Here is a 72,089-nt window from a genome sequence, read left to right as displayed (position 1 = left end):
TTAAGATCATCAACTAAAGACTTGAGGTACACAACGATATTGTTGTCTGGTTGTTTCAGTCCTGATATCAAGATCTACAACATAATGTATTTCCGCTTGTTACAAAGTCAGGGTGGAAGGTTGTAAATCGACAATATAACAGACTAGGTGTTATGTGAGGTACTCATATTACTAAATGGATTCATGCCATCTGTGCTTATAACAATCCTAATATTTGTCAATTCTTCAGCGAACCAACCAAATGTAAAATCAATGATTCGCTACTAAGCGGAATCCACTGGGTGCCATATCATTCTGTCATTTTTATGACCCTCCTTATGCCAACACACCAATTGAGCCTCCTTTCTATTAGCAAACAATCGCTTGAGACGGAGAATTATAGAAAAACACCACACCACATTTCTAGGAGATCCTTTACTTTTCTTGCCTCCATCCCCGTTACCACCGTCATTTCTATGCTTATATCGATGGATTTCATAAGCGAGGCATTGATCCAGCTCTGCATACTGTAACACCCTACTTTACAACTAAGCCTAATTATATGAGAATAGGAAATTTTGGCAGCATTTCCTCTATAGAGAAGTATAACTGACCAAAAGAAAGATCACACGCAGACAGAGACAGATATAACCAGCATATATATAGAAACCGTCAGGACGCTACCAGCGTCTACCACAACATAAACAAAAAACAAACGCCAGACCACCACAGTGCATCTTCTAAACACCGGTTGAGCTATCAACATGGTGATTGAGGTAGTGTGTGCAGCTACCCAAATCCATCCCCAAAAAAGCACGTCAGCAGCTAATCATACCTGTAAAAGATTTAACAGGGGGTGAGACGAGCTCAGCAAGTAACCGCTATGAATATAAACACATCTCACTTAGTTCAAAAGTATTTGGGAATAAAACATTCTTCTCACATCAACAAGAAAAACACATGGTTTTAAAGAGATCATCATTTCAGAATATTTGTCGAGAAAGTAACGACAAACTTCAACCCAGTCTCCCACAAAATATGGCATTCAACTCCCAGAATTCTGAATTTTCCAAATATCATAAAAAGAAATGTATGAATGCCATGATGCAACTCCATTTGAGAGCTGGACGATGCCAACATCTCATGCAACTCCATGTACCGGTACGAATCACGCGTGATGGCAGTGATCGGCCTTTATCACCATATGAAATGCATAAATGCATATGTATGCATGTGAATTGACGTCAATTCTTTATTCCTTTTTGAATGGCTCATGATAAAAACCACAACTGATTCATGAAGACAAAGGTACGATCCAAATTAATAAGAAAAGCATTGATTTAAATAATCGAATGCAACATCATCCATGATTTAAATGGATTAGAAAAGAAAACCATATACTTCAATTTTATTTACAAAAGAAGTAAGACATGAATACAAACATAGCACGGAACCACACCCTCACGTTACTTGCCTTTTACCAAAAGCGACGAAGAAAAAATCCGATCAAGAACGCCCAGAAGCAGTACCACCTGAGCAGGTATTTTATTAGCACTAAAACACATTTAAAATACATAAAATATGAAGCATCAACCCTACGTCTGAAAACGTCGCCTATACGCCTATATTCCGAAAAACTGAACAGAGAATTGTATCACATGAAATGATACACTATTTCCAATTCAGAGTCGAACTAAACTTCGCACTAATTAGACTTCGCTTCGATGAATTGAATACGTCGACTCGGATGTCGTATCTTCAAATCATTAACGATTATCAAAACGACTCAAACTATTGATCACATGAAATGATACGACACAAATTGCTTGATTTGATTTAATCCAACCACAAACGTCCAGAAATTACCGAGAATTCATCTTCGAAAGATTGACGACGAATCCGACGAAATTCCGAAATTTCCAACTTTTCCTTTTTTTCCTCTTCTTTTTTTTTCCTTCCCTTTTTTTTCTTTTCTCCTTCTTTCTTTTTTTTTCTTCTCTTTTCTCTTTCCTTTTCTTTTCTCTTTCTTCCTTTCTTCTTCCTTCTTCCTGGCTTCTCTTCCTGGCTCTCCGCTTGGTGCCTTCGGCCGACTGGGCTGCCTCGGTCAGCTGCTGCTGCTTCGCACAACGGCTAGCACAGAGGCACGGCGGCGCACGGCCGGCGGGCGCGGCGAGCAGCGGCGGCGCGCAGCGGCGCTGTGTGGCGCGACGGCGATAGCAGGAGCGGGAGCGACGGCGACCGGTGCTCAGCGCGGTGCGGCGGCGACCGGCGGTGGCGTGCAGTGGCGCGACGCAGCGGCGGCAAGGCGGCAGGAGCTCGGCGGCGACCGGCAAGCCGGCGACGGGCTCGGCGCAACGCAGGAGAGAGAGAGACGCGAGAGCGAGAGAGAGAGAGAAACACGGCGGCTCGAAAGCTCTAGATGGGTCGGGGTGAAGACCGATCCATCCGGCTTTAAGTGTCTTTTTTTTAACAACGAACGGTCTAAATTTATTGGGCTCGCTACGGGTCTCAAAGTGCCCGGAACGGACATACGAATAGCAAAATGGGTTCGTCTCGACGAGATGAACGCAACCACGGTCTCCGATCGGCCATACGAGCAACGGATCAAAAAGTCAATATTTGGTCAACTCTCTCTCTCTCTTTTTTTTCAAAAATTCGGTATTACACATACTCTCCATGAAACAAGATACAATCCTACTTACATGTATGTATTTTTTCTATTTCCAGTCCTAAAGGATAAATTATCTTCTTCACACCGTAGATGTCCACGGGCACCAAGTTCCTCTTCGGTAACATGTCCCTTAGCAGATCCAATAATGCTTCAAAACTCTTGTTAGTCCAATCATGTGTTGTCTTTAGCTATAGAAGTTTTAGGTTCTCAAATATCCATGTGTACTTCTCCTTACAGTTGGGATAAAGGGGCATCTTGGAATCTCGTACAAATTCTTGAAATTTAGCAAACTCACCATTATTATACTCGTTGTGCACTTGACATCCTACATCATTTGTTCCAAATTCTCCACAAAATTCTCGTGATCATTATCATTGAAACCTAATATGTCTCAGTCCCTGAGATCATGATCCATATCACTGGGTGTAAGTCCTTGATCCACATTATCGGCATGGAGGCCCCAATTCATCTCTCTTTCGTTAAGACCTTCCTCACTAAGTTTGTTCCAACATGTATAATTCTCTTTAAATTACGCATGATCAAGTGATGGATATTGTTTGGTTTCAAGAACTTCTTATCATTTCTGTAATCGGAACATGGACAATACATAGATGTTTTGCCATGATCTTTCATATCTGTCAAAGCAGCGCTCATGAAATACTTCACCCTACTCAGGTACTCCAGACAAGTCCAGGTCTAAAGGTATATCCAACTTTTGTTCGTCATCTACACTATGAAAACATTCATTCTTCATTAACAATTATCTTAATTATGTGATTAAGAATGTGATTAAAAATTCCATACAATTACACTAGATATGTAGCATCTGGCAGTAGATCAGGTAAACCAAGTATCAAATCTAACATAAATACAACTCACTTGAACTAAGATTTTGGATAAAAATGCAAAATGATCGATTATAACTCAAAGCATAACAAATCTATCAAATAGGGGTTATAGGAGGAAGAAATGGGGAGATGCAAACTTTCAAAGATCTAGCATTAATTCAAACTTCAAATTAACAAAATATTAGAGAGTCTACAGCAGAACCGAAGAAAATTTCCATGGCTAGGGGTGCGCAATACTATTGAGTATTGTTGAGTAACTGTTGGGGCGAAGTATCTGGCTAGATCTAATAACAAATCTAAGTCATAAGTGACAGGTTATAAGAGCACCGTCATGAGTCATAAGTGATGGGTCGCAATATGACCCATCACTTATGACTGGTGCAAGGAGACCTATCACTTATGACGAGGTCATAAGTGACGGGTCATAACTACACCCGTTGTGTAGTTATCACCTGTCACTTATGATTGATGCAGGGAGACTTGACACTTATGACCTTGTAATAAGTGACAGGTGCAGTTATAATCTGTCACCAATGTGATAAGTGATGGGTAATATTATGGCCCGTTACTGGTAACCTCGTATCAGTGACGGGTCGAGGTCCGGTCCTGACTTGAGGCTTTATAAATGACGGGTTGTATAATGATTTGTTATTAAATTATGTCTCCTTTGTCTGTTTTTCACGTAGTGGTTCTTAATCTCATGCGCCCGAAGCATACTGGAACCGCTAAGAACTGACACTTATACAGACTATTAGCACTGGTTTATGTTACAAACTGGCACTAATAGTCAATATTAGTGCCGGTTCTAGCCATGATCCACCACTGATGACCGAACCCAAATTTTTGATTCAATTCGCTCTTGGCTCAAGTCTGCTCGACCGGCTGATCTAGCCGATCATCTCCTTTCCCCATCGGTGCTATTCAAACCACACAACCTTATCTCTTCTCATCGGAGCTCTCTCTCTCTCTCCCGATCCCTCTAGATTCGTCGCCAGGGAGGCAGGCCAAGACGACCATGGAATGGCAAGGCGATTAGGGAGGAACGCTACTGGGATCAAACTCTTTGTTGCTGGATACGAGCTCCTCCTGCAGGATGGAGCTTCTCGTTGTCTAGACTGAGCTCCTCAACAGTAGCAGCTCTAATCACCGCAACAGGGACAATGACACTCCTCAAATCTCATCCTCTCCACCTCATAATGGCTCCAGCCAGCACTGTCTCCTCTTCGTCCATGTTTTCACCCCGACTGTCTCCAGCACACCGCCGTGTAGAAAGCATTACTATAAGCATCTGACGGGCACCCGTCCTTGTGTTCGATTTGTTTGATTTGATTGTGAGATGAGTCACCTTGTGTTCAATTTGATTGTAAGATGAGTCGATTTATTCGATTTGATTGTGAGATGTGTTGGTATGGATGAGATGAGTTGATCTGTTCTTGTGTTGAGATGATTTGATTATGAGGCGTGTGTACTGTGGCAGCGGCCTTCGTGCTGCCATGCTTTCTTAGTGTGGAGCAAGTGAGCATGTGTGGGCGAGCGTGACAGCAGGCATGTGGCCGAGCGGCTATGCGGAGCCGACTTGTTTCTTTTTTTAAGGAGGAATCACTACTTATTGGAGCCATGAACTGATATCGATGCCTACTTTCAGTGCCGGTTCTAGACTCGGTATTAATATTTACTGACTATCAATGTCGAGTAATCAGTGATGATTCAATACCCGCCACTAATAGCGATTGATAATCACTTACTATTAGTGCTAAGTAATCAGTAACGATTCAATATGCTGACGGTTCAATACCCATCTCTGATGATGATTTTAAACCATCATTATTAACATGTTCTGTAGTAGGGCTATCTACCAGCCATGCTTGATTCTGACAAAATGATTGTTGGATCAGCGCCAGGATTAAACACACGTAAAAGAGGAACACATAAGAAAAACACACGACTTTAGCCGAGCGCTGCAACTGCTTAGCACTTGCATTTTTTTTCCTTCTTAATCTCTCGACTTTTCAAAAACTGCTGACATGCCTCTGCTTATATATGCCAAAGCCAAACGCCCTTGATATGGACTCAACACACACATGCCAAATTAGTACATCCTCTGAACGACAATACGTTCTAAACAATACCGAAACTTCCTTGCATGCAACACACATACTGTTTTCTAGTACTACTCCAATTACTGCTATCAGCTATCAAAACGTACCAAGGCATGCATATGGGTCGATCTAATCCTATTATTACCAAAGCACCTTGATCTCCTACCAAACTAGTCATGCCAGGACTCCATACTATCACCTCTACGGTAGTACGTGCATGCATCACGGATCCTTTGTACATGTAACACATCTGCTGTATCAAAGGATTCATGCACTACGTGGACTCCTGCTACAATGCAAACACTAATATTTTCCCTTATATGCTAAGACTTCCTAAAGATAAGATTAATTCCATCAATGATAACTATGCTGGAATTTGATTGTTTTTAAACATTTTAGTCAAACCGTTGTGTCCGCTTGAACTGAGTGTGCAAGTTGATTCGGTCAAACATACGCTAAATCGATTCATACACAATACGTGGATTGTGTAGTTCTTACCCCGTGTTAACTGCGGCATGTAAGGCTCTGTTTGTTTGGATTTTTGCTGATTTTTATTTCTCAGAAAGTAAAATGTGAAATAAATAATAAGCTTTTCAAAATAGCATTTGAGAAGCAAATGTTGTTAGCTCAAAGCCAGTTTGGATGAGCTTTTGTTGCTTTTGAGGGATAATATTTTGAAAGGTATTATATATATTATGTATTTCATCAAAATAAAAAAGCCAATCCAAAAACGACTTTTTCAAAAGTAGTTTTTTAATAGCACATTTTGAAAAAGCCACATCACAAACAAATAGGACTAAGTTTCCTATTCGACATGGAGGAGCCTGTAAATAGTAAATTGTAGAGAGCAAACACTTCAGAGCTTATCTACATATGTGAAGTTAAGAAAAGTTGACGTTTAGTTCTCTAACGACATGCTAGAAACATTAAGCATTTATCGAGTAACATCAGAAAATTTTCTGACGTTTTCGGATGACTTTTTTCTCCATGAATGGAACTACCAGAAATTATGTAGCAAAGTGGCACTTTATCAGTTTGTTGTATTGATGACATATATCTCAAGGAAAATACAATGAAAATTGTTTGGCCGTCAGGAACAACATTTCGCTTAATGACCTGAGTAAAAAGTTTCTAATTTAATAAACTATGTCAAAATGGCTTCCCTGAGGTGACAGTTCTCCATTGTCACTTTAAATATTCTCACTGCACATTGTGAGAAGGAGGATGTCTGAAAGGCAAATGGATTTCCTGAAGGATTTCTGAGAATGCTTCTTCAAATTTGAAGCTCCAAAATGGATAAATTCCTGACACCTCTTATGCCCATGGTATACCCATTGGCCATTTTGTAGGAGCATCGTTCATGCTGAACTCCCTAATACCAAGTCTACTACTAACTCTCACATGCACATGTAATAGGCTTCTTGTTCATGGTGGCCTTTTAAGGCCATGGTTGTTGGCATATTTACCCTATACAACCATGCATTATATTTACTATTCGTCACTCGAACCTTTAAGCTGAGGGGCACATGGCTCTACTGTTGTCTCTGCAGAAGGACCAATTTATACCGTTTATAATTCGCATAATATTAGAGTCACCAAACTATAACATTTTGTGGAAATATATATGAAGTATGTGTAAAAAAAAACTGTCTGGGATTATCTTCTGCATGGTAAATTCAACTATGTATCGTACACTACGTGAAAAAAGTTTGTTAGCGACAGGTCTCACATTTGTTATTTCGAACGTGTCATTAATAAGAGGTCATTACTCATCACTAATGACTGATCATTAGTGACGAGTTGTAAGTGACGGATCGTAACTGTGACCTGTCACTAATGATTGATAAATCTTTTTGAGTTTTTTAGACACGAAAAAGTATTTTTTTTTTCATCTGAGCCATCCCCATATAGGTCCATCAAATATGCCCCACAAGCTACGTTATTTTTTGAACTGTTTTCAGTCTGCATTCCGTGGGAGTCAAACCTGTGACCTCCCCTCGCGTGCGTAGCCCCTTACCACCTTATCTATCAGGTAGTTGTGATAGAAATCGGATATTTTATTCTTTTAACCTTGTTTACCTAAAGTAATTAGTAACGCATCATAACCATGACCCGTCATTAATGACTAATTTTACCAAATTTCATCAAGGGTTATAATTTACATATAATTTTTTTCTTCATCCAAATTTGTATTAATTTCTAAATATCTCATACAAATGATTGTAATTTAATAGGTGGCCTGGAGTGTCTTTCGGTAAAACAGGTATAACTTTTACATATGGACTTCGATTTTAACGTCTTAGTACTCAATGGACATCTAAAAAAAATTGCATTCGTTTCTCCCCATAATGTCAGTTTTGGAAAAAATTTCAAGGCCAAATTTGGCTTGGAAGATTGAGTTCTCACCCCCCCTGAAGCTTTTGCACCATTTTTGAAACATACGGTTACGTCCATAGCTGCCACCCCTTACATCAAATTTGAGTAGAAATGTACAATAGTTTCTATTCTAATACTGCTGAGGTGAGAAACAAAATAAGAGAACGATAAAAGAAAAAGAAAAAAAAATTGTGAATACCATTATTTGACCCGTCACTAATGATTGATATAAGATGACTCGTCATTGATGAGTTGATTATTAGTGACGGGTCACAATTTAACCTGTCACTATTATCATCAGTGACAGATCATGTTATGATATATTACTAATAACCACTCATTAGTGATGAATTTATATCGGATCCCGATTAGATAATACATTAGTAATGGATTGTAATGGGATCTGTCACTAATAAGTCTTTAGTGACGAGTCTGGATGACCCATTAATTTTATATCTTTTTTATCTGTTTTTCACATAGAGATATTCTAAGACCAGTGGCATCACTTGCATGCCATTTCACGATCCATCCCCAAACAACAAAGAAGAGCAATCTTTGGGCCTGGCATTCATGTTGTTGGCTGGAAAATATGGAATAAGGAGTGAAATAGAGGAGTTTTCCACTTGTCATTATAAGTGCGGATCAGGTCAGTTAGCTAGCATATAATCTTTGTTCTTATGTCTTTTTCAGTGGTTTAGCTACTGTGCCTTGCATGACATTTAGAACCAAAGCGATGCTTGAATGAATGGGGATAGCTTCTTTTTTCTCCTTCAGCTTAATTGAATAGGAAGAGCTCCTTTCATTTCCATTGAAACAAAAAGACGATGCTTGAATGAATGAAAATGCTAGGCGCGTGGCAGGAAACCAAGCTGCAGGCAATCGACCTTTTTCTTTTTCCCATTTTGTATTGCGTGTCCCCTCATTTTTCGTGTTGAAACATTCTTCATGGATTAAATTTAGTTTCTCTACCTTTTTTGTTCTTCTGCCAGATGAGAGTTTTTACCATGAGTTAAAAATTGGATTGATATAACATTACAGCATCAGCAGGGGCAAGCAGGTGGATGTGGAGGCCGATGACAAAGTCTGCACACGACGAAGGCCGGTGACGAGGTTTCATGTTTGATTCTGACAAATTAATACACCTTCAATTCGGAAAAGAACTGATTTGAATTGTTTCATTAAACTATTTAGTCCATACCACTATTCTAGCATTGCTCGAAGCGAAACAAACTGAAGCCACTGTGATGAAAGTAGGTGCAGGTTGATTCGGCCAAACAGTAAGTTGAATTCATTCTTTCGCCATGTTGGGCCTCTAAGTTTCCTTTTGGAAAAGGAACATGCTAATAGTACATGCTAGAAATTGTACACTTCACATATATTGCCGCTGTGGTTTTAAGAAAAATCATGCTCAGATTTTTTTTTACTGATATGTGATTTTTCTGAAAGTTACGATCTACTCATTTGGTTTTCTTTTCTATGAGAACATCCTTCGCTCTGATCTCTCATGACAAGGGACAGGGTTACTACTAACTGTCCTATGCACACGTATTGCGCTCCTCGATTGCTTGAGGGTGCTATTTTAAGGCTACGGTTGTTGGCACACTTGCCCTATGCAACCATACATCAACAGTTCATAGCTCCAAACTTTCAGATGGCTCAACTATTGTCTCTGCAGAAAAACTCGGAGCCATAAAACTATAGCATTTAATGGAGAAACAATTGGAGTAATTAAACACAGATTCGTACGTACTTGGAAACTCCTTGAATACCATTTCGCATGACAAATCACTAGGAAATCGCCACTAATATATTCTCTATTTTTCTGCCATCTCTGCAGGCATCACTTGTATTGTCACATATTGAAGAATTAAACCACGGATTAAAAAATTTCACGATAACCCACTGTTACAGAACAGTAGATCGATGAGCTCACAACACTACTGGATATTCGACACCACCAAGCGCTCTATCCACACAATCGTGCTCCTATACCAGGCGACTTAATGCAATAAAAAGCCCATCCAGTAAACCACATTAGGCCTATTTGGTTACCTATCAATAAAATAAATAATTCGTGTTCTGTTTATGCTAAATAAATAAAATAAATTTAATTTAAAAATAATTCCCACTACATATACGAAGACCCCAATAGTCTCGGGGCATGGTAAACAAAATGTAATAGTAAAAATGTACCCTACTCCTCAAGAATAATTCAGGTTCACCTTTTAGATCCTTTTAAATATATTTATTGATGTGACCTCTGAAAATTTATTTGTTACGGTACTACAAATGGGACTGAAGGACAAACTTGTAGCTTCGAAGTGGGTGGGTTTCTTCATGGCAAAATCCGAAAGGACACTGTGCAAACTCAAATACAAAAGGCCGATGAAGCGTTGAAATACTCTTCTTCCAGAACTAGAGCCGGCAGACTCGACTGCAGGGCACAGCTCAGGAAGAACCTGTAACATCCAAAAATGAAAGGATCAAGTGATGAACTACGGTATTGTCCCAAACAATGGCTGCAGCTTGAATACCTTCAGAAATCAATGTACCATATGTTCTCAAGAAAAGCCATAAATACAAATTATGTAACATGGCCACCCCTTGAATAGCAAGCATTTCAAATGGATCTCAGTGCAAGACTGTCCAAATGATCCTTGAGTAGCCAAGTCATGCCATGCTAAACAATAGCACATTATCAATCTATTATCCTGGAGAAGATTATCATGTCCAACATACTTAATGTCATCTCTTCGAGTGTTGCTTTCACATTACATAATTCCCGGTTCCTCCAAAGCCCACCATCTACGCGACTATTCCTAGCAAATAGTGTGTCAGTATCTTTTTAAGAGCCATTGGTCCCTAGCATGTTGCACCATGGCAACTGCTTCCTCTCCTTATTGCCCACACAAACAGCACCCTCTTTTAATTTTGAATGTACTATGGTGAAAATTTGAATTGTCCAAGCCTAAATAGCTCACACTGCAGAGCACATGTGCTTATGTGAAGTTGAAAAAAAATCAGACCTTGATTTCTATCGACATGCTAGAGCGAATCATTATTTATTGAGTACAATCAGAAATTTTGGATGGTTTGTGATGGCATTAACTTTTTATCCATGGATGGAGCTATCAGAAATTAAAAGTCACACCTTATTATACTGATGAAGACATGCATATACGCAGCATTTCAAGAGCAAATGTACATGAATGACATATTTTAGGCTAAAAGGAAAAACATTTCAATTACCGCCCTGAATAAAATTAAGGTTTCAGATTATCAGGTTATGAGAAGTTCCACGTTGATATTATCAGGTGACAGTTTTCATTGCCCCTTAAATCTGATCATCGGATATGTGTGAAGGTGAATCGCTTGAGGGTGAATGGGTTTGCTGTGGAATTATTGGGAGGACTAGCCTGTCGATGGAATCTGAACCTATAAATAATATAGCTAATTTCCTGATGTCTCCTATGCCTAGGTAAGTGGTAAAGTTTCATACACACAGGCACAACACAGCTTGATGGAGGAAAACGATGGCGAGGTCATTCAAGATATATTGTGCACAACGAGGTCATGCCAGCTCCATTATACACGATAACGATGAGAAGGACGTTGTGTGACTGCAAGAAGGAACATACTGCGACGTTTGATGCACAATGACAATGGGGACAATAAGTTTGAAGAAGACAGGGCTGTGCGAGAGCAGATTGACGAGTATGGATTGCGTGCTGGTCACTGTAGAAGAGGATCTTACGCCACCAGCACACCGGCTGGGTCCCCTTATACTATTACAGAAATAGATTTATATGCCGACCTATCACTACTGATTTCTTACGAGCCGACAGTGGTGGAATATCATTGCCGGTTCGTATCATGAAGTGACACTAAAAGGTCATTCAAAAAAAAATGACTGTGAAAATCCACTATCACTGCTGGCTCATGATTAGAGCCGACGGTTATAGTAGATGGTAACTGTCGGAGGATGAACTCCTGTCGCAGGGATCCCGAGAGACCCCTTTTTAAAGATTCGACCGGGGGATGATCCTGAACGAGCTTGTCTGAGAAATAAATGGGAACGGAAATAAATGCAATGGCTGGTGGTGGGAGATGATCGACCTAGTGCAAGAAAGATGGGTGCACCGGGGTTTAGACAGGTTCGGGCCGCACGGAGGCGTAACACCCTACTCCTGTGTGAGTGTTATATCTCTCCTTGAAGAGAATTCTTCAAGGATGTATCTGATTACAGGGGTGAGCTGTCTACAGAGAGCTTGAGGCTCTCGTGTTCTAGCTTGGCTTGAGCTTGTTTGTGATGTTCTTCGCCTTTTGATCTGGGCTTCGGGTGCTTCTTGAGGGTTGTCGGGGCTTTCTTGCCTTGTTCACCTTGTTTTCGGTCTGTCTTCAGAGAGACTCCGGGTGCTTCTTGAGTTCTCCATCCTTTCCTTTTATAGGCACGCCGACCTCGACTTATCCAGAATGGGAAAGAGGGGGCGCGAATGCCAAGGCGCCACGGAGAAAGGCGTCATCATTCCGTCTTGGCAAAGTGACAGGGGCGGTGGAAAATTGCGGCGTGCATCCGACCACCCGCCACTGTGGATGTCCTCCGACGCCATTAAGAGGACCCACCGGGCAGCCACAGAGGTGCCCGGTGCGCCCACCCTGTCTTGTTCTTCTGCCAGGGCAGGGTGGCAGGCGGAGCGCTTCGATTTTGGCAATGTTATCCCGAGGCACCCGGGTGAAACGGGACGGGACCCGTGCATTTAATGGACCCACACCCCCCTGCCAGAGCATGGCAGGGTCTGACACTAGGGCGTGGGCAGCTGAGAATGTCAGGATGTCAGGATGTCAGGCCGCGCATGCCTATTAAATGTGGCATTGGGCCTTTGACTGGCTGACACCCCGACGATGGGACCCTTTGGGTCGTCGGACGATCTTGCGCGAACCTTCGGGGAACCGAGTCCTCGGGGGCTGCCACGTGCAGCCCCGAGCACTCTCTCCCGAGCACTCCGGTGAGACCTTCGGGGAACCGAGTCCTTGGGGGCTGCCACGTGGAGCCCTGAGCACTCTCTCCCGAGCACTTGGGTGAGACCTTCGGGGAACCGAGTCCTCGGGGACTGCCACGTGCAGCCCCGAGCACTCTCTCCCGAGCACTTGGGGGAGACCTTCGGGAAACCGAGTCCTCGGGGGCTGCCACGTGCAGCCCCAAGCACTCTCTCCCGAGCACTTGGCTGTTTGGATCATTGGGGGACTACAGTACTCGGGGGTAGGCGAGAACCCTTCCGAGCACTTCCTTCCCGGTACTTGGACTCTGCGGATCATCGGGGAACTGGGGTGCTCGGGAACCAGAGGCGGTGGCCCCGAGCACCTTCTCCCGGGACTTAGCTTCTTCTTATCTTTGCAGGGTGGACCTCGCGGGATGGTGACGCGTGGCGGATGGCCGGCGGGGTCTCGGGACTCAGGGACCCCTGGTTCCTGATACACCGACAGTAGCCCCCGGGCCCATTGGTAGGCGACGGGACGGAGACGGCGGATGGGCCCTTCGTCACGACCGAGGCCGAGGCTGGCGCAGACGCCATGTGGCAGGCTTTCGAGAGGTGGCCCTTACGGACCCAGACCTCATGTACGCCCCAACGGGAAAATGAATGGACGCGCGTCCACACAACTTCCGAAGGGTATGATGACCGTACGGATGGCACACGCGGTCACCGCGTAGATCGAGGAAAATACGCCTAGCAGCCGCTGACATTGCGCGATCGGCGGGAGATTCGCCTGGCGGTTGCGCCGATCGAGGCGACGCTTCGCTGAGCGAATCGTTTGGGCGGCAGTTTTTAAATCTTTGAGATATAAAAGGGGGATAGGATCGGTCCATCCTCCTCTTTACGCTTTCTTGCACTTGCGCTCTTGCCTTCTTTGTGCTCTGAAGCCCTTAGAAAATTCTCAGGCGATCGGAGCATTCTTCCTTCTCTCTCTCTTTCCACCGCCAAAACACCTTTCATTTTTGTCGAGATGACGAGGGTTGGAGGAGGACGCCGGGACAAGGCTTCGGACAGCATCTTGCCGGAGTCTCGTCTGAGGAACGAGGAGGCGGCGGACAAGATCAGAAAACTGCTGGTGCCAGAGGGGCAAGCAGGTGCTGTGGTGGTGACGCCGGCGAGCCTGACGCCGGCGACGACCGTCCCAGGGCGGATCGTCCTCTTCACCTCTTTTGTGGCGGCGGGGTTGGTGCCGCCGTTCTCCACCTTCTTCCTGCAAGTGCTGGAGACGTACGGCATTCAACTGGTGCACCTAAGCCCCAACTCCGTGGTGGTGTTGGCGGTCTTCACGCATCTCTGCGAAATGTTCGTGGGGGTGGCGCTGTCGGCGACGCTGCTTCGCCATTTCTTCATCCTTCGGCCGGTGGGGAAGAAGAGGGGGCACTCCACGGCGGACGTCACGGGGTGCTGCAACCTTCGGCTCCGGGACGGCCTGGGGGATCATTACATTCCCCAGGTGCTGCGCAGCAAGTGGGAGGAGTGGCGACGGGACTGGTTCTTCATCGACGTCGACCCCCACGAGCGCCTCGAACTGCCAGAGGCGGCGGCGGAACCTCGGCGATCGACGTGGGAGGCGCCACCGCCAGAAGACGCAAGGCTGAAGCCGGTGTTGGAGTGCATCCTGGAGCTGTGCGAGGCCGGGCTGACCTCCGTCATGGTGGTCGTGGACTTCCTGCGCCGTCGGCTGGCGCCTCTGCGAGAGCGGGCCCGGCCGAGCTGGTTCTACACCGGGCCGGAGGACATCACCAGGACCCAGATCGGCGCGAGCTGGGATCTGGGGCTGGCGGAACTGCGGGGGATGACAAGGGTGATTACCGGAACGGAGAACATGGGCCGGGCGGAACTCCCGTGCCCGGAGATGGCACTCTGCGCCAACCCCGACCGGGTGGCCATCATGGCGCGGCTGCCGGAGTTCGACGCCCAGGGGCCCGTGGACCGGCCGAGAAGCCGGAGTCCCGAGGCCTCCGAACTCCCCGGGTTGGAGGAACTACTTGGCGAGGAGGCCACCGGCAGCTCGGCGCGGGCTGGCGAAGGGGCCGCCGCAGGCAGCAATCGCCGTGCCAGGGAGGAGGGCTCCTCTGAAATCGTCGAGGAGGTGGCGCCGGGAGACCGGGGAAAGCGTCCCCGGGCCTTGATTCTAGTGCCGGATTCTCCGCCGTCGCCAACGGCAGCGGCGGCATTCCCGGTGCTGGAGCCGCGGCTGGTGCGGATGGGGCCTGCGCCGGCGCCCGCGACCCGTGCGGCGGTACCTGAGACCCGCGCAGCGGCACCCGAGGCCCACGCAGCGGCCCCGCCGAGCCCCCAGCGGAAGAGGCGGCGGGAGGAATCCGGACCGACGGCGCCAAACCCGGACTTCAGGCTCCTAGCGGCCAAGTGGCAGTATCAGTGAGTCTCCTTTCTTGCTTTTTCCTCGGCATTTCTGGCCCGAACTAAGCTTTGACATTTTTCATCTATCTCCCGTAGGCCAACTGTGGGCGCCACTGCGACGGAGAAGGCGCGGGCGCCAAGGCCAGGGCCGAGCCCGCCGGCTGCATCGACGGAGGTGGGCACAGGAACGGCGGAGGCGCCAATTGTCGTGGCGGCCACTGGGAGAGAGGCGGAGGTGGCGACCGAGAGGAGGACGGAGCAACCGTCCGAATCCTTGGCGCCGGCAGAACCTACCCCGGGCGCGGAGAGCCCGGGGCGGATGACGGTGGAGGTGGTTGTTTTGCAGAGGCCGGCGGACAGGGCGGCCGATGCGGGAATGCGGCCGCCGTCCGAGTCTTCGGCGCCGGCGGAGCCTACCCCGGGCAGGAAGAGCCCGGGGCGGATGGCGGTGCAGGGCCCTACAGAGAGTTCGAACCCCCCGGAGGCACTCTGCGGAGAGGCTTGGGCCCCACCGGTGCCCGGCCAGCCATCGAAGGCGTCCAGGTAGCGGTTGGGCGGCTGAGCGCAGCGGTGAATGCCAAGGAGGGGGAGCTCGAGGCCGAGCGCGCCCGCCTGGCATCGGAGAAGGCGCAGCTAGCGGGCACCCAGGAGGAGGCCCGTGCGGCGGCCACGAGGGAGCAGAAGCTCCTAGAAGACATCCGCGCGGAAGCCGCACGGGAACAAGAAATTTTGAAGACCGCGCGGGCAGAAGCCGCGCGGGAACGAGAAGACGCCGCCCGCCTGGCTGAGGCGTCGAAGCAGCAAGTTGCCGAGGCCCTTGCCAGGATGGGGCAGGCGCAGGAGAGGGAGGTGGCAGTCGCAGCTCGGGAGCAGGCGGGGGAGGAGCGGCAAGCCGAGCTGACCCGCCGGGAGGGCGCGGCCGAGAAGACGCGCGCCGACCTCCAGCGCTGGGAAGACGACCTCCGGAAAATCAGAGAAGAGATCCGCCGCTGGGAGGAGGACGTCTCCCTTCGGGAGGTGGACAATGAGTTGTCGGCGTCAGATCTCGGCGCTCGGGAGGATTCGGTGGCCCAGCAGGAAGATGTGCTGGCCCGGCGGGAGGGCGAGCTGAGTCACCGAGAAGGCGAACTGAGTCATCGAGAGGGCGAGGCTGCTGTGGCGGCAGCGGCCACTGCTACCAGGGCGGAGGAGAACGCGAAGCACGAGGCGGAACTGACCGCTCGTGAACGCGCCTTATCCGAGATGGTGGTCAAGACGAAGCAGGCCGGGGACCAGGGACTTGAGGCGTAGCTGCGAGCCGCCAAGGAGAAGCTCGAGACCGCTTTTGTATCGCGGGTCAACCTGCAGCATATGCTGGAAGATATACTCCGGCGGATGCGGCGGGCCGTAGAGAAGGGTGGTCTTGGGCGGCTCGTTGAAGATCAGAAGAGCGACAGCCCCGCACGACAAGTGTTGGGGCTTCAGCAGGTCTGCGAGCGCCTTGAGGCCCTGCCTTGGGTGGTCCAGGAACTTGCCGCCCGGGAGGGACGTGGCTTGGCACATGCAGTGGCCGAGCACGTCCTGCCCTGCTACCGAAGCAGGGACCCAAACTTCCCGCTGGAGCCGGCGCGGGAGGGAGTGGTCGAGGCTGAGGGAGAGGCCGCCCGGGTAGCGGTCTGGAGTACCGCCGCCGTGGTGGCGGCTGGCTTCAGGCGAGAGGTGCCACCGCCGCCAGCCCCCGGGGACGACTCAGAGGATTCAGCCGACGCCTCCGCCGCCGACTAGATCTTTTGTAGCTTTTTTCTTTCTTTTGTCGTCTTGATGAATGTAAATATAGGAGTGAACCCTTAGAAAATGCCTTGTATATATCTTGTGAATATAATGGCAGCTTTTCCTTCGGCTCGCAACTCCAATTTCTCTGAGTGTTTGATGTTTCTTCTGATGTTTTGCCTGGAAGTCCCGGGGAGTACTCAGTCGGGCCGTTCCCGACCTTCCCATCCCCGAGAACGAAGTTGTCCCGATCGCTATTGCTGGCGTAGTCGGCCCTCGAGCTCTCGCGAGTCCGCATTGTCTAAGTTAAGAAACAAAGATACAGACTTCCTTGCCCGGGAGATAGATCGATCCAGCACGGAACACGCCGTGCCGAGTGAACACTTTTTCACTTTGCGACCACTCAGTTAGTAGACGGGAGACGCATGCGGGCGAGAATGTGACCAAGAGTCCTCGTGGTCCGGTGGTGCCCGGGCTTAAAACGGGCCAAACCGAGCACTGACAGCCCGCTCCCGAGGCCTGAGCTCCGGACTACTCGAGCAGCTCGAGCGATAGGATTACCCAGGGCACCCGAGGACTCGGCAGTGCTCGGGGTCCTTAAAAGCGGACCGAACACCATGACCACCACGAAGGGCTTCTGTCAGACATTACCGCACGCGCGGTACTCCTTTCTACAAACCGCTCTGTCGTTCTGGGAAAAAGCAGACACGCGGCAGGGTTTTGCGTGCGAGGAGACCACCTCGCTGAACAGATTAAAGCGCGAGAGCCCCCGAGAATGACTCGGGAACATAAATTTACTGAAAACAGACTTGTCTGAATATAACTACTCACCGGACAGCTGTCGGCCTTCCGGCAACCGATCCAGGAGGGGTGTGCTTCCGAGCTCGGGTGCCCGGGGACTTGGTTCTTTCAACAGAGCGCCCGAGTGCCCAGAGGCATATGAGGCTCCCGGGGTCGGGTGATCTCGACCACCCATGCCTAAGTGGTAGGACCACCCGAGGACCCTTGGGGCCGACCAGAGACCGGGGCATTGAAGCCCTCGCGTCCGAACTGCTCGTGATTGCCAGCCTGTGACTTAAGAGAGAATATAGAATTTCTTTGTCTGGTGCGCTCTGTTAGTGCGGTACTTGCTATAGACTGCTCTCGTTTTCGACCCGAGACCTCTTGAATACCCAAACCGGTGGACAAGAGCGGACAGAGGCATAACCCAGAGGTCCTATGGTTCGGTGGCGCCCGAGTATGACAGACCAGACCGAGCACCGACAGCCCGCTCCGGGGGCCTGAGCTCCGGACTACTCGAGCAGCTCGAGCGATGGGATTACCCAGAGCACCCCGAAACTCGGTAGTGCTCAGGAGCCTGCCATGACACCGAACACCACAGCCTACCATGCTGGACGTAAGTCAGCGGCGACTGCTCGCATGCATACCGATTGGGATTCTTTTATCAGCGGGGAAAATGAGAGAGCGAGCTTTTTCTCGCAGAACCGAGCACCTCACCAGACAGATTAAACATACGGAATCCAGAAAAAATATTTCGACATAGCGATTGCTTATTGAAATACTGAACGTGCAATATTTACAAGGTTGGGCGACAGTGACTTACCCAAGGGGCGGAGCCCTAGGACTGCTTGGGCGGGGAGAAGCCCCCGGCCTTGCTGACCTAAGCCGCGAGCACGACCATCTACGGGTAGAAGCGTCGGAGATGCTCGATGTTCCACGGATTCGGGAGTGGCTGTCCTTCCTCCGTCGCCAACCTGAAAGAACCTACCCGCGGGACCGCGATCACGGTGAAGGGACCTTCCCACACAGGGGACAACTTATTCATTCCTTCGCGCGACTGGACGCGTCGGAGAACTAGGTCCCCTACCTTGAGAGACCGGGCCCGGACATGGCGCAGATGATAATGCCGCAGACTCTGCTGGTATCGAGCCGCCCGGATGGCGGTACGCCGCCGGCGCTCTTCCAGGTAGTCCACGTCGTCGCGCCTTTGTTGCTCCTGCTCACCCTCAGAATACGCATGCACTCGAGGGGAGCCCAGAGTGAGCTCAGAGGGGAGGACTGCCTCGGCGCCATAGACGAGGAAGAACGGAGTCTCCCCGGTGGCGCGGCTTGGCGTAGTCCGATTAGCCCACAGCACAGCTGGCAGCTCGTCCATCCATCCCTTCCCGTGCCTAGCGAGCACGTTATAGGTCCGGGTTTTGAGGCCCTTCAGTATCTCCGCGTTGGCACGCTCGACCTGCCCGTTACTCTGAGGATGAGCGACGGAAGCGAAGCAGAGCTTGATGCCGAGGTCTTCGCAATAGTCCCCGAACAGAGCACTTGTGAACTGGGTGCCGTTGTCGGTGATGATCCGGTTCGGGACGCCAAAGCGGCTGGTGATACCGTGGATAAACTGGAGCGCCGTGTTCTTGGTCACCTTGATGACTGGGACCGCCTCCGGCCACTTAGTGAACTTGTTGATGGCGACATACAGGTATGCATAGCCCCCGATTGCTCGGGGGAATGGACCCAGAATGTCCAAACCCCAGACCGCAAAAGGCCATGACAGGGGAATGGTATGAAGAGCCTGAGCTGGCTGGTGAATCTGCTTTGCGTGGAACTGGCACGCCCTGCAGCGCCGAACCAGCTCAGAAGCATCCTGGAGAGCTGTAGGCCAGTAGAAACCTTACCGGAAGGCCTTCCCGACCAGCGTGCGGAACGATGAATGGCCACCGCACTCGCCCTCGTGGACCTCAGCGAGAAGATCGCCGCCTTCTGCCCGGGAGATGCATTTCAGGAGGACACCTCCCGCGCTACGCCGGTAGAGATCCCCATCTACTATGGCATAGCGTCTGGACTGCCGAGCAACTCTTTTGGCAGATGCCTCATCCCCGGGTAGGAACTTTTCTTTCAAGTACCCTCAGATGTCAGACATCCACGAGGCATCTTGAGAACATTCGGCGAGCGCAGCGCACTCACCGGGCAGCGGTGCCCTGACGGGGCTTCCCACTGAGGGCACCGCCGGGGTCCCCTGAATTGAGTTCGAAGTTTCCCCTTCATCCTGTTCGGCAGGCAGGACGGAAGGCCGTGCGAGTCTTTCTTCAAAGACTCCGGTAGGGACGCGCGCGCGTGAGGATGCCAGGCGGGAGAGCTCGTTGTCGCGGCGAGGGATGTGCCGCAACTCTAGGCCATCGAAGCGCCTCTCGAGCTTCCTGACCGCAGCCACGTACGCCGCCATTTGAGGATCCGTGCACTGGTACTCCTTGGATACCTGGTTGATGACCAGTTGGGAGTCCCCTTTGACCAGGAGGCGACGAATCCCGAGCCCCACCGCAGCCTGGAGGCCGGCGATGAGACCTTCATACTCCGCCATGTTGTTGGATGCGCGGAACTGCAACTGCACGACGTACCGGAGCTCTTCACCCGTTGGGGAGGTCAGAACCACTCCGGCTCCTGCGCCTTTCAGCGAGAGGGAGCCGTCGAAGTGCATGACCCAGTACCCGGGAGCGTCGTGCCCGGGATAGGCAGAGATCTCTTCTGGGATGATGTAGGGGACAGGCGTCCACTCTGCCAAGAAGTCGGAGAGCGCCTGGCTTTTGATTGCCTGGCGACTGACGAAGTGTAGGTTGAACTCCGCCAGCTCTACTGCCCATTTGACAACGCGCCCGGTGCCTTCCCAGTTCCGGAGAATGGGCCCCAGTGGATACGTGGTAACCACCGAGACCTTGTGCGCCTGGAAGTAGTGGCGCAGCTTCCGGGAAGCGACGAGCACGGCATAGAGCAGCTTCTGCGCCTGGGGATATCTTGTCTTGGCCTCCCAGAGGACTTCACTGACAAAGTACACCGGTCGCTGCACCCGGCGGGCCCGGACGGCGGCTTCACCCAGGGGGCTGCTGCAGCCCCTAGGCTCGGCGGCACGGTCGGGGCTGGCCGGGCACGCGGGCTCGACTCCCTGTCTGGGAGGAGCAAAGTGCTCGGGCTCGACCCCTTGCCCAGGGGGAGCCGCGAGGATAGGTGAGTGGTCGGGGGCCTCTGGGAGCTGGGACCCAGCACCCGGCCCTGAACACTCTTCGCGCTCCACCACTAGCACTATGCTCACTACCTGAGGAGTGGCCGAAACGTAGAGCAGTAGGGGCTCACCTTGAGAGGGAGCCACCAGCACGGGTGGCGAAGTAAGGTACTTCTTTAAGTCGCGGAAGGCCTGCTCGGCCTCCGGCGTCCAGTCGAAACGACCGGATTTCTTCAGAAGCTTGAAGAGGGGGAGCCCTCGCTCCCCGAGCCTGGAGATGAAGCGCCCGAGGGCTGCCATGCAGCCGGCGAGACGCTGGACCTCCTTGAGTCGAGCCGGGGGTCGCATCTGCTCGATGGCCCGGATCTTCTCTGGGTTGACCTCGATTCCTCGGCCAGAGACCAAGAAACCAAGGAGCTTGCCCGCCGGCACCCCGAAGACACATTTCTCCGGGTTGAGCTTGAGGCAGGTAGAGCGGAGACTGTTAAAAGTCTCGGCAAGGTCCTCGAGCAGGGTGGCGCGGTCTCGGGTTTTGACCACGAGATCGTCGATGTAAGCTTCGACGTTGCGGCCAACCTGCGAGTCAAGGGTAATACGAATAGCGCGCTGGAAGGAAGATCCAGCATTGCGGAGGCCAAAAGGCATTGATATGTAGCAATAAGTCCCCACCGGAGTGGTAAAAGCGGTTTTTTCCTCGTCCCCTACGGCCATGCGAATCTCGTGATACCCAGAGTTTGCATCTAAAAAGCACAAAAGATCGCATCCCGCAGTTGCATCTACAATTTGATCAATGCGAGGTAAGGGGAAGGGATCTTTAGGGCAAGCCTTATTTAGGTTGGTGTAGTCCACGCACATGCGGAGCTTGCCGTTGGCCTTCGGGACGATGACTGGGTTTGCGAGCCAGTCGGGGTGAAGGACTTCTCGGATAAATCCGGCGTCGAGGAGCTTGCTGACCTGCTCGCGGATAAACTCCTAGCGCTCAGGCGCCTGTCGCCGGACCTTCTGCTTCACCGGGCGGGCGTCCGGACGCACCGCCAAGTGATGCTCGATCACCTCCCTAGGGATCCCTGGCATGTCGGACGGTTGCCAGGCAAACACATCTGCGTTAGCCCGGAGGAAGGCGACGAGCGCGCTTTCCTATTTGCTGCCCAGGTCACCGCTGATCCGGACGACCTGGGTGGCATCTTCGCCCACCACGACCTCCTTCGTTGGAACAGAGGCGTCGGCGGCGAGTCGGGGTTTGGATGAAGAGGGTCTCGGGCCCCCTGTAGAGCCATCGACCTCGGCCCGCACTGAGACCAGAGCCATGTATGACTGTTCAGCGCAGGAGACGGCGCCACCGGAGTCGGCGATCACGGAGATGGAGCCTGCGGGGCCGGGCATCTTAACCGTAAGGTATGCATAATGCACGGCCATCATAAACTTGGCGAGCACCGGACGCCCGAGGATGGCGTTGTAGGGGAGAGGGAGCTCCGCGACGTCGAAGAGGACGCACTCCGTGCGGAAGTTGTCCCGGCTCCCGAATGTCACGGGCAACTCGACCTGCCCGAGGGGCAGGGAGTTCCTGGGGGTCACTCTGCAGAAGGGGAGCGATGGCTTTAGGCGTCGGGAGGACACCTGCAGCTTCTCAAAAGCCACCTTGGAGAGGAGGTTGAGACCGGCACCACCGTCGATCAGCACTCTGCCGACCTTAACATTGCAGATAGTGGGAGACACTACCAGAGGTAGCCGCCCCACGGCTGCAGTACTGGCGGGGTGATCAGCCATGCTGAACGTGATCGGAGCATCCGACCACCTCAGGGGCCTTGCGGCCTCCTCGCTCGGGGTTGCCGAGCACACCTCGCGTCGCATGACCTTGATGCCACAGCGCGAGCAAGGTGTGTAGGCGCCTCCGTCGATGAAGGCGACGGCGTGCTCGGGCTCCTGGAAGCCGAGCTCGGTGTTGTCGGGGGCGACCTCAGCATCGCCTCCTCCGCGGGACTCGTCGCGCTCCCTCTGGCGCTGCTCCACGAGTCCTTTGACCGTACGACACTCCGTGAGGTCGTGCCATCTGGTTTGGTGTATAGGACACCATTTACCTGGCTCGGGCCCCGCGGGAGCGGGGACCCTCGCTGGAGCAGGAGCTCGGCCGGGGGCCGGGGCTCTTGCGGGAGCCGGTGCCCTAACTGGTGCCGGGGCCCTCGTGGGCACGGAGGCCCGAGGAGGAGCCCTAGCAGGGGCCCTAGCGGGACATCGGTCGACGCCCGGCCGGCGCTCTTGCCGGCAGTCGGGCTCTTGCGGTACCCTATGAGCGGGGACCTGGGTCGGCTCAACGGGAGCGGCCTCGCGCTTCCTTCTCTTCTTCTTTTCCCGCTTGTCGGAGCGGGAAGAACTTGGCTGGTCGGAGGCGGGGCGAGGAGCATGCCATGCCCTGGCCTCCGCAGCCTTGGCGCACTTATCGGCCAGTGCGAAGAGTTCCGCAGTGGTCTCGATCTCGTGCGTACCTAGCTTTTCGAGCATCCACTCGTCGCGGACGCCCTACCGGAAAGCAACAATAACAGCATGGGGGGCCACTCGCGGAATAGTGTTGTGAACCTGGCTGAAGCGCTGTATAAAGCACCGTAGCATCTCCCCTTCCTGCTGTTGGACGGCGTGGAGGTCGCACTCCAAACCGGGGCGCGTAAATTTGCCCTGAAAGTTGGCCACAAACTGGTGGCACAGGTCATCCCAGGAGCTAATAGACCCTGGGGGTAAGTTCATAAGCCAAGAGCGGGCGGATCCCCTCAAGGCAACATGAAAAAAGTTTGCCATCACCTTTTCGCTGCCTCCGGCCTCTTGGACGGCCGTTGTGTAGATCTGGAGGAACTCGACGGGGTCGATGGACCCGTCGTACTTCTCTGGTAGCTCGGGGCGGAACTTGGAAGGCCACCTGACCCGGCGGAGCTCGGTGGTGAAGGCACGGTAGCCGGTGCCATACCCCGCAGCACGAGTAGGGGTCCTTGGTGGTGAGTGGCGGCGAGCCGGGGATTCCCGGTGGCCTCGGGCCGGGAGAGAGGAAGCCTGGTCCTCTGCCCTGACCCCCTGCCGGGTCTCCCGCTGGCACTCGAGAGTAACTCGGGCATCCTCGTGGCCCCTCCGTTCGTCAAGGCGCAAGCGAAGGTCCCGGGCTTCGGACACGGCCAGGGGGACCGCACTCCGCCTGGAGGCCCCTCGGCCCGTGCGGGTGTTGCCCGTTGAGGAGCCGGCTCTGGCGGCACCACGCTGAGAGGTGGTGCGAGGACTTCCGGCCTGCACCTGGCGACGGGCAGTGCCAACCAAAGCGACGACATCTTGGATCCACCGGCCTTCCGGAGTGTTTGGCGTGGCCTGAACGGGCGGGTGCCTGAGGAGAGCATGCGCTGCAAGCAGCGCGCTCCCTGGGCCGGCCTCGCTGAATGTGAGCCTGCGCCGAGGTGGCACCCGACGCGGTCCAGAGGCAGACCTAGCGGCCGAGGTCCCGACCTCCTGCTGGGGGTCGGAAAGTGCGTCGACAGCGGCGGCGGCGTCCCTGATGGGCCCAGCGCCTTGATCCCCTTGAGCGGGAAAAACCACGCACGTGGATGGCGGCTGCTGCTGGAACGCAGTAGCGACTGGGCTCTCCCGGGCGTCGGGCAGCACTCCGTCACTAGAAGTGGAGCCGGAACGCTGGAGACGGTGCCCACCAGCCATATTTTCCTGTGGAAAAAAGCGAAACAAACAAATTCAGGGATATTTCCCTCCTACCTGGCACGCCAGCTGTCGGAGGATGAACTCATGTCGCAGGGATCCCGAGAGACCCCTTTTTAGAGATTCGGCCGGGGGATGATCCTGAACGAGCTTGTCTGGGAAATAAATGGGAACGAAAATAAATGAAGTGGCTGGTGGTGGGAGATGATCGACCTAGTGCAAGAAAGATGGGTGCACCAGGGTTTAGACAGGTTCGGGCCGCACGGAGGCGTAACACCCTACTCCTGTGTGAGTGTTATATCTCTCCTTGAAGAGAATTCTTCAAGGATATATTTGGTTACAGGGGTGAGCTGTCTATAGAGAGCTTGAGGCTCTCGTGTTCTAGCTTGGCTTGAGCTTGTTTGTGATGTTCTTCGCCTTTTGATCTGGGCTTCGGGTGCTTCTTGAGGGTTGTCGGGGCTTTCTTGCCTTGTTCACCTTGTTTTCGGTCTGTCTTCAGAGAGACTCCGGGTGCTTCTTGAGTTCTCCATCCTTTCCTTTTATAGGCGCACCGACCTCGACTTATCCAGAATGGGAAAGAGGGGACGCGAATGCCAAGGCGCCACGGAGAAAGGCGTCATCATTCCGTCTTGGCGAAGTGACAGGGGCGGTGGAAATTGCGGCGTGCATCCGACCACCCGCCACTGTGGATGTCCTCCGACACCATTAAGAGGGCCCACCGGGCAGCCACAGAGGTGCCCGGTGCGCCCACCCTATCTTGTTCTTCTGCCAGGGCAGGGTGGCAGGCGGAGCGCTTCGATTTTGGCAACGTTATCCCGAGGCACCCGGGTGAAACGGGACGGGACCCGTGCATTTAATGGACCCACGCCCCCCTGCCAGAGCATGACAGGGTCTGACACTAGGGCGTGGGTAGCTGAGAATGTCAGGATGTCAGGATGTCAGGCCGCGCGTGCCTATTAAATGCGGCATTGGGCCTTTGACTGGCTGACACCCCGACGATGGGACCCTTCGGGTCGTCGGACGATCTTGCGCGAACCTTCGGGGAACCGAGTCCTCGGGGGCTGCCACGTGCAGCCCCGAGCACTCTCTCCCGAGCACTCCGGTGAGACCTTCGGGGAACCGAGTCCTCGGGGGCTGCCACGTGGAGCCCCGAGCACTCTCTCCCGAGCACTTGGGTGAGACCTTCGGGGAACCGAGTCCTCGGGGGCTGCTACGTGCAGCCCCGAGCACTCTCTCCTGAGCACTTGGGGGAGACCTTCGGGGAACCGAGTCCTCGGGGGCTGCCACGTGCAGCCCCGAGCACTCTCTCCCGAGCACTTGGCTGTTTGGATCATCGGGGGACTACAGTACTCGGGGGTAGGCGAGAACCCTTCCGAGCACTTCCTTCCTGGTACTTGGACTCTCCGGATCATCGGGGAACTGGGGTGGTCGGGAACCAGAGGCGGCGGCCCCGAGCACCTTCTCCCAGGACTTAGCTTCTTCTTATCTTGCAGGGTGGACCTCGCGGGATGGTGACGCGTGGCGGATGGCCGGCCCGGTCTCGGGACTCAGGGACCCCTGGTTCCTGATACACCGACAGTAACTTATTTTAAAAAATTCATAATTTTTTCATACGAAGTTGGATGGGGATAAACTTTATATCAAAATTGTAGCCCTCGACGAGATTTACAGCTTTGCAGTTGAAAACGTTTTCATTTGATTTCATTTAGATATCCAAATAATCGTTTGAAATTTCAGAGAGAAGATGTCAAAAGATTGCATGTATTAGTGGTATCACTGGTACTTTATGAGAACCGTCCAAATAATATTTAAATTAATCATTAGGAGGGTCATTATTCATAATCACAACCTCGATGATTAACCAGAATATCATCTCGATAGTCCCGACACGTGTTTTATGCCCAAGATTGGAACACATGACTTTCCAACATGTAGATCACAACAAAGATTACGAAAGAGCGAGTAATTAACATTATATTACAAGTTCTTAAGTATACAACAAGTTACCATAATTTACAGCAAAAGAGAGCTAGGAGAAGACTAAAACCTGCTCAACTCCTAACCAGCAAAAGAACTAAGCAGCGGAAGACTAAAAGCTATACAACAAAAGTGGGATAGAGCCATATGCCCTTAGGCTCCATCACAAAAGCATGACCACCCAGAGTAGGATGCACTACTCTTGCCCACCACCTGCATTGGCGGGTACGAAGTAGCCAAACACCGCCTCTTCCTCAGCGACAGGAGTACATGAAAGCGCATGCATGAGTACGAAGGTACTCGCAAGACTTAAATCATATATAGCACATATACATAGCTCGACTCCAAGAATTATGCATTGATCATTAGCAAGGATGAACCACAGGTTAAGTAAAACATAAGCACTAAGTATCTTAGACATATGTGTGACGACTGAAACTTAACCAAAACATATGAAAACTATCCTGCAACTAACAACTGAACAAGTGTAACTGTAAACAACATGTATATTAACAAGTAACAAGTGCCCACAATCACCATCTCTCAAAAACCGAACCACAAACCATACTCGAAACTCTACGATTGGGTGCAAATAAAACAATAGCATGCTCATGACCAAGAGCGCGGTAGCTCGAACTGTTTATACACCCTGCAGGGGGTACTCTTGGACCCACACAACATGAGGACTATACGTTTTGTGCCATCGCTAAAGTGCACACAAGGGGTACTCGTGACGACCTTTCCCAACCAACCCCAACCGTGTGGGACATGCATCGCTCAGCGCGGAAATACTAGAACTACTCCCGGATCAAACTAGTACCGCTTACAAGCCCGGCCGCTCACACCATCAATGTTCACGCCCACAAAGCCACAGCTGTGAGGTATTCGGCTCCCCTAACTATTAGATCGGCATGTGGTGAGTAAGGTAAGTGCTAAAGCCACCTACCCCGATGATCGGCCTTAAACGATGCAAGCGATCTACAGTGTCCGGTTTTCTTCTACTGACCTACCCAGGGGAACTCCACATCTGGGAAGGACAAAATACCATCCTAGCACCGCCCACACCTCGTCTCATTCTCACCACACATACAACCATCTCAACCTCAACAAGAGTATGTAATCATAAGAAGATCCTATGCTCGCAAACAACAGAATGCGCTATTGTTCAACTTCTATCGAATGACCTAAGCATGGCTAAGCATATAAGTCGAACTCATACCTAGACTTTGACAACCTCTCAAGGCTACAAGGAAAGTAAATACACAAGTATTCACGGTAGAAGAATGCAATCAGCATAGGTTCTACCCATTGGTACCCGACACTGACTCACTAAACATGCATACATACATACATAAGCATATTTTATCAATTTTAGACTTATCCAATTACACAAGAGGGATCAATATGCTTAGTTGCTTGCCTTGATGCACTAGCTCACAAAGGTGGGGTGCCTCTAGATCGCCCTCGCTCGTCGAGATCGTCGGTTCAGCGATCTCTAAAAAGAATAACGTGTGCAATACCATGAGTATGGATGAAATGCAACAATGCATGCCATAAGATGTGTAAAACATGTTAAAAGCGCAAACATGCGAGCTAGAAAAAAATTAGGACTAAAAGCAATTTTAAAAGTTTCTGAAGTGCAAAACCTCCGGAGAATTCTCCGGAACCTCCGAACATATGCGGACTATTCGCAAAATTATGCGGAACATCTGGACATTGCGCAACTCAGGCAAACTCCGGACTATCCGGAGAATTCTCTGGATACTCCAGACATATGTGGACCCTCTGGACTTTTGTTCGGACACTCCGGACCTGGGTTGAAAATGTGTTTTTGACGATTAGTCGATTGATTTAACTCCAAACTAGAATCTATGTTACATACTCCTACGCATATACCATACCAAGGGTTCTAGACTAACTTTGTAGCTTAACCATAAGAAAATCTTGAATACAATTCAAATTTCCATTTTCACAGAAAGTACGGGACCCTCCACACTTTTATGCGGAACCTCCGCATATGTGCGGACTATCCACACTTTTATACAGATACTCCACACTGCCCAGAACTTCTCTGATTTGGGGAAAAATTTGCAAAATCGAATTATAATCTTTTTCAAACTAAAGAGGAACATGTTTGAGATGGTTTATGGAGTCTAGAATTCACTCATCAACCTAGCAACTCGATTCCTAACTCAACTCTCATCTAAATCCTCATTTTGGTGAAAAACCTCAAAAACTCATGAACTTTGCTAAAACTCGAAATCGATCAACCAAACCACGAATTCTTGCCATAGGGAGCCTAAGAGACTTACTCAAGATGATTGTGGAGCTGGGTGACCGTTGGAAAGTGGAGGAAATGGAGGGAAATCGAAGAACTCCGGCGTTTCTTGTGCTTCAACCAAGAACATCAAAAGACATCAAACCCGGCTCGAATCTTTCGAGAAAACAAAAATGAATTGTATGGATGAGTAGCTTATGAACCCTAGAATGCAATAGTACCACATACATACCTTCAATCCTTCTCCAGAGCTCGGATTTGAGGGAGAAGGAGAGGAAGCTTCAGAGAGAGAGGGAGAGGGAGAGCTCCCACCTGCTGCACGGGGAGAGAGAGCATGTGAGAGTGAGAGGAGCAAGTGGGAGAGATAGAGAGGGCAGGTGGGGGCTGCCACTTGAGTGGTTGGAGGGTGGGGCCACATGTGGGGCCCACGTACAAGAGAAAGAAGTTTGTTTTGACTGCGAATCCAATTCTTTTCTCTCCTGCATTTCTTTGTCTCATCCGAATGACTTTAAACGATCGCTCTAAAGTCACAAAACAAATTATACAAAATTAAACATAATGCTTAAGAATCATAATTATGCTTAATTATGTAATTATGGAATTTTGGACGTGACATACTTCTATGGTGGGATGGTAAGGACGTATTGCGTGAGCTGAGAGGTTTCGAGTTCAAGTGTCACGAACCGCACACGTGTGTATTTCGCGCGAAAAATCGCGTGACTTCGGGTGCAATTTTTTTTTCAGTTTTTCCAGCCCCAAAAAGGTCGATTCGGTGCCCGACTATCACTGCCGACTGAAACCTTCAGCCGGCAGTGATAACCTCTTCACTGCCCGTTGCCCACTACCGGCTCCAAAACCGGCAGCGAAACCCCTTTATGGGCTTCCAGTGAATGGGGTTTTTTGTAGTAGTGTTGCTACGAAGTCGCTGCGGGAGGAGGCGCGGAAAGAGACCTCATCGCAGCTCGGGACCACGAGGGACAGCGCGGCCGAGCGCGCAGCTGGACGAGTGGCGCGGTGAGACCAGCCCCGTGGCGTCTCGGCTGGCACCGAGCTCCACGCCATGGCCAGGCGCGTCGCTCTGCAGAGCTGCTGACGCCAGGCGCCGCAGCCACCCGGCTGAGCCGGCGCGTCTCGAAGGAGCTCGCCGCCCTATAACATTGCGCCCAACACCTGCATCCATGCCTTGAGGAACGCCGAGGTGATGGCCTGCGTGGACGACGGCCGGCTGCTCTGGCGACCTCGTGGTTTGCCCGGCGAACCGAGCTCGAGAAACTCCTTGCTAGATGCAAAGAAAACTAGATCTATACTACTGCTATAGAAGAGGCGGGTCCCTCCACCTGCACATCGCCGGCGGCGAGCCGGAGACGGATGGGAGGGGCTGGATCTGGCTAGAGTAGAGAGAGAGGCTACTGAGAGGCGTGTCTGCTAGAGTAGAGAGAGAGGCTATCTTTTGTGGTGGAGGACGTGTGAGGAAGAGATAAGACCATAGCCGAATGGACGTGATGGGCGAGCCGAAACGTGATTCAAGTAAAAATTTGGGTCCTGTACCTTCAGTGCCGGTTGCGACTAGAACCGGCACTGATAAACGACTACCAGTGCCGGTTCTTGATGTCTCAATTTTTTGGGGGGTGCGGGAGATTAAAAACCGGCACTGATACATTTTCAGTGGCGATTTTTTAACAACCGATACTGATAAGACGCTACTTATGACATGTTCTGTAGTAGTGTTAAGCATTAGCTGCATCTGAGCCATTCAAGGGGCAAACAATGGCTAGGATGAGAGCCCTTCTTTTCTCTCCTTTTCTCTTTACCTTTTGCTTCCAGCTGCTACTTTTGGAGGGAAAAGGCAGAGAGCAGAGAAGGCTTGGCGCCATCTTCTTCTTCCCTGAGACTCCAGCAGCAAAAGCCAGGATCAAGTGCAAGCCATGATCAGGTGCAGATGGTGTACATATTACAATGCAATTAACACATGATAACCCATATCCCCTCATTTCAGTAATAATTTGAATTCTGCAAATATTTTGCTGTAAAATGAGAGGTTAATGTTCCCTAAATTTACATTCACAAAAGAGCATACGCTTAACACAAAAGAGCATATGCTGAACTGAGATCCATTTACATATACCAATGTTCTCTATTCTATTTCCATATACAAAAGCTTGCATCACCCAATAGCAGACTTAATCATGCCTTCATTCCATGACCTGCAAATAGAAAAAATTAGAGCAGATAATTTCTTCATTCAATAGAACCTGGATAATTCACCTATACTTATATCAAAGTTTTGCTAAGAGTGCCAACCATCTATCCCTTTGAAACAATGTCTCTCTAAACTAATTGAAACCTACGAACATACCAAATAATCTATATTCTTTGTTGGTTACAAATGTAGTATCGAATGTGATGACATCGCCAAAGTGAGCATAGTCAACAATCATCTTTGCATCAGCTCAAAATATATTAGCTATTTGTTCTTCACAATCCATTTGCATTACATACTGAAATGAGGAATTCTCCACGACTACCTAAATCAAGGCTTGTTTGGATCGACGCCCGCTTCGCCCTGCCAATTTTTTGGCGTTGACTATGTGCTTGCGCATGTGTTTGGATGGATGCTGGCGCCCACACGCCCACGCTCGCGCCCACACCCACGTGCCCAAGCTAGTTCATTTTTGCACCCGCGCGCTAGCGGAACGACGGCGGTCAAATCATTCGCTAATTTTTTGGCTCGTCGACGATTTGGCAGGGTGAGCCGAGGCTCAATCCAAACAGCCCCAACATTTGGTTTGTCACCAAGCCAAAATGAGGGTTGTGCCAAATTTTAGGCTAAAACATTGCGTTTAGATGGTGGCCAAGCCAAAGTGTGCCAAACTTATGAGCATGACATGTGGAGATTACATGTCACTAATTTTTTTTATGTCATAACATAGCCAATATGGGTCGAATCATAGATTTAATTATGAGAAATACAACGGTATAAATGAATCATATATTGGATATGTGGTTTAGGAAATACATTAGTTTTAAGCTTGCTAATTCCAAAAGGTTTGCATTGAAGCCAAGGAATCCCTGACTGCCACCTCAGCTACCAACATGGGAAGGTGGCCAAGCCAAATCGGAGTCACCGATTTGGCCGCCCGGATTCGAGCCAAGTTTTGGCCTCCATCTCTATTATGGTTGCCAAATTTTTCGTTGCAAGGCCAAATATGAAGGCCAAAACAGCTGGGCATGGCCAAAATTTAGCCTGGCATGTTGGGGCACATAACCAAACAACATTTAACTTCTACTGGCTAGACAATAGTTGTAAGCTATAATGTTGCTTACCATGGAAGGCCACCAGAGCTCTTCATACGCAGTTAGGCTGAACCAGCGTGGCCATTTCATTTGATTTTGGTAAGTGCATTAAAGTATGTTTCATTGATACATGAAAAGCATTCTTGTCGAATACAGCCAGATATATTCAACTAGAACACAAATTTATTATTTGATCGTAGTGTCAGTTACCACGGACATTTACCAGCTCCACCAAAATAGACATGCATACCGTCAGGGTTGTAGCCAAACTTTGCAACATTGTAGCAGGCTTCTTTAGTACTCTTAGCATAGGAACTGTGCGTGTCTGGGTTGACGAATTCATTATTTTCATTTACAATTTTAATGTCCCTCACAAAGGCAGCTTTCCCAAATCCTTCTTCCGCAAAATGTCCACTACCCATTTCTGGCGATTGTGACATAACCGTCGGTCCATGAACATGTCCACCCCACAGAGAACTGCTCGCATGGTCGTTCATGTATTTGAAAAGGGTATGGGGCCAATATCCAACTGGAGTTTTCTTGTCACCAAAGAATAGCCACCAATCTTTAGTCTTCGAATCCTGTATAAACATACTATATATTGAGTGGCTACATAGCCCAACAAAAAAAAAATGGACAAACAAATTATCAATTTTACATATCGCCCTTCAGCAGCATATAGGCGTTCCTTGTATCAAAGCTTCTGAAATATGTATGACATACTATCTCATCATATTTTATACAGCTGCACTAGCTTGAAATTTCATGTTAGTGTTTCCATTCTAAGTCACATTGTTATGAGTCGCCAAGTAAATGTACTTTTGCAAGTTCAAATTCTCACTACAAATTTCACCAATAAAAAAATATTTTATTAATATATGTTTGAAATGGATCAATAATACAAATAGTATCATAGCCAATCAAACATCCCACAGATAACTATCTTGAGCAAGGTTTACATTACCGACCGGGTGGTAACCGAAAAATCGCGATTACAGCGGTAACCGTTCGAATTTTCAAAAACTTTCGGGCAAAATTCATTTGAATAAATTTGAAATTTGAGGGAAAATCACGATTTTAGCTGCTCGGTAACCAGTCGAATTCGACCGGTTACCGCGCGGTTTTTATGATTTATCGAGCGGTTTTTTTGAATTTTCCCTATTATCGGTAATCACTCAGTTTACTCGGTAACCGCTCAGTTTTTTCGATTTATCAAGCGGTTTTCTCGATTTTCAATTAAGTTCAACAAAAAATCCAAAAATTATCTCAATTTTATAAAATCAATAACTAATTCATCTGAGCTTCAAATCAAGTGAAACAATTTTTTTTGGTTTCCTTGTAACATGATATACATGATAAAAGTATTTATACTCATAAAAAAGTTCAAAGTTTCTGTGAGAAAATGTATTTTTTAAACCAAGTTAAATGCATAGTTTACTCTTTGCTAATCCAAAAATCATGAAACTAATTTTGTTAGTCTTCTTACATGATCCTATGTCTTTTAAAAATACATAAACTCATGAATTAGTTATTGTAACATGCAGGATTGTGTAAATATGTTGCGACTAGATTAATTCATAACTGACTCATCACACCTCAAAAATTTATGAAACTACTTTTATTAGTTTATTTATACTATGATTTACGTAGGAAAAATAATAGTAGACATGAAAAAGTTAATTACAGTGATGTTTCTTAACATATTCACTTTATGCTTGTGAAATTTGTAAAAATTATAGAGAAATTAATAAAACTCTAAATAAAGTGAAATCAATTTTAAAGATCCTCTTAAGATACGTTCTACACAAGAAAAATATGTGTTTGCATGTTAAATTTTTCCTTAACATGAGTTAACAACTGAGCCGCACACTTCAACTTTTTTCATTTTTTCAAACTTTCTCCCTATAGAATATGATGCAAACAACATTATTTTTGAAACATTTTTTCATAGAAAGTCTTAGAATTGTGTCTAGTTTTTTTAAAGATTTATTTGAATTTTGTTTTATTTATTTGAATTTTTTTAATTCAAATTCGGTTACCGATCGGTTTCTGAAACCGAGCCAGACCGAGATGGCCGATTATCACGATTTTTGCTCGGTAACCATCGAATTTTCAAACCCTGATCTTGAGTAAAAAATTAGATGACGTTTTAGCTGTATGAACAAGGAACAACAAAAAGACTAATGCCTTAATTTTTAAAATAGTGTGTCATTATTAAGTGTATACCTATCTATGTGAATACTATATTACCAATATGCATTTGATAAAAATGTTGCTTCAAAAACCAAAAAGAAAAGTATCCACAAATCAAAATGAATTTTCTAAAATAATATGTATATTTGGAATGGTGATAATAATTGCTTGCAAGGAGTGAACTTGGCGCAACAATTGCTTAAAGTAAAAATAATAAAACTTCCCTAATTTGGAATCCAAAATGTTTTAGAAAGAATAAGTTTGTGTATATTTGTTTCTGGGAGTCATTTAATATACTACAGAAGAATAAGATTTAAGATGTCTTCGTATTTTACATAACTAGTTATCAACAAAATACTTGATATTAAACCAATGCAACACTGAACAGTGCACTAATGCTACAAATGCAAGACTTTCTCCTTTTTTTCAGCTGAACAGCGAACGCTCATGCAAATAGTTCTCTTAACCTCTTGTGATTCCTAAAATGTCTGTTAAACCTAAATGGCAAATTATCTGGGATACCTAATTTATTCGATGCATTGGACATGCTTCAGGAAAAACAGAGGCCCATCTGTAAACTACAAGGACAGATAGTTCAATTTATAGTGATGAGCGATATGATTTATTCATGCACTTTGACAAATAAAACTGAATGCAGTCTCCTTCCCAAGGCCGGTATGATGCTTATACTATTTAGTACTTCAGATATCGGTATGTAAACAGTACCTTGGATATAGTAACCATTATTGCATATTGTTTCCCATTGTAGACCGAAACAGGTTGTAATTTCATTCCAAGGCCAATGCTCTCATTTACTTGCACGAAACCAGGGCAAAGATGATCGAAGCATGGCATTTTCATTCCATCAACTTGCTGTAACAAAAGAATTATGCCATGGGATTTAAGAGACCTTTTAATATAATGTGATATTTTCCGAGACAAAATAACTGTATTTCGTAGTACAGTAAACCATGTGATGTATTTACACAACCTCTATAGCATTACCCAATATATATGAAACCGTGCGAAGTTATCACCTAAAAAGTTTGGCCATACCTGAAAAGGATCATGTTGAAAAACTCATGAGTTTAATTGTGTATGTAGTCTATGTGTCCAACTTTATTGAATGTTGTTTCATTATCATAAAGGAAATTCACAAGCCTGCACTATTGTCTATTGGTATATACAAACAAAAAGTAACACTACTACAGAACCAGCTATAAGTAACACCGCATCACTGCCGGTTATACAAGAACCGACAGTTAAAGTGTATTACTGCCGGTTCTTAGTCTCCCGTGTTGAGTCATGGTAAAATTGTTAAGAACTGACACTGATATGGACTATCAGTGCTGGTTTGTCTTAAAAACTGACATTGATAGTATCAGTGCCGGTTTTTAATACAACCGGCATTGATGCCTAGCCTAGACCCGAAATTTCAATGGAATATGTTTTTGGCTCACCCCTCTCGCGTCCACTCAGCTCGGTCTCGACCTTATACTCACGCGCACGCGCTAATTCTCTCCCATCACGCGCCCAGTCTCTCCCCATCTCTCCCTCTTCTCTCCGACCACCCTCCCGATCCAAATCTCCCCGCATCTGGCGGGATCCAGAGCCGAGGACGCCAAGGCCTCGGAGATCCTGTCCTTGGACCATGCCTCCTACGCCTGCCTCCTGGTGCAGCGACCGGCGGGATCCAGATCTAGGACCTCGTCTGAGCCGACGCGCAGTGTCACCATCATCGGCATCCCACCCATCGGCTTTGTCCCCTCGCAGCGCACCTTGTCGGGCGGCCTCAAGCATAGATGCTCTCGATCCGGCCCTTCGCTGACATAATTGACCGGATTGTTTCCCAGGTTAGTTGATCATCTCGATCTGGTCAAGTTCTAGCTCTCCTCCATGCGTAACTTGTGCTCTCGAGCGCTTGTCTCTCCGGAGTTGATGGGTGTGATTTCGTTGGCTGTGGGTTTTGCTGGGATCTTCGCATTGCTGGCGGCGCTCATGTTCAACTACGCCAACAAGGATGGCGGAGGGATCCAAGGTGGAGTTGTGTGATTGAATCAATTCATTGGGCTGATGTTGAATCAGTTTGTGTGATGTAGAATCATTTTTTGTGATGTTGAATCAGTTTGTGTGATTGAATCGATTCATCGTGTGATGTTGAATCAGGCAGCAGCGACGACGATGGGAGCGGCGACGAGAGCGGCATCCGAACCAGCTCGATTTCGAGCCGGCTCGGATGCCGCTCCTGCCGCCGCCAATTCTCTTCTTTTTTTTAATTCTCTAGAAATGGTAATAGTACCGGATGGGCAATTGGCATTGATAGTCTCCGACTATCAATGCCACTTATGGAGTGCCGGTTCCAAAACTGGCATTGATGAGATTTTGGAATCGATACTGATGAGGTGTACTGGTGTAGTGTAATATGATAAAAAGTTCTAGAAGAAAAGTTTTAGGGTGTGCAAATCCAATATTACATGGCAATGCCAGTCAAATTAGAGAATTCAGTAGACTGAGACGGGAGAAGGCAATGCTTCAGATAGATGTAGGGTATTTATTTACAAGAGGAACCCACTATAAGAGGTGTTGGAGGGGCTAAACATTGAAGAGCAAACTAGAAACGCACGTTCCTCTTACCAAGAAAAGATGTCTCATCTAGCCTCTCACATGGGAAACTCCCTCATGGTTCAAAATATTCTGCGTTAAGGTAACACTTCATGCACGCTCTACCTCACGATGTCATGCAAAATGCAACAGTTTAGCATGCCCTACTGCCCCTTTAGTTACGAGATAAGTACAATTAGTAAAATTATATTTAGTATGAGGATGTAACATTTCATTCCCAAACTTCACAAATTGTCCTAGGCCAAAGTGACGACAGTGTGCTATATTGAAAAAGAATATATGTATTTTCAACAAGGGTATTTCTCTGTAACCTATCTAGCTATGTCAGTGCAGTAAAATGTACCATTCAAATTAAACAAATATGTACGCTATGCATGAGCAAGTTTGTAGAAAAAGTGAAAAACTATGATTGAAGCAAAGTTAATTGCAGATCGATTATATAGTGCAAGGAACATTACTTCACATTTTCCTCGAGGTAAATTTGTTCTCATCATTGCTACTTCGTTCATGTCGGTCTAAGAAAATAAATCTGCTGCGGACGCCTTTGTGGGCTGCACCTACTCACGCAAGAGGAAAGGCAGGGCCACAGCCACAGCACCAATTAACTATCCCAGCAGCAGTATAGGTTTAGCGATAAGCCAAATCTTAATTAGTTAAGGAAATTAGCTTCAGGTTGCTAGGCTCAGAGAATGGGCGATGGATCTATTAGCTCAGCTAGTTAGCGCCAGACTATATACAGAGGTGCATGCGCATTGCTTTAGTTCATCAGGAAATAAACCCTAGGGTTCTCATCTAATCTGCCAATCAGAGCTTCCATCTCCGCTGGAGTAAGTTTAGCCCCAGCTCATATTAAAATCTCTAACCAAAAGATGAGTATATTAAAAAAGTTAGATAACAATTTCCTCAATTAAAAATTCTAGAACAACATAGTACTTGAACTTAAAACAGTTGGAAAAAGTGGCAAAATAAATAAAAATATAGTTACTGATTTGCTGTCCGTACAATATTACCAGCAGCAATTGCCTCCAGATTTTCGTTTGGGCCATTGGTCATCATTGCCCACGATGCACTAAAATCATTGTTTCCATACACTTTTGGCTCATAAATATTAATTGAAACTTGGGTTCCGTATATTTCACCTGATGTTCTACACCCAGCTACCTGCATACAGCAGAAAACTTTACATTTATTACGACTCAAAATATAATTATACAAGAGAAGAAAATTGCACAGATCACTGGGGTCACAAATGGAATTGTTAAGCTGCGCGCCACAAAAAACAGATAAAAACACGGCCATACTGCAGCAGGGGATCTAACCCGACCATATGGCTCTCAGCCCTTTATCCCCAGCTAAGCACCTGAGATGAGCCTCATCTGAGAGACACATTCGTTGCGGTGCTTCCGATCCATAGCCACCACACGCGTGCCCAGTATGATGAGAGAGTTTAAACCTTTATGGCGCGGCTTGTCGACCCTCCGGTGGACATGGCGCCAGCAGTACGCGAACAACGGCGCAAGGTTCTAGGGCCCGACGCGCCTGAATAGCTGACCTCTCGCGCGAGGTGTTTGGCCATCTCGTCGTCCTGGTCACATAATGGGCATCACGCCAGGTGTGGTAGCCCATGGCGTGCCAACCGGTTCGCGGTCCAGCAACAATTCCGGATCGCCAGCCACGCAAGGGTGCCCATGTGCGCCATAGGCGTTTGTTCAAACCCAACTGCACCGGTGAAGTAGATTTTATGAGCATAATTGGTTGCCTGCACAAATAGATCCTGACTAGATGGATGCGTATAATCTCTGAGAGATACGTGCTTAATTGCTTGCATGCACTATTTCAGCTTGTATGAGCGGGTGTAATTGTACGCCTGCAGCCTGGCTAAGGCATATACAACAACCTGCACCTACTCATACAAGCGGACCTACTTATCAGTATCATAAAATCATTTTCATACAAGCAACCAATCACAATCTCAGCTCTTGCATATACTCATACGACCTCAGATTCAGTCAACCAAATAGAAACTCACATCAGCCTGTTCAAACAGATACAACCAACCAAACACTTTTCTTTTCAATACTCTTACATCCGCTCAGTTTGCTTCCCCTCAGCCTAAGCAACAGGACATGCAAGCGACTAATGACACCCTATAAGTATACCTAGAGGAAAATTGGCCTGATGCCGAATGTATCCAGGTGTCTTTTAATCTTGCACTTCCGGCTGTTGATTGATTCTCAGATTTTATACTCCCCTTAATTAGTAGAAGCTAGAAATTTTACATTGATCTTCTAATACACCCTTAACGGCAAATTTTCAGTACGTTCAGAATTTCAAATAAAAGCTGTCTAGTCAAAACGTCTCTTAAGTAATTAATATTTGAGGGTTAATATTCTAACTTAGTTCGATCCAATATCTTTAATTTCAGAGATGGCAGGAATAATGGTTGGATGTTGTCTTATCATTTTAATTTTATAGTAAACATGGATTCGCTCTGCGAGAATTTTACTTCCTTTATTGATATGGAAAAGTATAATGAAATAGTAACTTTTTTTTGGAAAAGGGAGCTTTATTATCTCTCAACCCATCAAATCCTAAGATCCATTGGATTGGTCAAAATAGACAGATGGTCACAAAGATCTATGGTTACATACATTAAACTCTATAATTCAAGCTATATACAGGTAGAGGATATACATTTACTGAGTGATTTCGGAATCACAATAGGAGAGGGGATCAACAGCAGAACACCAGTGAGGGAGAAGGGACCACGGTGGAATCACCGTAGGTTGTACAAAAAAGGTGCTTTCAATGTTCACCGTACATGAAGCCAAATTCATCCGACCCCTTTTTCTTTTGATCCAATTGCCTAGCAATACGTCTTGTTTATTTGTTCAAGCCCACAAGGTTTTCTCATTAGGTGTTTTGGTGAAAGATTTGCAACAACTTAATTGCGACAAGATTAAGAAATACTAAACTCAAAACTTCACGAACATTTTCCAAAGTAATTGGACAAATACATGCCACCACTTCTTATGTATACAATATATGCTGAAAAACAGTGGAAGTTTGGAATCATGTCAACCTATTGTGAAGGTTGATATGTACCTAAGTTAATTTTAACTAAGTAAGCTTGATAAGAAATTCTCATTTTAGTTACTGGGGATTTGTGCTTGAGTTGAACATGTAACGACTCTTCTTCATACAATTATTTTGACCGAAATACTCAGCGTTGGCAAATAATGTATCCTTTGAACATTTGATGTCGTTTGTCAACATGTTCACCACAGAGACAAAAGAATAACTCTACATTGAACATTTGATGTCGTTTGTCAACATGTTCACCACAGAGACAAAAGAATAACTCTACTAAAGTAGTCAATCTAGATAGGCAGTGTTTATACTAAATTGTGTCGGAGCAGAGAACATACCGCCCCTCTCTTATTGGTATCATCCATTGGGTCAAAACTGAATGGTGTCTTCAAATCACTTTTACTGTTTTGTAGTATTGGTATTGTTCCAACTGGGCAAGCAATGGTAGTCAACTGGGCCTGTTCAATTGTAGCTTCTGACGGAGATTTAAGCTTGATCCCGGATGGGTAGGAGCTTGGTTTCATCTATTAAAGAAATATATAAAGCCAGGTTACAGTAAAAGAACGGTTTGCTTAATCTCAATGTAGAAAATGGTAGTCACTTTAAATCCAATAGATACTGCAGGACAGATTAGAAGCTCCCTTCTATTACCATTTCACACATTAGTCATTTGATTTGTGGGCCTAATTTATCTATGCCGATTCTACAATCATATGAAAAAGATTGTGACAAACAACGTTAATGTCTTGTGCTAGATTTGATAGTTTCTGGCCCTATAATAATAGTTTTTATAGTTGGGAAGCAATTAATTTGGTTTTGTTTCCACATTGGTAAGTTGATATAGCTTTTATCTGTCCTTCCAATAAACAAAAAACCAAGTATGTCAATCGAGTTATTATCAACAAGTGCATTTGGCGTGCATAAATAGACTGAATCTGTAAATGTCCGAAGATATGAACTGGTAAAGGCACTTGCTCTAATAATGACTAAATTTCTAATCTAACCACAACTTTTCTTTTGTAAAAGTGAAGACAACAATTGGATTAATAACTTATATTATATATCTTTTGTTAAAATGAAGAAAAGGAGGACAAAAATAACATAAAGGATGCTGATAAAACCATCTCATAATTTGTAAAATCAGGAGAAAACACGAGGGAACTAGCAATCTTACATGTATCGTGTGGTTTCTCAGCAATGGATGACTAAGTGCTGGCTGTAAGCTTATGTCAATGCAATGGAACACATCATCATCTTCGGTCTATCGCAAAAATTCAACTGCTTGTTAGCCACCAACTACGCCATTAGAATGACGACCAATGTTAACGATCGATAATTTTGTACAAACCTTAATGATGATATTGTTGTCTCGTAGTCCTGCAGTTAGAACAAGATGCACTGACAAGAAAACAACCACTCCAACCGCCGTGAGATGTTCCATTCTGAAAATCTTAAGTGGTCAGCATCTTCTGGCGAGGCCTCCCCCGTTTTTATAGGGCGTGGAGGGGCTGCTTCTGCAGATGGAACGGAATCCTACGTTTTAATTGAGCAGTAGGCAACAGGTCATCATGAGTAGGATCCAACCAATCTTCAATAACTAGGAGGCAATAAACGTTAATGACCAGGACTCAGTAATCTCTATATCATAATGCTAGTAACTTATAATTATTCAATATAGAAAAATCTTTGAGAAATCTGTAACATTAATATGGAAATAAAAAACCATATGCTTATACACAAAGAATCGATTGTATATACCCAGAAAATATCATTTGATTTAGTTTTCAGCTATAAAGATATAACATTCAACACCATAAATGTATGAAGATCTGTAAGATTCGTGTAATATTAATTTTGGAATTAAATATTTACAGACTGTATTAGCACGCATACAGTGATAGAATGCAATCCCCCTCCAGACAATCGAATATAAGTTTATGGAACTGTATTCGAATTCACAGTGGTGGGGAGCAGACCAAATTCTATGAACCTATGAAGGGGGCTAAAAAACCTCCCTCTAGGTCAAACTCAAAATTGTATTGCTGAGGGCCAATATTTTTTTGATCCCCATCTCTCTCCTACATTAAAGCTCTGTGAGCCCTACTCAGCCAAATACAAGATGGGCCAAGGTTCAAGAAAAATATACCGGACCTAATGTTGTGTATTTGTTGTGCCACACTGATAAGTACATTTAAAGTAATTGTTGAGTAATCTGTCCGTGATCACAGGAGGATAAGTGATTGAGGCCAGGTTGCGTTGCCACTCCAGCGCCAACAATCAAATCATTCAGTCCCGGATAGAACCTTGCACAGCTGTTCGCGCGCAGGCTGCTTGCTGTGGAGCTTGGGCCCATTCACCACCCGCCGCTCGCTGCGAAACCGGCTTCGTGTCCGGTGTTCCTTCAGGGAGTTTTTTTTTTTTATATATTTTTTTATTAAAAAATTAAATAAATAGATTCCCTGCAGAAGAATCAGTAAAACTAGGCGCATGCAGCCCTCTAAGAGGGTGGTGAGGGGGCGGTTAGGGCCATTTTTTTCTCTAAAAATGTAATTTTTTCTATTTTTTTTTCTCTAAAAATGTAATTTTTTTGTGTAATTAAAGAAATAAAAAGGAAGGGGTGTTAGGAAATTAAGAATTTAAATTTGGAGTAGGTTATGTAATAGCCGGAGAATAAAAAATTAGTAATTAGTAGTCGCAGCATTTTACGTGGGTATGGGGTGCGAACGAGGATAAACATAGTATTAAACATAGGGTGAAAACATTACAATATACTGTAACCGCGACGACACGATGATGAAACAAAGGTGGCGTGTACGGTTCGCACTAAGACCTACTTATTAGTGCGCCGATCCTAATCATAACATACCTTAGGGAGGGAAAGTATGTCGGGTTACATTAGGTAGTCTCTACTGAGTGCATTTAGGATACTTACCTTTTCGGAGGGCATCGGGACCTACCACCTTAGCACGGTGGGCTCTCTCCCGCTTCCTTTCCCTCTTAGCCTCCCGAGCCTAAGCCATGGTACGGTCGTGCGCCGCCTTCCTCATGCGCTCTTCTTCCTCCCGCTTGAGGCGAAGTTCCTCTTGCTGTTGCTTGTACTCTCGATGTGCCTACGCTTCCCTTCTCCACCTCATGTTCATGTCGACCCACTGTTTCTGTGAGTCATTTTGCTCATTGTCGAGCCACTGAATAAAATCACAAAGCGGTGGAGGGGACTGAACAAATGGAACAAGATGAAGAGGGTGCGAAATCGGAAGAGATGAGGCAGATATCTGTTACCGTACCGGTCGATAACCAGTTATTGCATGGCGAGGCTTGTCATACTCGTAGTTGGCACATATGAAGAAGTGCAGCTCATAGGTGTATGAGATGTCCTGCGACTCGCGGAGCTTACAAAGGTCACCACAGAAGCACATTGGTGGTTCGAGACCTTCAGGTATGGTAGTCCCCCAATGTTTCTTTGGTAGGCTTGATGGAGCTGAGTAAGACATTGCACTTGAGAGATATGAGAAATGAGCGATGCTTCAACGTAAGGAGGTTCGGCTATTTATAGTGGGGGAGGCAGGAGCATTGGATTCGCTCGTGAAGAAATGAGTGAGGGCAGGGGCGTAGCTAGTGGCAGGAGCATCGGATTCCATCTTGAAGAATGAGATAGTTGTGTCATTGCTCATGGTCAGAGATTCTACATTTATTGGCACCTGTGTTGTCATTTATTGTTTGGAAAAAGTTGGGTAGTGTTGTCACATCTTGTTTAAAGCATGCGGCAGGAGGCATGTGTTGTCAAGTCATGGTTAAAGTTTAGTGGTGTGGTCACTTCTTCATTGAACGTGTCTGAATACGAAATGCATTTACGAAATGCTAAGTCGACCATACAAAGTAAACATGTCTTAATACATAGGAGTACATCACGAAGCGAATATGCATATGTTAGTTACATAAAATGTAAAATGCTACTCATACCTCCCTCGTTGCCGTCGCCCGTGCGCCCCATCGTGGTCCCGATACCGCTGGTTAACCCTCACGTGACCCCTGGAGTAGGTGAGGGGGTCGGGTGGACCGACGTGTCTGGTGGGCCTAGTAGGGACCACCGGTGTCGAGGGCTCGTCCTGCGTGGGCACCACTGGACCTGTGAGGCGCCCTTGCTACATCTGTGGTAGATCGGCAAGAGGTGAGCTTCAAGGCGCGCACCATCTTGTCGAAAACCCGTTTAATGAAGCTCGCAACATCCGACGCACTTAGGTGGTGCCCTTGTCGGGCGCGGTCCATGGCAGCAGCTGCATCCCTATTTACATCATAAAGGATATCTGTCGGCGGATACGAACAGAAGTGAACAATTATAGTATATGGTTATGTTCGTTCAATATGGACTACGGACTCAAAAAGTAACTTACTGCTAATGTGGCGTCCTCGTCTCAATGCACCAGGTATGCCTCCGTTGTCGACACGATGTGGGGCCAGACATCCTCAGGGGTGTAGGTGACACGGGTCCGTGTACGTGGTACATACCACCGTAGGTACTCCCTAAAGTTCCGCTTGTTGTGGGCCCCGTGGTACATACTATCGTCAGCAGCTCTCTAGGGCCCTGTGGTCGAAACACTCCTAGCTTCGTCTGGTGCTCAGCGGATAAGAAGCTGCGATGCTTCTTGTCCACGGCAGGGTCTAAAAGCTCGGGGGTCGCAGGGTCAACCATATCTGCATTTGAAAGACATGTACATTAATACATTGTTAAATAAATACAGTAACAATATACTTTGAATGCAAATTAACTATATCACTATATGCAAAATTAACGAATATTAAAATGGTACAAAACAAGCACAACGCACATAAAACTCACCTAGACAACAGGTGCATCACTGCATGCATTTTTGGCATAATATTTGTAAGTGTGACCTACTTCATTGCACTGACTGCATCGCTTAATCCTAGAGCCAGCCTCGGATTCATCCATATCGTTGTGAATCCGATGAGTTTGTCTTCGGCCCGGTGCGTTCTTCATCTTTCCCAAATCAGGCACATATATTCTTGCAGGCCCTGGGTTACTTATAAAAGTGTCAACAATGCTGTAACCATACAGCTCCTGATTCCAGGTATTGAGTATTTGATCTTTCATAAAATACTTTGACACATATTGCCTAGGAAGCATATGGTGCTCCGCACACGCAGCTATGACGTGTGTACAAGGTTTGTGGAGTAATTGTGGCTTCTGACAACTACATATACATGTCCCACTCCTTAGTACACACTCTTGAACATGCCGCTCACGTCTACCCCCCCTCCGACCCTTATCCCGACACAGGACACTGAACTTGTACTCTGCAGTGCCCTCTTGATTTGCGCGATGCATGTGGGCCTTCTTATTAGTCTTCTCCACATACTCACATAGCATCCGTCCGTAAAGCATACGATTATCCAACATTACAACCTTAGCAACTGCATACCAATCAATAAAGTACTTACAGGTCCCATGCAAAATGCCTTCTATAATTCCAACTAGTGGTAGGGACCTCATTCCTCGTATGACCCAGTTATAAACCTCTGCAAGGTTTGTAGTCATTACTCCATACCTTGCACCACCACTGTTGTACAACAGAGCCCATTTTTCATTTGGCTCATTGCGTATCCACTGTGAGAAGCTCCTAATAGATGAGCCTGATTTCCTTACAATCTGCGGAGTATCGGTTGGGAGAGGACCAAGAGCTATTGGTTCATCACCGTTAGGTGCAGCCTCCGCAGTTTGTTTTAGAGTCAGTTCATCAAGTCTTGCCCATAATGCATTGAACTTACGTTGCTGGTTCTGACTGCACAACTTCTTGAAGAGCTTCATTAACTCTTTGTTTTTAAACTGTCTGTAGAAGTTCGCACCCATATGGCGCATGCACCATCTGCTTTTGAGATCGGGCCACTGTGCTGCTACACCCCGTCGCACGCTACCATGTTGCATATCCAGCAAAGCCTGCAACAATCCTGCATGTCTATCATGAATGAGACACACATCTGGTCGGTTAAGAATAATTGCATGTTTAACCCGCTCTAGGAACCAATACCAGCTGTCCCTGTTCTCATTCTCCACGAAAGCAAACTCTAGTGGCAGGACTTGGTTGATACCGTCGACCCCTATTGCAGACAAAATCTGCCCTTTGTACTTCCTAGTCAGGAATGTTCCATCTAGGCATATGATGGGTCGGCAATATCTAAATGCTTTGATAGTTGCAGCGAATGCAAAGAAAGCACGCTGCAACACTCTTTTTCCGCTGTACTCCACATCAGTAGAGGGGTAATGCTTGATATCATAGTAGCTGCCTGGATTTCTTGCACAAATTGTGGCTAATTGACGAGGTAGATTGTGATATGAATCTTCATATGTACCGAACCTCATCTCAATAACCTTTTGTTTCGCCCTTCATGCCTTCGCATAGTTTATTGTGTATTGGAACCTTTGCTCAATAGCACGGATTATTGATCGTGGCTCATACCTTAGGTTGTCCACAATCTCTCCATACATAACATTTGCAATGAAAGCAGAAGACAGGTTCCGGTGGGCGAACTCTATTTCCTCAATGTAACAATTATGTTCTTTAACTATTGAGCATTGCTAGTAGTCTACCCATTTCCCTCTGAATGCGTGCACCCGCCAAGGGCACTGAGGCACCAAGAACTTCACATCGTACTCTCTTTTACTTGATTTAACAACCTTGAATTGCCTATGAAGAGACAACGACCAGAATTTCACTGCATCAATAACTGCGTCTTTTGTAGGGTACATAGCACCCTGTGACACCTCATTCTCTTGGTACTGCCACAGTATCCGGTCAGCCTCGCTAACCACCAACTTCGAAAATTCATGATCCCGCCACTCTGCAGGAACTGGAGCATTACCCTCCTCATCAGACGAATCCCCATCGGCAAGGCCTTCCTCCAACTCTTCATCCTCCAAATCTATATCTTCAATGATGCTAGGGATGTGCTCCCCTTCATCAGCTACACCCATCGGTTGCAGCTCTGGAACATCACCAACTTCCTCCCTGGACCCTACATTAGCCGCCTCTGACTCATCTTCCACTGCCTCACTTGGTCCTGCTACTGCTTCCGCAGAGTTAACCTCATTTTGATCTTTCAGTACGCATCAGCTAACAAAACAAGCGGTAGGCCACATTCACAGCATATATCTACATACTGCCTCCAAGTTGATGTGGCTTCGATGGGAACAAGCTCACCAAAGTATCTATGACTAGCACGGTTCAGTACAGCTTTCAACTTCAGCTCATATTGCTGCGGGTCCAGTTGGAAAAATCGCATGAGCCATTTGCACACACCCATAATGGTCCTCTCATTAGCTTTACTAAGCCCCTTCATGACATGACGAAATCCAGACAGATCTACACCGTTAGGACCGTACCTAATTTCACCCTCACCATAATATATCTGAAAAATTAATTTATCTGTCATCCCTGGAAACACCCGCAAACATAACCCATGTTAAGGCAACAAACTATATTTCTAATTATCGGATAAAATAATTTCTAAATGCTACCCTAGGCTCGCAAATTATCATCTACTGTTGCCTCCTACGTCCACAGATACAAATAATATACTAAAATAATATACTAAAAATAATATACTACAAATAATATACTAAAAATAATATTCTATATTGAACTGCTATCGTACCATTTTCTAAATAAATTTGATAATTTTCTAAACCCTAGGTCATAAATGTCTAAAACCTATGTCATATACTACTACTGCACTAATTAACAACAATAAAAAGGAAAAAAAAGATTTACTCAAAATTTTCCTTCAAATCCGCGGTCCAAATGCAGCAGGGCTTCGCCGACCTCTATCCCTCCCATCTCCTCTCCTCTCTTCTCCTCTCCCTTCTCAATTTTTCCTTTTTTCGGATTTTTATGAATTTTTGGTCATTTTTGGGCCTTTTTACAGGAGAGGGCGGCCGGGCGGGCACCGCGGCGCGGCGGGCGTGGAGGCCCCTTACCGCCCCCTGAGACGGCGGTAAGGACCTCTACCCGCCCCCTAAGGGGGCGGTAAGGCATCGGGCCGAGCGGGGAGGCCGTACCCACCCTCTGAGGGGGCGGTTAGGCCTACCGCCCTCTCAGGAGGCGGTTAGGACCCCTAACCGCCTTCTCAGAGGGCTGCAGCCCTCAGACGTCTAGTTTTACAAATACTTTTACCAGGAACCTATTTATTTAAATTTTTACTTAAAAAATATAAAAATAAAAAAACGTCGGTGGGCCGGGGCAAGGTGAGGCCACCTTGCATAATGCCCCGCTCCTGTTTGTTGTTTTGACCAAGTGAAAATTCCAGTGCTCATTGCCCATAGTCTGCTTTACTGACAACACAGACGAGAAATCCTATTCAAATTGATAGGTGTTAATTAATTTACAATTTGTTATCCTTCATCGATATTGGGTGCCTCTATGAACTGAACATGAGGCAGATTACATGGCGGGCAAAGACAATTGATCCGTCTGCTGTCCAACATGACATACGGGTTCAACCTCTTGAGCAGCACCGTGTCGTGTATGGCTTGGCTTGACATGCAGCCTCCTTGCTCTGCTTGCAGTCCTTGTATCCTAAGGAACGGTCTCCGACTATCCCGAAACACAGGCACAGGAGCATGGCTGTGGATTCTGCAATTCTGGCAAACCATTCATTTGGGTCGTGAGGTCAAACGAGCAACACAAGTTGTCTGATTAACTCCGTGACAAGTGCAGAGAACATGGCTTCATTGTCTCTTGGTACCCCATGATTGAGGTCCAAGCACATAAGGCCACACGTATGGAATGGTAAAAACATCTATGCAAAAAGCAAAAGAAAACAAGACGTTGATGAACTGAACTAATATGCAACGTCAAAATTTAATTGTGGACTTTTTCAAGAATGATTAATGTAGTTATGAATATGCAGGCTGTTTCATCACAAACTGCGGATATGGTACTCGACACTAGAAGCAAATATCTAACAGTGTGTGGCGATGCGGCATTGGACGGACCAGCCAACCATATATACCAAACTACATTTTTTTTAAGATGAAGGAACAAGTTTGGGCTTTTTCATCGTCCAATGCATACAGTCTAAAAAATATTATTACATCGTTTTCAAATGGAAGGAAACAAAGGATGTAAAAATAAATTATTATTCACGTAGCCTATAATTATATAACCACTCATTCGTGACGAAGATTTATATAGCCAGCACCTTCAAACAGTGACATGCCTTCAGGACATCTTCTCTTTCTGATTACTTTTGTAGTAGCCTCCAAAAGTGCAACCAAGAGGTTCCCTGAAAATTCTTTGCATCAAAGTTATAGTTAACTTTTTATTAAATACCCAATTGGAATTTTGTTGTCACCAAAGAATAGCCACCAATCTTTAGTCTTCCAATCCTGTATAAACATGCTATATATTGAGTGGCTACATAACATGTAGTGGTGGTTGTTTATTGGAGGGATGAGAGGAGGGGAATGACGACAACGGAGGTCAATGGCGGCTATGGTGGGCGGCGGCTAGGGTTATTGGCGCAAGGAGTCGGCAGCATGAGAGAGAAAGGGGGGGTCGGTCAGACACCAAGCACCTAGACGGCAAGAAGAAGAGTTTCCCTTCTAATTTTTGCTTATCTCTTTATTGATGATTTGCCTCTTTTTATATAGAGAGGCTAACTTGCCCCCTAAGTAATCTATTACAATTTGGAAAGTTGTAGAAAACCCTAATCTACTTAACAGACAAGAAACGACATGGACCCGACTACCATTACAGTACACGTGGTACTGTTTATGGGCCTGAACAGTATCCACGAGTGGCCTTTTAGGCCGGCTTGTCTTATTGGGCCATGGGCTGGATCTTGACCCATAAAATCTCTCCCCCCGTACACTTACAGTTCATCCTTGAGCAGCTAATTGGGGAAAGCTCCGCAAGCTGCAAGGTGGGGGCCATGGTTGAAGTCTGAGGAAGCCCCATGTTGAAGAAAGAGTTCTACTCCCATGCGACTCTCTGGCGCGATGAGGCAAGCCCGGAGATGGTTGATGAAGAACTCCATTCGCCTTGTGTTGATGATGATGTTGATGGCATGGAGTTGAAGGAGCACGTAGATGATTGCATTGCCATTGATGTAGGTGAAGGAGGTAGACTCGTCGATGAGCGTGATGAAGACATGGATCATGACGACGTTGTGGTTTGTGCTGGAGATGTCTTTGAAATCCATGTAAATCGTTGTTGTGCTCGTTGTTGAATTTGTGCAAGACAGAGTTAATGTGTACCTTATGGATGTTGATATCTGTCACGCACTAGTAGTACGTCAAATGTTGGGAGAGGAATTGGAGATCTTGCACACAACACACGATCCTCCTGGTTCCCATGGGAACGAGGCAAGCAGGTTGGCGATGAGGACCATCCCAAGAGTGGTGAATGACCGACATGTGAAGGTCAGTGCGTTGCGTAACATCCGGATGGTGGAGATTTGTAGCACTATGGTTGTAGGCAGGGCCGCCGGTGGAACAACAATCTCCAAATTGTGTTGCATGATGATGCTGATGACCTTGTTGGAGATGGTGTGGATGGGAAGGGTGGATGTGCGTTTCTCCTGAACGCTGATGGCTGCTGGATGCAATGGAGTTCGAGCAACCGTGGTCGCTGGATTGGTCATGGTGGAGATGGAGGAGCTGGTGATAGTCACATCATTTGATTCATTAGGATCAATCAGTCATGCAATGGTGTGGTCGCTGGTGTACGTAGGAATGTGGTAGGTGACAACGAAGTAATCCTCGCAACTTGAAGTGGATGTTGGAATAGCGATGCCCGGCTTGGTGTTGACGAATTCATGGTTGCTAGAGGAATTGGTACCTCCCATCGTCATAAGATTGTAGACTGCTGCGGCTGGACCTTGGAACACCATACCATGGAGCGGGGCGTCATTGGCCTTGTCTGCAGCAACGTCACGGCCTGTTGCTGCTGGTGGTGCCGTGCACTATGGATCATCATTGATGAAATCGTGACCAACCATGATGAAGAATAGGTGTTTGCAATCATGATTGTAGCTAAACTTCTCATCGCACTGAGGGAAAAGGTTGAGACACCACCTCTCCATAATCTCCTTTCTAGTGAGGAGCTTAATCAGTAGCAGTATTGTAGGGTCAACATTTGGAGATGCCCTAGGGCCTCCTGCCCCAGGCGTGATCTCCAGGTCAACCGCAGGTGGCAAACGAGAGTTCGCAACTGCTAAAGTGTCGTAATCCTTGGTGAGGGACACCGTGACCACAAACACCATAAAATCTTGTGTAGCGGCCATGTGTTCCTGCTGAACACTAGAGGCTGCCATAATAATAGGTTCTTCATTGTGCGCGATCTGACCATCTAGGGAGACATGGGCAGCATCGCCTGGTGTTGAGATAGGGTGGAAGATCGGCGTAGATGGAACATCCATGTTCGACGTGTAGGCAATGTTGCAGGAGTGTTCATCTATTGGTAGTCGTCGAGAAGTGTTGGTCATGACCTCCGATGAAGCTGCTAATTATGGAATAATGGCATCTGGCAGGATGTTGGTTATCGGTTGTGAAGCAGCCTACTACAAATCATCCTTGTTGGAACAGGCATCTAAGGCTTACGGTCATTGTGGTAGGGGCATGATATCTCAAGCGTCTCCTTTGAATTCCGTGGAGTGGCGAAGATGGTGAATAACTCATTGGCACATTGTCGGCATTCACGGTGAAATTCCTCAAGTTGCCTGCAAAGATCCGCCTGTGAAGGCGCCTCGTAGGAAAGTACGTAAAAATTGGTACGTCGGGCTAAATGCAGATCATGTTTAAATCTCTCTTTGATGACGAACGAAGTCAAAACACGAATGGAGGTGGACCTTGAAAACCACCAAGAAGTGTTTTCCAAATATAGAAGTCGAAGCGAAGAGCTCAAGGTTAGGCAAGGCAGTCTAAGAGAGGCCCTTGTCATTAGACCACTATGCTTGTCTTTTCCTCCTTGACTCTCGAATCTTTTGCTTCTTGGGTGGTGGCGAACAATGCTGCTTGCATTGCGGAGGATTAGATCCGAGTGGAGCATAAAGATTAGAGAAAATCGAAGCGCCATGGGTACTGTTCATGGGCAGAACAAAGGCAAGGGCACTGTTCACGTGATGAATAGTGACGTAGGTACTGTTCTTCATGATGAATAGTGCCACAACACTGTTTATGTGAGGACCAGGCATGTGATTGTCGTTGTCAAGGTCGATGCAGTCCATCTTGATCGCATCTACACTTCTAGATATTGAGTTGATTGTAGGATCGATCCCTCTGACGAAATCCATGATGCCAAAGTGGTCATTAATACCAGATGTAGTGGTGGTTGTTTTTGGAGGGAGGATAGGAGGGGAATGTCGATAACGGAGGTTTTCGGCGGCTATGGTGGGCAGCGGCTAGGGTTTCCGGTGCAAGGAGTCAGCGACGTGAGAGAGAGAGAGAGCGAGGATCGGCCAGGCGCCATAGAGAGACTAACTTAGCTCCTAAGTAATCTATTACAATTTAGAAAACCCTAATCTACTTAACGGCCAAAAAACGACGTGGACCCAACTGATGCTACAGTACCCACAGCACTGTTCACGAGCGTGAACAGTATCTAGGAGTGGGCTTTTGGGTTGCCTTATCTTATTGGGCCATAGGCCGGATCCTGTGACATAGCCCAACCAAAAAATTGGACAAACAAATTAACAATTTTACATATCTTCATATAGGGGTTCTCCCTATCCAGACTAACCCTCTTTTTCTCTATGTGTTCCAACTGCCCTCCTAAATTTGACCCCCTATATTTCTCTCACCCATATTTTACTACTTTCCTATAACTACCAAATTAATTCTAACGGCTATATTTCTAACAAATTTGACCAACATCTTTTTTTTTCAACAGCTTTTTTTCCAATGGTTATTTTTTCCCAACGGCTACTCTTTTTCCCAACGGCTATTTTTTCCCAACAGCTACTTTTTTCAACAGCTACTTGTTCTAACTCTACATATACCCGACCAGTCCCCTTGTTTCCATTCACCAAGTCTCACTCACTTGTAGTTCCCTCTCTGGACGAAGTGAGTCATCATTTTCTCTTTGATTCATCATCATCATCAGAAGATGATGACGACGAACTCATTCTTGCTACACTAACCAAGCACACACTCAATATGAGCTTATGAATGTTGCACGACCTGGCGGTTTCATGCCTGGACGTCAGTATATCAACCGCAATGGAGAAGCCGGGCATTTGAGGCTATACGAAGACTACTTTTCAGATCCTCCTACCTACATCGCAACTTTCTTTCATCATAGGTTTGTAAATGGTCTATTTTTGTTTGTTCATCATTTTTGTTTATCCTCTTGGGTTCGGCTGATTCTTATTTCTTTCTTCAGGTTTAGAATGGCTCGTTCTCTATTTCTTCGCATACTGCAAGCTGTAGAACAACATGATGATTATTTTGTGTAGAAAAGAGATAGAAACAGATGTCCTGGGTTATCTCCTTTGCAGAAGATAACCTCAGCATTTAGAATGTTAACTTATGGAGTAGAAGTAGATGCTACTGATGATTATATTCGGATTGGAGAAAGTACTGCTATAGAAAGTCTTAAAAGGTTTGTGAAAGCTATTGTTGAAGTCTTCGGTGATGATTATCTAAGATCCCCAAATGATAATGATACAACTAGATTATTCTAGAACCCATTGCTTCACAAGATCTTTGGATTTGGCATGCCTTTTTTGGTTTACCAGGGTCTCACAATGATATTAATGTTCTTCATTGTTCCCATCTATTTACAAAGCTAGTTGAAGGGCACGCTTCAGAAGTGAACTACACCATCAATAGTCATAATTATACTATGGAGTATTACCTTGCAGATGGCAGATATCCTCAATGGGCCACATTTGTGAAGCCAATACCATCTCCACAAGGGAATAAGATGAAATATTTTACAAAAGCACAAGCAGCGGTGAGGAAGGAGGTGGAACAAGCCTTTGGAGTTCTACAAGCTCGTTTTGCCATTATTTGTGGAGCAGCATGATTTTGGGATCAAGACACACTAGGATAAATCATGACAGCTTGTATCATCATGCATAATATGATCATTGAAGATGAGTGTGCAGAAGGTGACAACCATTTCGATAGGATGGGAGAAGTTGTAAGAGTTTCTCATCGTTCTACGCCTGAATTGCAAGAGTTCCTTCAAACTTATAAACCCATTACTAATAGGGAAACTCACTCACAGCTTTGCAATGATCTAGTAGAGCACCTATGGGAAAAATACTGAGGGGTGTAGTGTATGTAGTTGTACCAATATATTCGCTACCTATCATGTACTATTTTTAATTAAGTATGCACTTGTAATAATGTAGTCAGTACCTATCATATAATGTTTGTAAGTATGTATGTAGTTGTAATAATGTATGGTAATGTATGCAGTTTTTTCATCACACAACAACATCGCTCATACAACTAACATAGGTAGTCTATACAACTAACATAGAGTTTGTACAACACACTAAAAGGTCATACAACATACTTAAAGTTCAAACAAAATACTTAAAATTCAATATATGAAGTAGCTCAACCCGAGTCTATGCCAAACCGCCAAGCGCTGATCTCATCCTGCAATCTCATATAGTATAGTCGTAGTCGCTCACTCATACAACTAAGATCCATATTCTTCACCTTATCATCTTCAATCCTTCTCTTTAGCGCAATATGTTGTTCCTTCAGTTCAATCTATTTCTTCTCAAGTGCAAGTCTCTCATCAGAGCGCTCTTTTTTTCAACCTCTTTCAAGACTTCTGCCTCTGTCTTCTTAGCCCACATGTTTTCCAACGCTTCCATGTAAAAATTATCTCCAAAAGAGACATGATTTTTACCTCGCCATTGTCTCTCTTTCTCCACCTTCCTACCTCCTAGCCTAACCATGGGCTCTGAAGTATGACTCTCCCTATCATCCTCTTGATGACTCTCGTTAGTCCCAGGAGTGGACGACAGACTTCTAGTGGTAGATGTCTTCTGTTTTTTCTGGACTCACCTGTCCTTCCATTTTTATCGTGCTGCAAGATATTCCAACAATTCAACAATCTGAATGATCTTCCCTTTGGATCTTTTTACTTATACAATTCACATGCATGCATTACCTACACATGTAAATACGCCTTATTAGACTTGCACCAACATATGAAATGACAATCAAATAAAGAAGAGAATATTATACCTTATCTTGCTCTGTCACCCCGTCTTGCCTCCTGGTTTGAATCTGGACATAACATCCACAAAACCGGTTAACACCTTCTAGTATGACACACCAACAATGCTGGAGAGAATTAAAATTACGATCAGATGCAAAGTCCTTGTGCTTGTGAAAATAATCAGTAACTTTGCCAATACGTACCACGAGATTGTTCATTCCCTTGTATAGCATTCAAACTAACTTCTAGCCATGTCGACACCAACATGTTGTCTTCTTTTACATTGAATTTTTTTGATCTGGCCTCTTTTACTTTTTCGGATGCACCAGCTTCTACATATGACAGTTGTTGCTCCTCAGGTGGGCTTACAAATTAACTATCATCCCAATACGGTCCATTGTTTTCAATGTTTTGCTCACTCACCAATTCCAAAACCATCCATTGTTGTAACCTACATAACAAAAATTGTATCATGATACTAATTTCTAGCATTGCAAAATATAAAGTTAATCAATTTCTAGCATCGCAAAATTGTATCATGGCACAAAGGAGGCCGGCCCTCCCTTTTCTTCTCTCCCAGCCGGCCTCCATCTCTCTCCAACTGGCCTCTTTGTGCTGGCCCTCTCTCTCTCCCCCAATCGACCTCTCTCTTCTTCTCTCACAGCCAGCCTCTCTCCCAGTTAGTCTCCCTCTTCTTCTCTCCCAGCCAGCCTCCCTTTGTGCCGGTCCTCTCTCCCTCAGATCTAAGAGGTGGGGGCACTAGAGGACCGGAGGCGGCGACGCAAGCGGCCAAGGGGGCTTGCGGCAAAAAGCAGCCAAGGGGCTCGCGGCGCGGGGCAAGCGGAGGAGTCAGTGGTGCGGGTGGCCAAGGGGACCAACGACGCGGGGCAAGCGGAGGAGTCAGTGGCACGGGTGGCCAAGGGGACCAACGACGCGGGGCAAGCGGAGGAGCCGACGGCGTGTACCTGGCGTGGTCGGTGAAGGAGATGTCTGTGGCAGGAAGGAGTGCTCGTTGAGGGATAGGGAGCCGGCAGCCGATTCCTAAATCTGAGGATCGATGGATGCGAAGTAGGGATCCCTCAGAAATGAGGAGCCAGATGAGGGATCGGTTGGAGAACCGTTTGAGCGTTTTTTTGCTAAAAAATAGGGTAATGGGTCAGATAAGAGCTCAGTTAGAGATGCTCTTTTAGCATTCTTTGTACGAAAGCTTCTGAAATATGTATGATGTACTATCTCTTCATATTTTATATAATTCCACTAGCTTGAAATTTCCTGTTAGTGTTTCCAATCTTCGCTTAAGTGACATTGTTATGAGTCTCTATGTAAATGTACTTTTGCATGTTCAAATTTTCACTTCACAAAATTCGCCAACTAAATATATTTTATTGTTTGAATACATGTTTGAAATGGATCGATATCATGAATACTATCATAGCCAATCAAACATCCGAAAGATATATCAAAATTTCTCTTAAGGTGTCATTTGAACATTATCTTGAGTCAGAAATTAAATGCCATTTTAGCTGTATGAACAAGGAACAGCAAAAAGATTAATGCCTTAATTCTTAAAATAGTGTGTCATTATTAAGTGTATATCTATATATGTGAATACTATATTACCAATAAGCATTTGATATGAGCACTTGATGAAAATGTTGCTTCAAAAACCAAAAACAAAAGTATCCACAAATTAAAATGAATTTGCTAAAATAATATGTATGTTTGGAATGGTGATAATAATTGCTTGCAAGGAGTGAACGTGGCGCAACAATTACATAAAGTAAAAATAACAAAACTTCCATAATTTGGAATCCAAAATGTTTTCAAAAGAATAAGTTTGGTATATTTGTTTCTAAGAGTCGTTTAGTATACTACTGAAGCATAAGATTTACACAACCAATCAGTTATCAACCAGAAACTTGATATAAAACCAATGAAAGACTGAACAGTGCACTAATGCTACAAACGCGAGACTTTATCCTTTTTTTCAACTGAACAGAAAGCATACATGCAAATGATTATCTTAACCTCTGTCGTGGAACCTAAAATGTCTATTAAGCCTAATGGCAAATTATATGGGAGACCTAATTTATTCAATGCATTGGACATGCTTTAGGAAAAAGAGACCATCTGTAAACTACAAAACCCCATAGCCAAGTGACGAACCCAACTCGAAAATATTGGTAGGGTAAAGACTATTCATGACCGCTGGCCACGGCGGACGATGACCTGGGTGCGCCGGAGCACAAGAAGAAGGGGGTGTCTCGTCGGTGTTAGTAGGACGGACGCCCAACCTTCCTTATTGAATGTTCACCGCTGGCCATAGGTCAATTTATAGTGATGAGCCGTACAATTTATTCATGCACTTCGAGAAATGAAACAGGATGTGTAGTGTCCTTCCAAGGCCGATATGATCCTTATACTGTTTCGTACTTTAGATTTCGGTACATAAACAGTACCTTGGATATAGTAACCATTAACTCATATTGTTTCCCATTGTAGACCGAAACAGGCAGCTGTAATCTCATTCCAAGGCCAATGCTCTCATTTACTTGCACGAAACCAGGGCAAAATTGATCGAAGCATGGCATTTACTTTCCATCAACTTGCTGCAATAAAAGAATTATGCCAAGGGAGTTAGGAGATCTTTTAATATAATGTGATATTTTTCGAGGCAAACTAACTGTATTTAATAGTACAGTACACCATGTGATATATTTACACAGCTTCTATGGCATTACCAATATATTTTTTGATAAAAAAATCTTTATTAACTCTTATCGTTACATCAAAGTGTTACAAGCAAATAAGATTATACTTCTGACTTCTACACAGTATAAATGCACACTGCCTAAAAAGGAAAAATAACAAGACTACAACCAAAAGGAGAAACAGTAGAAATGGCACACGGTCTAAACAGGAGCATCAATCCGAAGCTTAGACTACCATCTAAATCGAGTAAAAATCTCCTTGACCGCTTGCTCCATAAGAGTATATACCGCCGCCACCATATGTTAGTGCTCATGCCGTTGCAACATCGCTTATATACGGAGCAACCAGGTACATATAAAAATAATCTGTAAAGAAGAATTAATTTTCTTCTTATTAAAAATCATACTATTTCTGCATAGCTATAACGATCAACAAAAAGCCGCCGCTGCTACCTTAACCCAATATATATGATACAATGCGAAGCTATCACCGAAAAGTTTTGGCCATACCTGAAAAGGATCATATTGAAAAATTCATGAGCTTAATTGTGCATGTAGTCTATTAAGTGTCCAACTTCAGTGAATGTCATTTCACTCATAAAGGAAATTCACAAGCCTGTGCCATTGCCTATTGGTATATACAAACAAAAAATAATATGAAAGAAAGTTCCAGAAGAAAAAGTTTAGGGTGTGCATATCCAATATAACATGCAATGACAGTCAAATTAGAGAATTCAGTAGAGTGAAATGGGAGAAGGCAATGCTTCAGATAGAAGTTGGGTATTTATTTACAAGAGGAACCCACTATCAGAGGAACCCACGCTCCTCTTACCAAGAAAAGATGTCTCATTTATCCTGTCTCACATGGGAGACTCCCTCATGGCTGAAAATATTCTGCGTTAAGGTAACACTTCATGCACGGTCTACCTCACGACGTCATGCAAAATGCAACAGTTTAGCATGCCCTACTCCCCCTTTAGTTACGAGATAAGTACAACTAGAAAAATTATATTTAGTATGAGGGTATAACATTTCATTCCCAAACTTTACAAATTGTCTTAGGCCAAAGTGACGCCAGTACTATGTTGAAATAGAATATATGTATTTTCATCAAGGGTATTGCTCTGTAACCTATCTAGCTATGTCAGTGCAGTAAAATGTACCATTCATATTAAACAATATGTACGCTATGCATGAGCAAGTTTGTAGAACAACTATGATCAAAGGAAAGTTAATTGCAAACAATATAGTGTAACGAACACTACTTCACATTTTCCTCGAGGTAAATTTGCTCTGATCATTGCTGCTTCGTTCATGTACGTAAATTTTCCTCGACGTAAATTTATGTTGGACGACATGGCTATTGTTAAGTGTATGTATATACAGCAGTAGCTATCCGGACTATATGGCCCATATCCCTTTATATCTCTGTAAACCCTAATGGAAAATTTAGTCTCTCCATTTTTCTATCATCGCATCAGAGCCTAAGTTGCTGCCATTGGCGTCCTTAACGTCACCGCCGGTGAGTTAACCATTGGGTTTAACCACAGGCGAGTAGATTCAACTTGCCACCTTCCACTATGGAATGGGATCCCTGACTTCACCACACCATTGGTGAAGTCAGGCGATTTTAAATTGACGTGAACTATTAGATTTGAGTGGATGGATCAGATATGATGCTACAGTGCTGCTGCAAAAATATTTTCATCTACAATACATTTTTGCTATAATATTTGAAGTTACAGTACTATTCATCCTCTTAGGTTTCACTGTTCATCACACCCGCCCATCAAATTGGTGCACCCCCGGTCCACCTTTGTGAGATTCCCGTCCGTGTGGGTTGCTGCTGCTCTGCTCTGATGTTGTCTGCTGCTCTGCTTTGCTCTGCTGCTGTCTGCTCTGCTCCTGAGGGTTGGACGACAGGAGTAGAGGAGCGGGTAGTAGTGAACAACTGATTTGGTGCTGACTGCATAGGAATTGGACTGTGCTGTTTGTTTTGCTTTTTGTTGTTTTCTCGTTGTTTACCGAGAAGTGAACGAGCACCTGTTTTTGCTCCTGTCATGGTGTCATCCGTTGCTGCCTCCAGTTCTACCTTGGCACCGATTTCTTTTGGTGCACCCATGTTGGACATCAAGCTCACCGGTCAGAATTATCGGGATGGGCTTTTTCCCTAAAGATGCTACTTTTGTCAGTTCATCTTGTCCCGCATGGCTGCATCTGACTGATGATCCACCAGACGCTTCTGACAAAGAGGCAAAAGTTTGGGGGCTTAATGATGATCGTGTGATGGCTACTATATGTATGAGTATTGATCAGGACATCCGGTCATGTCCTGAGGAACACACTACAGCAAAGGAAACGTGGGATTATCTGAAAGGGAGGTATCAACAAAGTAGCTCAGTTCTTCGCTATTCCATCCGAAACCGTCTTCATCATCTTTAGCAGCAGGACATGTCAGTGGAGGAACACTATATTGCCTTCACTAAGTTATCCAGTCAGCTTGATTCCATGGTGCCTAAGCCTTCGTCTTCTTTATGAAAATATTGTGCGCCATCTTAAGCAGCTAGGGACAAGTATGATCAACAGAACACCATGTTTGATTTTGTGATGGGTCTTCGGTCAGAGTTTGAGCCACTTCGTGTTCAGCTTCTTGGGCGACCCACTCTTCCCACAATGTCTAAGGCACTGTAAACTCTGATTGCGGAGGAGACACATCTTCGCACTATTGTTGCAGCATCAACAGTTTCTCAGCACTATGTTCTAGCAGCACCTTCAGTACCTCCTCAGTATGCAGTGCCTTAGACCACTACACCACCATGGCTCCCACACCGCTCCACCTCTCCTAAATTTCCACCAAGCTCCCGCTCCTCTGCTCTTCCCCAAAAATCGCTACCACTGTCAATCTCCTCCACCAGTGAGCCTCTGCCTTGCCCCATTGTCCAGCTTGCCTCCCCATGATCTCCTCTCATCGTTGCTCCCCTTCACACAGCTCGGAACGCCATAGAATCAGAGCAGAGCTCGGAGCAATGAAGATCACCAACACCTTCCTCTCTCCTCAAGATTATGAGCACACTCCTCTGCCGCCGCCTTTCGTTGTAACCAGATGCCGGTGAGGCTGCTCTGGCTCAGCTAGCCCTACTTGAACGCTCTACATAACCCGTAGAAGCTCCCCAGTGCGTCAGCTTAGCCCCAGAACGCGCGAGCGCGCATTTAAATTCACCACTGCTGCCAACACTGCCTTCGACGAGTCGCCGCCGCCGTTCTAGCCAGAGTCTATCTTCAAGGACCCCTCCACTAGCTTCACTGCAATGCGTAGAACCCCGGGCAGTGACTTGTTGATGTAGCCGCCTCGGTGATCGCTATTCCAACGAGCTCCACCATGGAACAGAGCCGGACGGCACTGTTCCGGCGCCACACCGTCCCTTTCTTTTGGTCACCTACGTGACCGCCACATCAGCACTTTATCCAACGTGGTGTGCACTTTTTGCCAGCACACCGCCAAGTCAATGCTGCCATGTCAACACAGTCCTGACTCACCATAGACCGATCTCCATGCATCATCTGGTCCACAACTCCATAGACCAAGTCCACAGCACAGTTGTTGACCATTGACCATCATCTGGTACGTCAAACTTTCAAAGCCCGTTTCTCTTCGATTTTGACTATTCTTTCACCAAATTTCATCTAAATTTAAGATCTATCCAACAACACTAATTTTATATATTTTTAAGATTATTTACATTTTAAATTTGCAATTATTTGAGTTTGAGTTATTTTAGTAATTTACTTATTCATCGTTAATTTGTGTATTTTAGAAGAAGCGTTCGAGGAGGAACCCGAGGTTCCAAATTGCAAAGGAGCATAAGGAGACCTTGGCGAAGGCAAGTCATACACCCCTTGACCATATTTAACCCAGGTTTATAAACACAACTCGGTAGAGCCAAATTTGAAACATTACATTCCAGCATACATACTTGAATTAATTTAAATGCTATAGATTTACCAGTTATCTATTGAAACCCTAGAAGGTGCCAACATTATCTATATTGATTGTTTGATTACTAGCATACTTAGGACTTATCCTAAAGAATTAGATCAACTATTCATAACAATCATACTTTTGTGAAAAGTGTGAAAGGATGTGTGTGTGCTTGATATGTGAGTGAGTTAAGAATAGTGGTATTAATAAAACCCTAAGACTTGATTTGACGTGGGTGAACAAGGTACCCTACGGGTGTGGGACTACCTTATGAGCAAGGTAAACCTATGTGGCGTTGTTGATGGGAGACACTTTCCTCGGTCATATAATGACTGGTTCATTGTGATATCCTATCTAGTGTTAATCATACAACCACATGTCTTGTATATGGCAGGACTTGACCCAATTGCTTCGGCTTAGCTCAGTACCCACTTGTAGACTAGTAGTGGCAACGAAAGTCAGGAAAAGACTCGAACATTCTATGTGATATCTCGTGATCCTACTAGGAAACTCTAAGTGAGCCATTTTTACATGAGGGACGGGTTGAGTGTCCTGTGGGTGGATATTGTGGTGATGTTGAGATGGTGCGGTGTCTCGTTACGCCAGTTCCGCTAGTGTTTAAGGTTGGAGTCTACGCATATCTTGTGGGTAAAGTGTGCAATCTCTGTATAGTGTAAACCTATCCAGGTAGTCGTGTCCATGGTCAAGAATATGCTATTGTTTGGTCATAATAATTAGCTTTATGATGTGCGTACCTCCTTGATGTGTAAGTGGGTTATGCGCCCATGTTTTGGAAAAGCAAACTGTGTGCCATAAGTTAGAGAGGACTGGGTGTCCACCAACTATAAACTTGGAGACTAGCCAGATGGATGTATCTCCCCCAGGGCTAACAACCCCTAATATTAACACAATCTTACTTTTCCGCAAGTGCCCTAAACCTTGTTTTATCAACTAGCCCTTGCATGAAAAATAGCTTTCAACTAAAACTTAATATCTAAAGCCTTATCCTTCCCTTACCCCTCTAAGCATCTATCTACCTTTGTAGTAGAACTTGCTAAGTACCTTATGTACTCACTCTTACCTTTGTTAAGTTCAGATGACAAGATAGAGAAAAACTATGTTGATGAGGGCGATGTAGAAGACTAAGGTTATGTTCGCACCCAAATTGCCTGTAAACATTATGTTCAACCATTATATTCCATCGTCGTTGTAAAACTCCGTTGCATAGGTGTTGGAGCAAGAGTTCGTCTTGCCCCAGCAAGTACGGCGAGAGTTTCTTCTAAGGAGGAGACTCAAGCTTGGAGATGAAGTTTGTAACAATATAGACTGGGCTAAGGGGGAGTATCACAGGAAAAACTCTGCGATTATGCTCCTCCGTGCTGTGTTGAGCGTGTCCCCCTTTTTCTCCCTCCTCTTTCATGGTGACCACGACCTCCTATTTATAAGGCAATACATAGCTTAGTGTAAAAGTTATCACGATGTATAAATATCTAGGACCTGATTGAATTACTAGGCCTTATCCTAGATAACTACCTTTTACCAGACATAGAAGATAAATATCTACCGTGATAACTATGTTGGTGCTTGTCCCCTGAGGGGTGAGTCGGCTGCCAATTACAGCCCGATGCCGCTCTGCCGAGGGTGTCAGAACAACTTGCATCGTGTTGGGGTGTCAGAATAAGCGCCACTTGCACCGGTATTTATCACCTGTCACCCCGCATCAGGTCGGTGGCAGAGAGGGGGTGTCCTTTCTTCCCCGATATTATCTCCAGAGCACGGTCGCGCATTTAGGCTTTGGAAGGCCGTATGGGCATTGGAGGGGCGGCCTGAAGGGGTTTGCAGCCCCTAGGGATAAGGCCTCATGTTGAGTTCGAAGGCTGAAGGCTCCAAGGGTACTTGTTGTAGCTCCGAGTCTTCGGAAGGCCACACATGAGCTAGAGAGGTGGTCCGAAGGGACCTGCAACCTCCGGGGATGAGGCTTCCTACCGAGTTTGGAGGTCGAAGGCTCTGAAGGAACCTTTGATAGCGACCGCCAACTATTATCCTCAGGCTGGTCTATTTTCCCCCAACAATAGGCTTGTTGGTGTCGGCCTCTATTGTAATGAACTCTATGATGTATTTCATAGATGCGACTCTATTATAGTGTTGCAATATAAGTGATGTGTGACTGTGATGCTATTCTAGTGGAAATGTGTGTATCAGCTATTGATCCAAGGACTGATACGAGATGTATAGTAGAACCCTAAAATGTGGGTTCGACATTAGTGGTGGGGAGCAACCCAAATTCTATCAATTTTATGAAAGGGGGCTAAAAATCTTCCTCCTGACCAATAAAGATGTACTAGACCTAGAACACCAAAAGAATCAGAAACACGAAACTATGACAAGCTACAACCACCAAACAACACAAACCACCAAAATGAATCAGAGGACTAAGAGACCGTAAAAGACAACCTGGCAACATGATCCCAAAAGACACAACCATTAAGACGCATGAGGGACTCAAGGAGATTTTGTGGAAGCAACTCCTTAAGGAGATATGTGTAGCCCTATATTGCATCTTCATTCAGTTCTCCATCCTTCCCAAAGATGCCCAAACTCTTTAGCACCTTTAAATCGAACTTCCTTGTCATAGATCTAGTTGGATGAGCACTCCTACGTGAGATGATCTTTTGGGATGACGACTTGATTCATGAGGACTCTAGCTCGGGAGAGTGACAGCCCTCCTCGATGGTGCCATTAGCCTTGGTGATCTTGTCCAAAGAGATGCCATGATCAACCAACAACGAAGAAAACGTCTGGGATGCATCATTAGGACTTCCAGACCACATGCACAAAGATTTGCAGGGAAGGCCTTAGGTTGCAACTTTGGTGGTTGCTCGAAACAAAGCTCCCATTCCTGAAGGTTGCCAGCCCTCTCCTCCAAGATATGTGCATCAACAACCAGAAGGGCTTCATCTATATCATTCTCAATGGGAGCCTCCGGCGATGAAACATCCACCTAAAGATTTTGACCTTCAATGCTGGATTCCCCAAGTGAAGCCTCGTCTTGTAACTCAATTTAGTTGCAAAGGGCGACCGGGGGCAAAACCGGCTCTAGAATTTGGTTGGCTACCGAGACTATTGGGTGACCCTCTGGAGGCAATGGTGCAAGGTTGTCCGGATCGACAATGGCATGCGGCGACTCCTTGATCAACTCAAAAGTCCCAACTGAGGATAAGGACCTCAGTGCAGAGAGATCAATGACACTTCCCTTCATGAATTGGCTTGCAAATACCTCCATTATAAGCATGCCGAGAAGGATATGAAGCCTGTCACAAATTGCATACGTAACTGCATTCATAGGGATTGGCAAACTAAGTCCATCAAAGGATAGAAGCACCAAGCATCGACTTGATGGAGGAGATACCATCACCCTTGAGAGGGCACCAGTCCAATAGTTCAAGGCATGCCTTACTTCAGGAGAGGAAAAGAAACTTCACTTGGAGACGGTGCTCGTGAAGTGCAAGACAATGCTGATGGAGGAGCACATGGCGATGGAACATTGCGATTTGAGCATGGGGAAGCACAAGGAGGACCGCCTCGAGGATAGCCATGGGCGTAGTGACCAAAGACCCAACAACGGAGACAATGAAGTGGATTTTGACAAATTTCCACTTGGTGCGCCATGGAGAGGCAATTGAAGCGCCTCCCGATGAGCAACAAAGGAGGCTGAGGTGAAGGCACCAAAGGGACCGGTGAAGAGCTTCGCCACCCCTTCCCGTGAACTAGAATCCACCCACTGTCACCCTCATGCATCATTTCTCCCTTGTTGCGCATGAGGCTAGGACAAATTAGGCAACATAAATAATTTGGTGGCTACTAGTCATTGAGAAAGTCCTCCTCATCTTCCCATGTCCACAATCACATTGCTTCCTTCTAATGTGGTAGAGCGGCGACTGAAACTACTTCCTTTTCTTTGACTGGCATGAGATGGCTGGATCGAGCTCGACGGTGATAAGATCTAGGTGCAAAGGACTAGATCTGAGAGTTGGCGATGAGAATCAGGGGGAGGCTGTGGTTGGGTGCCGCATCTGAGCGGCGGTGATATGATTTAGACAGAGGCTATGTCCAATGGTTTCAATCATGGACTAGCATGGATGCAGGGCAGCTCTTGGTAATTCGGCATTGTGGTGGTGCACAACAGTTGCCTTTGGGGAGGAGGGCGGTGGCACAGTCTACGTCGGGGAGGAGGGCGGCACCATGGTCGTTGAAGACATCGAGAAGGAGGCAGTGAGCCGATGAGGAGCCCTTGCATGGAATGCAGATCTGGGTTCGGGCTGCGGAAGCTGGAATCTACCGTGATTCCGGTGGGGTTGAATCCGCCACGATTCCGGTGGGGTTAGATCTGACGCGCGGTTCCAACCAAGGGTATAGTGTAGCCTATAGGAGCGGCCTTTGGGATGCAACACGAGGACTTCTCAGGAGGTCACCCCGTCTTAGTACTACTTTCGTCCAAGCACGCTTAACTTCAGAGTTCTGCTGGGATCCAGTACTGGTATGATTGCTTCACAATCACTTAACCTTTTATACGTACCTAAGTCAATACAAAGTAATTAAGCTTAATAATAAATTCTCCATTAGGCTATTGTGATGCAACGGTGCCTCGGTGATCATTGAAACACTCAACATTGACAAATGTATCGTTCTGAAATTCTGATGTATTCTCTCAACAAGTAGATCATGGAGGAAACCTTGTAAAAGTATTCCTACCAAAGTAATCAACCTTGAGAAGCATTGTTTATATTAGATTTTATAGGAGCTGAGAACATATCGCCCCTCTATTATTTGTATCGTCCATTGGGTCAAAACTGAATGGCGTGTTCAGGTCACTTTAACTGTTTTGTAGTATTGGTATTGTTCCGACTGGGCATGCAATGGTAGTCAACTGAGCCTGTTCTATTGTAGCTTCTGACAGAGATTTAAGCTTGATTCCTGATGGATAAGAGGTGGCTTCATCTGTTTACCAAATATATACAACCAAATTATAGAAAACAAGAGTGTTGTAAAGCACTATCAAAATACTATTTACTAATCACAATATAGAAAATGGTATTTCATTTCCATCCATTAAGCAATAAAGGATAGGTTAGATGCTGTGTTCTATATCATTCACAAGAGTAAACATTTGATTTGTGGACAAATTTTGTTTGTGCCATTCTTCGACCAGAAGAAAAACTTATGACAAATAGTTAGTTCATGCTTGTGCTAGATCTGATAGTTGAAGTGAAGGTCACTTCTAACCTTATAATATGTTTCGGGAAATAACTTATTTGGTTTTGTCAGGACATTGGCAAAGTTCATATCGCTTCTATTTGTCCTTCTAAACACAAGAAAAGAATGAAGATAAAGTTATCAGCAAGTGCCTTTTGAGTGCATAAATAAATGTCCATGACTAGGACTCAATCTCGATATCTTAATGCTAGAAACATTTAATGATTCAATACATACAAATATTTGAGAAATCTATAACGTTAATATGGAAAATAAAAATATCATGTGCTTCAACAAAAAATAGAATCAATTGTATACATGAAAATCTCATTTAATACAGTTTTCAGCTACAAATATATAAAGTTGAACTCCATCAATGTATGAAGATCTTTGAGATTTGTGTATTAGTAATTCGGGAATAAAATACTTACAACCTGTATTAGCATGAAGACAATGATGGAAAGCAATCCCCTCCAAACAATCAAATATAAGGTCATAACTCCATATTCGAATTCTCAATGGTGGGGGACTGGGGGCAGCCCCAAATTCTATGGATCTATGAAAGCGGGCTCAGAATTATTGAAGAGGGCAACCAGCAAGAAACAACAGTGTATCTTGTGCTCATGCCATGCTTTCCATGAAAAAGTTCAAGCATATCTAGTAAACTGTGAACCAGTTATGGTTATGGAAGCCAACTCTGCAAGAAGAAAAGGTAAGATGGAATTAGGAACGATAAATTACGCCTATACCGCAGCTAGCAGCACGTTTCATGGTAGCAAAGATGTAGGTGAGAGGAAACAGCTAGCTATGCTTCCTGTCAACTCCCTGTTCACGTGTCTCTGGCATTTGGTCGAGCAGCTCACGCGTAAGGTAACTGACAACATGGTCACTCGAAGCAATATTCGAGTTAGGATACACACAAATGTACAAATTTTAGCCCCGCTGTGGAAGCGGGTGATACCACGACTCCTCGCCGATTCAGCTCGTGTTGGAGCTAGAGTTCGTCTTGCCTCAGTAAGTACGGTGGGAGATTTTTCTAAGGAGAAGACTCGAGTTTGGAGATGAAGATTGAGAGAAAGGAACATCACGATGTATTGATAGTAGAAAAATAGATCACTCTGGAGGAGTATCACAGCGTGACTTGGTGTGTTTTCACCTTTGTGTCTTTTTCGCTGTCTTGCTCATTCTCCCCCCTTTCTATCCTCCTTTGCCCAGAGGACCATGGCTCTCTATTTATAGGACATGCGTAGTTTGGCGTACAAGTTATTATAATGTACAAATATCTGGGATCTGACCGAATTATTGGGTCTTATCCCGAATAACTACTTTCTACCCGCTCGATGGAGATAAATATGCACCATGGTAACTATCGTGGTGTCTGCCCCATAGAATGTGGCGAGCCGGTCATCAAGTGCGGCCCAGCGCCGCACTGCCAGGGGTGTCAGGATAACTTCTATCACACCGGGATGTCAAAGGTGCGTCCTTTAACCTAGGCTTTTAATGCCAGTCACTTCCTTACAGGCAAAGCCCGACAGGTGCTCTCCTTTCGGTAGATCTTTCCTAGGACCTGCTGACTCACCTCGTAGCCTCCTGGAAGTTGGCCTGAGTAGCTGGAGATGGGACCCTCGGGACGCATGGCTTCGGGAGGTGAAGCCTTCGGGAGGCAGGACTCCGGAAGGCTGGGGCTTCAGGAGGCCGAGGCTTCGAAGGACCGAGGCTTCGGGAGACCGAGGTCTCAGGGACCGAGGCTTCAAGAGACTGAGGTCTCGGAGGGAGCCCGGCTTCGGGAGGCTAGATTTAGGAGGTTGAGCCTTCGGGAGGCCGAGCCGGTTAAACCAAGGGAAGGGTTCGTAGGTACGAACAGGTACTGTGAAGGGACCTGATGACTTCGGAGGTCGAGCCTTTAGTTGAGGGCCCAAAGATTAAGGCTCCAAAGAGACCTGGATAGTAATTTTCAACTATTATCCTTAGACTGATTTATTTTTCCACCAACAGTCCGCCCTCAGCGCACACCTCCTCTGTCTCTACCATGGAAATGAAGCTCATGGAGGCGAATGAGGCACGGTGAGCCACTGAGGCGTGGCACGGCACGTAGTTGAGGAGGGAGGTGATGTTAGGGCTAGGGGAGGAGGCAACCTGTGTGGCTCGGAACCGGCGGCGAGGCAGCACGAAGATGGGGGCGGTGGCCAGGGCTAGGACGGGCTCCAACGGACGGCCTGGATGAGTTACCCGCAACATCGGATGGGTCGGGTTTGGTCGGCAGCTGGATCGGCCCTTCCAGGCAATACGGCATTGACCAAGGATTTTGACCAGGAAAACGGTAGACCTTTTTTCTGAGACTAAAATTATAGACCTGATATGATTCATAAATAAAAAATAAATCTTAAATGAAATGTCCTGCATGAATCTCGTACAACATTGGATGGTCAAGGCGGCGGTTCTTACGAAGTCACGTGATTTTCACATAAAAAATACACTTGCATTCGTTTATTAAGGATCGAAATCATGGCTTATATCGACACAACCACGCAAAGCCCACTTACCAATTGGGCTACGTGATTTTGTGGTCTAGAACAACATATGTATTCTTTTAGACCCTCATGTTTCTTTCTATATGTTAGTGAGTGGCACTCGTGTCACTAGGGTATATATAAAAAAGTTGCTTTGCCTTTTTTTAAATTTCTGTTGAATCCTTGTCGTCAACTGGGGCGACTAATCTTTGCGCTTAGGTGAGAACACGAGGCATAAATAGATGTCCTTCTCAACTGTACGTGCAGCAAGCCTACGTCTTACGCAGACCACCCAACTAAGCTAAGTATATTTGTTTGTGTTTTTGTTTTTGGTTTTTTAAAAATTATGCTTTTGGGTTTCCGAAAAGATATTTTTGGAAATAAATTATTGATTTCTACAATAAATTTGTAGCTTCTCAGCGAGCTTCTCAGTTTTTAGTTTATTTTTCTCAAAAGTAAACTTCTAACTTTTTCTAAAACCACTTCTTAACAACTCCGTTTGTTCTGGCTATTGGTTTCTTACATTAGAGAAGCCAGAAGCAGAAAACAAACCGAACATAAATACGTCGTATAAGCACTGTATCTCTTTACTTAAATACATACCAGCAACTATATATGCATACCCATACAACACAGTTCTAATCACCAAACCAAAGTATAGTAAGCAACAAGCAATTGATAGAAGCTGATCGATCGATCATGGCCGTCCCCAATCACGTGTTAAAATTTTGAGTTCCCAATCATGGCCGTCCCCAATCACTAGTAAGGTGAGCTAAAGAACTACACCCTCCAATTACAAGTTAAAATTTTGATGATTTTAGTTGAAATTTTAATTGGGGAACTGGAATGTTTTAAATTTTGATAATTTTCATTGATATTTTGACATATCATAATTTTGAGTTCAACTCTAAATCCCCCAATTAAAATTTTAATTTACATTTCATATTTTGTTTAAAATAACCAAGGAATTGGTTCCATAAATAATTAGATTGCATAAACTTAGGTTCAACATATGTGAATTTAAATTTTAAAGTTAAAACTATGTTCCAGAATCAGACTTTTGAATGTTTAGTTCATTCAAAATCGCGACCTTTGATTCAAATTCAAAATTTTGGTATTTGCATGCTTGCGGCCTTGAGTTTGCATATTCAAAGTTGTTGCCATCGCAGATTGTTTTTTTTTTTTGTTTGGAAAGGCATGGAATATAATATTACATTACAACAAATAGGTGATTGAGGCGGCGCTCATGTTGTCTTCTATTTCGCTTAGGAAGCAACGACGAAATGTAGGAGGACAAAACTACCCATGATGCGAGTGTGCATCAGTCAACGAAGATTCACCATCAGTCCACACAGAATTCTGATCGAGCTTCGCTTCAAGGAAAGAAGCTTGCGCGCCACTCCACTGCAAGAACGCGCCTTATTTATTCTCTCCCAAACGCAGCGGCATTCACCACAGGGGACCACCACAATGGCGGCCACATCCTCCCCCTCAGCGGCAGAAGGCGGCGGCGCGCACGTCCTGCTGCTGCCGTACCCGGGTGCGCAGGGCCACACGAACCCGATGCTCCAGTTCGGCCGCCGCCTCGCGTACCACGGCCTCCGCCCCACGCTGGTCACCTCGCGGTACGTGCTCTCCACCACCCCGCCCCCCGGGGAGCCCTTCGGGGTGGCCGCCATCTCCGACGGCTTCGACAGCGGCGGTATGGCCTCGTGCCCTGACCTCTCCGAGTACTCGCGCCAGCTTGAGGCCGTCGGCTCCGAGACGCTGGCGGAGCTGCTCCGGTCCGAGGCCTCGGAGGGGCGCGCCGTGCGCGTGCTGGTGTACGACCCGCACCTGCCGTGGGCGCGGCGGGTGGCGCAAGCGGCGGGCGTGGCGACCGCAGCGTTCTTCTCGCAGCCGTGCTCCGTGGACCTTGTCTACGGCGAGGTGCGGGCAGAGCGTCTGGCGCTGCCGGTGAAGGACGGAAGCGAGCTGTTCACGCGCGGGCTGCTTGGCGTGGAGCTTGGGCCGGACGACGTGCCGCCATTCGCTGCGAAACCGGACTGGTGCCCAGTGTTCCTTGAGGCGTCGGTGCGGCAATTCGAGGGCCTAGAGGACGCCGACGACGTGCTAGTCAACTCATTCCGCGACATCGAGCCGAAGGTGAGGTCACCCTGACCCTGCACTGCACCTGTTTGTTGTTTTGCTC

General features: G+C 46.2%; 2 protein-coding genes across 2 annotated transcripts in view; one reads left to right on the top strand and one right to left on the bottom strand.

Annotated features, from left to right (window-relative positions):
- Positions 1–31,210: 31,210 nt before the first annotated feature.
- On the bottom strand, positions 31,211–51,681 carry LOC133925375 (protein neprosin-like). The gene is made up of 10 exons (XM_062371322.1): positions 51,338–51,681; positions 51,156–51,225; positions 41,420–41,506; positions 40,584–40,769; positions 39,662–39,664; positions 38,158–38,316; positions 35,539–35,589; positions 35,260–35,406; positions 32,551–32,921; positions 31,211–31,250 (listed from the first exon to the last, which is right to left on the bottom strand). Exons 1-10 carry the CDS (start codon positions 51,679–51,681, stop codon positions 31,211–31,213), a joined length of 1,458 nt encoding a protein of 485 aa, XP_062227306.1.
- A 19,578-nt stretch (positions 51,682–71,259) lies between these two features.
- LOC133923927 (UDP-glycosyltransferase 79-like) overlaps positions 71,260–72,089 on the top strand; it is a 2,110-nt gene continuing 1,280 nt past the window's right edge. Inside the window, exon 1 of the mRNA XM_062369236.1 lies at positions 71,260–72,043. Within this exon, the coding sequence (XP_062225220.1) occupies positions 71,369–72,043 (675 nt within the window). The 5' untranslated portion in view covers positions 71,260–71,368. The remainder of the gene's footprint in view (positions 72,044–72,089) is intronic.

Source organism: Phragmites australis, chromosome 7 (genome assembly GCF_958298935.1).
Source record: "Phragmites australis chromosome 7, lpPhrAust1.1, whole genome shotgun sequence".
NCBI lineage: Eukaryota > Viridiplantae > Streptophyta > Magnoliopsida > Poales > Poaceae > Phragmites > Phragmites australis.
The sequence above is the reverse complement of the archived record's forward strand: the minus strand, read 5'-3'. Positions and strand labels throughout refer to the sequence as shown.

Coding starts and splice junctions, on each gene's coding strand:
- LOC133925375 (XM_062371322.1), bottom strand. CDS start 51,681: ATGGATGTTCCATCTACGCCGATCTTCCACCCTATCTCAACACCAGGC. Junction 35,407..35,538: donor CACGGTTTCATATATATTGG/GTAATGCTATAG, acceptor CTTTTGTTACAG/CAAGTTGATGGAATGAAAAT. Junction 32,922..35,259: donor TAATGGTTACTATATCCAAG/GTACTGTTTACA, acceptor ATGTTTATACAG/GATTCGAAGACTAAAGATTG.